Here is a 72,089-nt window from a genome sequence, read left to right as displayed (position 1 = left end):
TTTCTTGTAGTGAATTATCATAACCAATGTTATGAACTATCTTAATGGGTTTCACTAATAATTTTAAAGTAAATTTTACCAAGTAGATAGTACTATCAACTTCGAGATCATAGATTCACTTCATTTTAAGAAAATATTATTTCATTTATAAATAAAATATATACTAAATTGTTGGTTCTCGAAAAATGAAACATTAATTTTTTTTTCTCTAAATTGAAGTTTATATTAATTTTTTAATATAATATTACAAATGTATATGAAGACTAAAGTGAGCATAGCTAAAAAATAATTATATGACTCGTACTCTTTCAATTCAATATCCCATATTTTTTGCTGTGAAAGCAAATGTAGATGAAAATATTACTTAGAAAAAGTTATCAATACCTTAATATTATAAGGGAGGTGGTTAAAAAATACATGCTATGAAGAGAAGGGAAAAAAATAAATATATTATATATTATTGTATGTTATTAAAAATATAATATTAATCTTTTTTATAACTCAAAGAGACAAGAATGGAGGATTTGGACCACAACATTTTGATTGAGAACAAATACATCCATCACAAAGAAAAATATAATATTTACTAATAATTAGTTTGTTATATCAACTTTTTTCCAAAAAAACAAAAGAAAAAGGAAAGAAAAAAGTAATAAAAACATTAGTGATAACATATTTTGAGGCTTTGGTTTAACACATTTTTTTATGTGACAATTGATGGGTACAAATTAAAAGCCATGTGTGATATCATTTACAATACCATCCATTTTGATTGATGTGGTATTTAATATTCAAAAATCAATTATGTAAATATATTTAACAACATTTTTTTAAAATGAAAAAAATGTTGAATGATCTTAGATGTATTCTATACAGTTGTGAATAATATCATATATACTTTCTAATATTTACATCTCAATTTTCATATCAATTTTTACAATTGGTTTAATATGTTTTGGAATAATTTTAAAATTTGAGAGTAGTTTTCGAATGTGAAAAAATTATGAAGGTTATAAAATGAAAGTTTTCAAGATCTATAAATATAATTATTGAAATCTACCCTAAAATCTAGAACTATTTTGTATAATTTAGCTTCTTTTTTTTTTTTTAATCATATTTCTATTAGTTTATTGATTTCTATGGTATACCTATTTTTCAGATTAATTGAAGGCATTTTACTAAAAAATATGTGACTAATGAAATCCTAGACAGTGATTCAAGTATGTAAAAGTATTAAATTTATAGCTGACTGTACTCAATTGAGTTTTAAAACTATAGTTCTATATAACACAACTTCTAAAATTTTTTATGCACAATTATCAAACGACAAAAATATGGATGCTATCAGGCCAACATCTATTTTTTATGTGCATTTGCAAGCGCTTTTACACTAAAAAATTTATCGTTGGTAATATTTTTTTTTAAAATGAATTGTTTCTAATATTTCTATAAGTAAAGAAAGGAAAACTATGTGGTTAAATGCTACTTAGACTGCACCTAATCATTATTCTTATAAAACGACCCCTAAAATTAACACTAATACATAAATTAAAGCTAGCGGGTTTATGTGTGCCTTCTCTTTCTTAAAAAAATATTTTTTATATATGAAATTTGAATAATGAAGAAAAAATGTAGGTGAGATGTCAACCTCATCAAATGCCGATTGAAGTCTATCCAAAGTTTGATCCAAGTTCGGTCTAAAGCTAAAGTTCAATTGATATGTATATATATATATATATATATATATATTTATATTTATATTTTGTTGTAGTATATTTTACATATTAAAAAAAGTCAACTTTTAAATATTTTAGTTTTTAGTTAATATAAATTTTTTACAAGGGTGTTAAAAGGTAATAAAATGAATAAGAAAATTAAAAAAACTACGTGAAACTTTAAAATATAGAAAATTTTATCAAGTAAAAGTAATAAAAAAACGAAAATTTTTAAAATAAATTAAGTAAATGATAGAAATTGATTAAATTTTAATATAATTTAATTAAGAAAATAAAAATATATATATACATTTAAAATATTAGGATGTGGAAAAAACAATTTCTTAGGATATTTATTGTGCATTTTGGGACAGAATTGGCCTTTACTAAATGGCAGTACGGTACTAAAAGCCATAAGGAAAAACAATGCCAAGGGAGGATTTTGTAGACCTATCAATAGTGGAGGAGAATAATTTCTCTACCTCTTCAATTAAGTGGGTGTCATGTGGTTGTTGTAAATATTAAAATAAAACCCAAAATATTAGTAGATATAACAAAATATAAAATAATTTATAGGTATAGAAATTTTATATTCACTTTTGATGATAGACTATATTGCTTATAGGAGTTTATCAACGATAAGTCTATTACTGATATAAGCCTATCGTCGATAGAATCTATCACTGATAGACTTTGCTATATTTGCAATTCTTTAAAAAATATTGTTATACACTGAATTCGTAGTGCTAAAAGGGCAATCCATTGCAATTACTGAATCCAATTTATGTTATTTTCAGATGAGAACGTACCTTAGGGATTTTAATGTTGGTTTTACTCAGCCTCATCAACAACCCAAAGTCAAAAGGTCGGACCAAGCTCATTTAAGGCTTGATCCAACTTGACCTAAAGTTAACTTTTGATCCGTGCGGCTCAACCCATCACATTTATTCATTGGATTGGATATGAATCACAATTTTGAAACTGGTTGACAAGAGAAAGGATAGATTTTAATTCTTCACTAAAAAAAAAAAGCAAAACAACTTTCTTTTGTAGAAATGACAAAACAAATTAAAAAATAGATAATTTATGAATTTATAAAAGTCCAAATTAGCCTAACCATGAAAATGAGATTCTACTACTTATTAAGAAAGATTTTTAAATACACTGTAATTAAAACCACTTAAATTTATCAACATAGCTTTAATATTGTTAATAAATTTTGAAATTTGGAACCCTAGTAGCTCGGTCATCTTCCCCAAAAGCAAAACATTTGTAGCATCAATCACTTTGAAGAAATAACCAAACGCTCTCCGCTACTCCATGACAATCCCAAAATAGATTCAAAAGCTCGATCTCTATCACTCGATTATCAAGTTACTCCATCGATAATTATAAACTTCATAAGAAAAATCCAGAATTCGAGAGTGAGATCTTTGATTAGCGGTGCTCCGTTCATTCTTTTAAAGAAAAAACCTCAGTATGTATAACGTTCCAAACATTGAGACACATGAATTAGGGATTCAAAGACCATGGAAGTTTCTAAAATCTACAAAGTGATGCTCGACCATTCTCTTGAGGATGATTTCGTTGATAAAAGATAATAAATTATGAACTAAACCCTATATTTTATGTTTAAGACACTTAAAATAAAGATAATGATGCTTCCAAATTTAAAAATAAGAAAAATTAGTTAGAAATAAGATTTATCCTTATATTTAATGCTTATAACAAAATTATAATAAAGATAATGATAAGAACAATTTAAAAATCGTGGGATTTAGTTAGGATTAACAACCAATAGAATATAAATATATATAAAAAATAGATTTAAAAAAAGTAATATAATATGAGATTTGAAATTCAAATCTAACATTTAAAGTTAAAATATTCTTTAGATACAACACTAGAAGACATTTGGCCTTTAATATTGGTTGAAAAATACAAATACGAATATATAATGTCAGTTTTTGAAAAAAAAAATGCCGATGTTTAATGTCAATTTTAAACCGACAATAAAGACATATTTAAAGAAGCAAAATTGTCAGTTAGCTTAATACATTTATTTTTGAGTCAATTGAAACTTTAATAGAAAAAAAAATTGAAAAGTGAGCACGTGTCCTTAGGTTTTGCTTTTTTGCAAATATGTCAAAAAAATTTCCACCTGAAAATTTGATTGTTATCTGATTTCTATGTGATTGATATGTTATTGTTATCTGATTTCTATGTGATTGCTATGTGATTCCAATGTGATTTCCACAACTGCAATTACAAAAAAATTGAAGTCATGACTTTGGTTTCTTAAAATATATTTACCATACAATGCAATTTTTGTATATGTTTTCCTCAAAACACTATAATAAAAATCATTTTCAGTAATAATTTTTAGCGACACCTTACAATATATGTCACAAAATACTATCATTAGCAATGCTATTTAAAGCAACGTCACTAAAAGATTTTGCATGCATCAATGGCGCCACTAAAAGCTTAATAACTTAGCAATGTGTTAAGGCATCACTGAAAGTAAATTTTGTTTTTATAAAGTAGGGCATTTTCACGATTTCCCGCTCCCTATTTCCCCTATTTTCCCGAATTCTCTCTTCCTTTCTTTATTTTCACGATTTTCCTCTCCTTTCTTCCCCATTTTCATGACTTCCCTCTCCTTTCTTCCCCATTTTCACGATTTCCCTCCCCCCTTCCCGATTCCCTTTCCCTCCCTTAATCTATTTCCCCACTCCTCGTCCCTCCTCCTTTCTATTGGAAAAAAAAAAAATATATATCCAGACCCTAAAGCAACAATTTCCATCTTGTTCTTCAATGAACACAAACCACTTACGGTGAACCTACTACGAGTTGCGACAATGGCATCAGACTTTGGAGACCAATCCTTGTGCGACCTAGTCTTTCCTTGCTTGGTTGATAAGTTTCCATCTCGTCTCTCTCAAATCTCTGATTTTCTATCATTTTCCTATTCCTATTGTGGGGTTGTTTTGACTTTTTATAGATGGGACTTTATACGATCACATATCTTACACTGATGTAATATTTCAATACAAAATCTTATATGGTTCCTAAAGTTTGAAACATTTTTGTTCTATTAATGAAATGGACTATTGATACCCACTCTACATATAAACATTACAAGTGTGTAAAACCAGATCTAAAATTTACACAATAGTAAGACTTGCTTTCAAGCTAGTTTAGCCTTTTTTGAATTAAAAAAATCGTTGTTGGGAAATTAAAATTATTTGATAGTGTTTCTACCCTTTTTAGGTAGATTTAAGATATAATGAAAAGACTTTTTGCGTGATGGCTTAAATGTATGAGCCAAGCTTTTTAACATATAGCTCTATTCAATTCTATTGCCGTTCACTTTGCATGTTTGTTATTTTTCAGGTAATGAAACAAAGCATGGAATGATAAAGGGTGTCCTTGAACCAAAAACCTATAGCTGTGGATGTAATGGTCGACAAGGTAACTGGTCCTATATATTTGTTTTTTCAACTTGTGGTGGTTGTTTTTCTGTGGAGGATTTTAAAATTGGAAAGGTTCAATAAAATCTTTTTGTTTCCAAAGCTTGTTGTATTGATTCTTTACTTCTGAAATTTGTTTGAGGTCTATCAAAGCTGCTATTTTTAATGGGTTGTTTGGATCTGAAGGAATTTAGCTACATTGTTTAGATCTGAGGTGAAGTCTCTTAGGTTCACTCTCGTTTTCAATCCAAGTTATTTGTTGTTTAAAAGGTGAAATATTCTTTTAATATTTCTTTGACATTTAGTAATTTGATGTTATTTCAATCTTTCAGCTTTTATTTCGATGATTATGTTTCTTTTTTGTTAAATTATAAATTGGAAAACTTTTTTCTTCAAGAAGAGTTGAACCATAAACTAAGGTTTTTTATTCAGTTTCATTTTCATAAGCCACTGCATAGTCTTGTCACATGGAAATTTATCATTTTTTAAAAAAGAATTATGAAGAAGATGACAATGCTATAGTTAAAAGGATAAAACTAGAAAGTAACTTAGTCAAGAACAAAAAGATGAAGTTATGAACCGCGAGAATTTTATCACTTTTTTATTTTCTACATAACTTCAGCATATTTTACTTTATTTTCATTATCTACATAATATTTTTTTCATTATCACCATTTGGAAGTCACTGAAGAAAAGGCTGGCAATCAACATAGGAATATAGGGAGATTGAGGAAGTAGAGAGAGATTCTAATGTAAAGTCATCAAGAATTTAATGGATGTTGACATCTCCAAACCATTGCTTCAGGTACTCCACACCACAATTCTTGTTGCAAAATCTTACGGAGAATGTAGAATTGAGCCAGGGTATAATGTTGGCCTTGACACTTGAGAGATGTATATATTTTGGTAGATAAAGGAAGTCCAAGATGAAAAAGGGAAAAAAAGGGAAAAAAAAGGGCAAAAGAGGAGTTTTGTTTAGAGTATAAACTGGCAAACTCCTATTCAAAATCGTTTTAGTTCAATGCAACAATGTAATGAGTTACTACATAAAATTTTATCTTTTTAACATATTTCTCTCTTATTGTGCCTCTTTTGGTTGTTAGATCTCTACATAAGACTATAATCAATGCAATGGTTGTCAATGAGGGAGAGTGTAATGGTGGTTGGAGTTATTATTTTACTGTGTTGATTAAACATGGGATGGAAGTGTTGTTGGATATAAACAAGTTCATTCCCTAGTGCTTGTATGCAAAATTAAATTTGTTTGCCTATCGTTAGATTCTCTAAAACTTCCATTTTACTTATTGATAATGCCTCAACTCATTTTCCCATTAGAAAAGCTTATCTTTTATTATATGTTTTTTTATCAATTCACTGACAGAATCATGTTGATATGGGTCGCAGTGAAGAAGTTTGAAACGCAATGCTCAGGATCTTTTAGTACAATGACTAGAAATGGCGTGGAATAGATTTGAGCGGTGCATGAGATCAAATGCAGATCGATTTGATCTTTTTCAAAGTTGATAATATTTTTGACAGTTCAATAATTCATTGGTGAGTATTTAGGTTCTCAGAGCATGTTGGCTTTTGATTTAGCTGCTGTAATTTGGTTCAAATTCCCTAATATTGACTTATACTTCGGGTTAAATCGTGTTTGGAGTCTTCCTTATCTCTTGAGTTTGAATTTGTTTGTTTGTTATGTTTAGTTACTTCTAATTGTTGCGTTTTGCTTTTAAAGATGATGGATTTTGAAAATGATTATGGAAAAAAATGAATGATCTATTTCTTAGCGTGAAGATAATGGTATGCGTCAGACATATGATAAATTATTGTTCAAGCATATTTTGCCAGTTACATACAAATTTTCTAAATCTAACATAAATGTCTTGATAAGCCCAATGTCGAATGCAGGGAATCTAGTGTAGACTAATGCAATATCGACTACTGATCTGTTTACAGTGGGTTACTAATGAAATGTATGCGTTGGTTATATACACTAAACAAACTTAGCACGTTGTCACTAAAGGATTTTATATCTAAGAGTTCCATGAGCGTGTTCAAATCGCTCTGATCTCACCGTGATCGAAATACACATTATACATTAAAAAACATACAGTTATGCAAACAAACACTAATTATCGACATGCTATGAACAAGAAAATAACAAGGGAAAGAGTACCATACCAGTTGAAGACAATCTTCAATCTTCGGCACTCACAGCTGCGGAAAACCTCCACGCGATCTACCAACGCCCAGTGGAAGTGTCGCCTGCAATAGCACGAACAACTGCGAACACGAACGCCGTGGGGACGACACCACCAGTAAAGAGCCTCGGGTATTCTCAGAGTGAGAACCCAAAGCGTAGTCTTTGGTGAATTTGGTAGAGGAAGGAGGAAACACGAATCATGTAGGCGATAAACAAGTGGGAGGAAAAAAGTCGCTATCGCATAGTAGACTGCTTATCGTTTAGGAGGAGCTACATGATCATGTAGGATTTATTGAACGATTGTTTAGGAAAAGGTATACGATCGTTTAGTAAAACCGGCACACTATACGATCGTTTAGAGAATCTATACGATCATGTAGGCAATAGTGTGCGATCGTTTAGGCGCGAGGTGGACGATTGTTTAGGTGGAGAAGAGCTATTGTATAATCTCTCGATTCTTTAAGCGATCGTTTACTTATCACCAACGCGCTCTCTCTTTTTCTTTTTGGGGCCATCGATCAAAATGAAAGCTATTTTCATTTTAACTCATAGGTTACAATAACCAACGTTGCCCCAGTAACCCATGTCCGAACGTGAATTTTGGATTAATTATCATATAATTAACCAACTAATTAATTAATAAATATAATCGTATTATATTTTTATCTTATGTTTGATATCACATATCTACTATAGTATTTTTCTTCTCTACTTGATATAAATCATATTTATATCTTATTTCCTCCAAAATAATGTATCTCGTACATTTAGCCAATTATATCAAATATAATTAACCAGTCTAATCATATCACATATAATCGATTTTTCTCTTGTCAATTTGAACATTTCAAATTAACCCAAACACTAATTCTTGACTTTATCCATGCTACCCAGGGGACCTAATGAACATGTGGCTCGAAGCTCCAACGGTCCGTGAATAGCTGACTAAATTCTTTAGTCACGAGATCCACCATCCGTTAACTGTCAGGCATTCCATTAAAGACCAACAGCCGAACTCTTCTTACCGCAGATATATTTTTGTGTCCATTGGATATAACCAATCATGAGTACGATGACCCTACACAGATGCTCGTAAGTATAACTAGTTCAAATTACCGTTTTGCCCTGTAGTTACATCTCATTCCTTAAGTACCACTGATTTCTCTAATGAACAATACAACATAGTCCAACTATGTGTGAACACCTCTCAGGCCAAGAGCTGTCTCTTATACACATCTAGATGTGTATAAGAGACAGAGCCAAGAGAAGGTGTGTGGTGCCACATCATTCAAGCCCCGGAATCAGCCGTTAAGGGAGCTATCTATCTACTTACCCCTGCCTCGGGGAAAGAGTGAATTCCATCTTGTGTAGCTGACTTCCCAGTTCCCAAATCAAACGAATCCCCAAAATGGTAGGTTTGAATCGGTGACCTAGCCACTAGCACCCAAACAAATCAAAGGATCGTCCTCTGATAACGAGCATAAATGCACGTTATTACAACACAAAGTTATAAAACAATGAAGGATTGCGATGGTAAAAATATATGAAATTGCGTCCAAAAGCGTTAAGTTTATAATATTGCGATCGCATGCGTCCATCGTATTAAAAACAGTTAACTTATATATTTTGTGCAGAAAATGCATTGGCGCAAGGCGAAATTGCGATCCAAACAAATGAACGTCCGAGCGCATTAAGAGATTGAGACTGCAAGGCTATGTGATCGTTTGCGCTCGCAAAAATCTTCTCAAGAAGGTGGCTGCATAAAGCCGGTGTATCAACGTGAAAGCATAATAAATCACGATGGGATAGAAAGCTAATGATGGTTGACTCCGAATTAAGTTGACAAGTCGTTAACGACACTGTAGCAAGTGCACTCAACTTTTCGGTGACAATTATTGACGCATCAGACAGAGAATTAATGTCATCCCATCAGTGCAATCATAAGAGAGAAAAAGCTTTTCTCCCTGAAGCTCTATAAATACGGAAGGCCACCTTCATTGAAGGAGTTTGCCAAGTTTCAGAGTTCACCATATAGACGATAGTTAGCCTTGTTCTTAGTTTTATTATACTTAGAAGGCGGAAGCGAGAAAAGAGAAAAGATGTCGAAAGATTGTCCTGGTTAGCTCAAGAGAGTGTCAGGGAGCGTGGAAAACAGGGAGCGGGCAGATTCTTGCGAGAGCAAGAATATCTTTTGAGCAGAGTAGAGAAGAACAGTGTAAAAGCCTTGGGAAGCAAGAAATTGCAACCAGGCTCTTTATCTTTCTTTCACATTGTCATTCTGTATTTTGATTTCATATATAGAATGGAACTTGCATTTCAACATCTATTCACTTTCTTTAAAATATGCATCAGTAGCTAAAACTGTCGAATGGGTTGAGAAGTTGTAACGACGCGACCCCCTAGGACTTAAGTTAGGTCGTTACTAAATACATGCATGCATGGAACTTAAAACGACACCCTTTTATGGTGAAATAAATACTGAATAAATAAGGTAAGTTCAAAAGTCCTTCATTAAATTAAAATATTAAAAACAAATAATAGGGTACCCATAAGTCATAAATGGAAATAAATAAGTCTGAAAACAAATCTCAAACGATAAGTTTCAAATGTCAAGACTGAAACTTAAAAACATAAAATAACTCTTAAAACATGAGCGAAAGCATAAAAAATAGTCCCCAGTGGCTCGTTCATGGATTCCTCTTGTCATTCACCGGCACGTCTCTACCCTTACCTGAAACATAAACATGAGAAAGGGTGAGTATAAAATACTCAGTAAGTAACTACACTACTAGGTCAGGCTAGACATCTATGTCCTCTAGATGCCTACCTCTGGTGGAGCATATAAACTGCTCTTGTTCTCATGGGCACATAAATACATGAAAAATTGATTTCTATCCTATGGTAGTTAAGTATGCTGGTGAAACCCGAAGGAAACACAAACCCTGTGAATTCTCAAGGAGATACAACCCATGGTGAATCCGGAAGGAGACACAACCCCTGGTAAATCCTAAAGTAGACACAACCCCTGGTGAATCTCAAAGGAGACACAACCCCTGGTGAATCCGGAAAGAGACACAACCCCTGGTAAATTTTAAAGTAGACACAACCCCTGGTGAATCCCCAAGGAAATACAATATCTGATGAATCCCGAAGGAAACACAATTTGGTGAATCCCAAAGGAAACACAATATCAGGTGAATCCCAAAGGGAACACAATATCTAGTGAGCATCTAACTAATCAGTGAGAACACTATCACAATCTCAACATCATAAGTATCACAACATGGTTCTATAACATACATATAGATCTCATCATCATGATTCTACAACGTACATATACCTCTTGTCATCCTAGTCTCATAACATACATATACATCTCATAATCATGGTTCTATAACATACATATAAATTTCTTCATCATGACTCTATAACATACATATGCATCTCATCATCCTCCGATTTAGCAGGATCTCCAATAACAATAATATACTCAAATCATACTAGTATTCAAACATCTCTATGTGCAACTAGTCTTTTAAACCCTCATGTCAGCAAGGCATACATAAACATCAAACTATCAATATATCCTCAATAAATCATAATTATCATTGCCTGGCACTAGGGTAGTTCCAGTAGTAAGATTACTTACCTCAATACTAGATTCAGATATCGATCCAAGCGGCAATCTTCAATAATAAATCTTTGAATTCAATTCCTCAACGAAGCCTAAGCAACAACCACCCTCTATATTCCAATCTCTAAATTCTTTCTTCAATCAAACCCTGCATCCAACTTTTAATCCTTTTCTCCCGTAAAATTTTCAATTCAGAAAGAATTTAACTCACCTCCTTCCACAATGAAATTAATTCTTGACATTAATTTCAAATTAAATTTGTATGACATAACCCCCTTCCAAAATGAAATTAATTCTTGACATTAATTTCAAATTAAATTTATGTGGTGAATTCATTGTAGGGATTGCGTTGATGGAAAATGCATTGTGAAAACAAGTTTTCTCAGCAGGACCCAAGTATAAACCCTACTGAGTTTCCTAGTAAGCCTAGGGTCGAACTCAGGGACTAAGGAAAACAATATGTGGTAATAATTTTTAGATCACTTTGCGTTAACAATTAAATCAATGGTTTGGTTGGTTTGTTGTTTAAGGTATAAAAAGTATGCAGCGGATTTGAGAAAAGAGTAATTATGCGACAAATACATTAAGTATGCAGCAGAACGGGTTGAGAAGGTCTTTAGCTAGGGTTTCCTGAAAATACGTTCAAACTATGCGATCATGCTACATTCATACGACAACAAATCATTTTCCAATGCAAATGCAGTGGCTCTTAATTTTAGGACGCATGCGATGAATGCGATAGTGTTTATAAAGCTTATTCCTAAGTCTCTACTTCTTGCCTATGCGATGATGCAAGATGCACACAAGGACAAGGTGACCGCATACAATCCTAACCTATCTCTAGGATGCATGCGATGTGTTAATAGCAAACAAAGCTTATTCCTAAGCTTGTATCTCTTGTTTATGCGTTTCTAGTCTAACTTTCTCGAGCCTAGATTCTAACCTGAGTTTTCCAAGCCTAGATTCTATCCTTAGACTTCCCTCCCGAGTATCTCTAATGGACGAATGACGCATACATAAGACAAGATAATCGCATAGAATGAAGATCCCAAGTTATGCTAGCTAAGTGCTTCTCAACTCATTCGACAGATTTAGCTACTTATGCGTAACATACAGAGAGTGAACAGATATAAAGATGCAATTTCCATTTCTATATATAAGTTCAGAGTACAAAATGACAATGGAAATAAAGGTAGAGAGCCTAGTAGCAATTCCTTGCTTCCCAAGGCTTTTACACTGTTATCTCTATTATGCTCAAAAGATGTTCTTGCTTCCACAAGAGTTGGCCCTCTCTCTGGTTTCAACGCTTCTGGAACTCTTCCAAGTTCACCAGAACGATCTCTCGGTATAATCTCCCTTCGCTCGCTTCCGCCTTCTAAGTAAAAGAATACTATGAACAAGACTATTTCTATCTAAGGAGAAAATTATTTACTGAACGAACTCCTTCATTGAAGGTGGCCTTTGGTATTTATAGAGCTTCGGGGTGAAAGACTTCTTCTCTCTTATGATTGCACTGATGGGATAGCATTAATTTTCTGTCTGATGCGCCAAATATTTGTCACCGAAAAGTTGAGTATACTTGCTATAGTAGGTCGTTAACGGCTTGTCAACTTAATTCGGAATCGACCGTCATTAGCTTTCTGTCCCATCGTGATTTATTACACTTTTCACCCAGATGCGCCCACCATGATGCGCCGACTCTATGCGGCAACCTTTTTTAGTAGATCTTCACGAGCGTAAATTATCGCATAGCCTTGCGTCAACGCAATCTCTTAATGCGCTCGGACGTTAATTTCTTTGGATCGCATTATCCGCCTTGTGTCAATGCATATTCTGCACAAAAATACATAAGTTAACTATTTTAATGCGATGGACGCATGCGATCGTAATATTGTGAACTTAATGCTTTTGGACGCAATATTGTATATTTTTATCATCGCAATCCTGCATTGTTTTATAACTTAGCACAATAACATGCATTGTTGCCCGTTATCAAGAATTGGAGGATAATATTTAAATTTGATTCAAGTATTAGGCTTTCATGATTATGGAATTAGTGTTTAATGAATTTTGTATTTGATATTAAATTAATATAATTAATTAAACTGCTTAATTAATTATTAAGGACTAATTTTATTTGAAACTAATTATTGAATTAATTTTGTATAAATTAATGAAATTTTATATAATATTAATTATTGAATTAATATATAAAATTATAATTCCATTTAGCCTAATTGTTTAAGGTGTGATCANATTTTCAAATGGAGAGAGAAAATGCATTTATTTGCTGATATTTTTCCCCTTATTTAATTTAATTGGATAGAAAAAATAAATTAATGAAATTTTATATAATATTAATTATTGAATTAATATATAAAATTATAATTCCATTTAGCCTAATTGTTTAAGGTGTGATCATGTTATGCAAAGATATTCCATGCTGGATTTGAACAAAACAACTCAAAATTGTTGAAGTTGAGGGCACATAAATCTTGAAAAATGAGAGAAATAGGTTCTCTCTAGTTCTTGACTCAAGGATTTGAAATTCTCCTAATTCCCTTGATAATTCCAACTCATTTTTTGGTTTCACCATCCAACCTAAAATCCTAGAGGATAGTAGGGAAGATCAAGTGGTGGTCTACATATCGTTGAAGAGAAGATTCAAGCAGAATTTGAAGATTGAAGACTTCTTCAAAGGTATATTTTCAAAACCCTATTTTAGTTCTTCAACATGCTTGCTTAACTGCTAAAATTGATTGAATTAGAGTGCTTAATGATCATGATTGCTTCTGTTAATTGCATAATAACTCCATCAATTGGTATCAAAACACGATTTAAGTACTCAATTCGTGTTTAAATTTAGCTCGCTGGGTAATTTTCATAGGTTGTATGCAAATGAGAGCTGATATGAATAATTTCAGTTTTGACATTGAAATTCTCGTCAATTAAGTGTTAATTGTTATAATTGGCTCTTTGTTTGTGGGTCTTAATGTGTGATTAAGTGTCTATAAATTTACTATAGTCAATAAAATTGCAATTAGGTTATAACTAAAGAAAGAAACAAGAGAGACACTACAAGAAAATTGACCTTTTTCGAAGGTCAAAACCTTCGAAAAAAAACATTTAATAGACCTTCGATACATTTTTTTCAAAGGTTATCTCAATCTTTGAAAGGTGTCAAAATAGATTCCGTCGTAAAAACTTTTTCAAAAGTTTACCAACCTTAGAAAAGTATTATTTTTCAAAGGTTATATATCTTTGATAATTATCAAATTATTTATCGATAATTATCTATTATCAAGTAGTCTTTTGCAAAGGTTTTCATTATTTTTAAAAGTTTATCATGTTATTTTAAAAAGTTTTAAAACCTTCATAAAAAAATATCTATCAACAATTTTATATCCTTCGAAAATTCTCTTACAAAACCTTTTAGCACATTTATTGACAAATCTCGGAAAGTTGTTTTTACTAATTCATCTACATATATGATAACTTGTAGAAATACAAGTTATTTTTGCTCTTAAGTTGGAACAACTAAGGTTTTTAATTTCCTCATTTTTAGTAGAAATGCATGGATTTATTCAAACATCAACAAACTCATGGAAAAGAAGTTTTATTACTAAATATCGCGGCACTAACGCACTGTATTGCAGGATTTCAATGGAAGGATTAACATTAACGCATTAGACAAGTGCGGCAGGAAAAGCTCTAACGCATGGGCCATGTGTCGGAGGGAGTTCAACGTAGAGAAGATTCATTGCTCCAGGCAGATTGTGTCAAATCACCACTTGCAAATATGGGCAACTGAAGCAGGCGGCGTCTGAAAAGCTTCCGAGAGTCAGGCGGCTAACCAGGACATGGACTTTAATGCTGACCAGGTCATGGACTTTAGTGCTGCCCATTCACCAAGTGGACGTGACCAACGCCTATAAATAGATGAAGCCCCTCCAAAGTTAAGGAGTTCGAAAATCATCAAGATCCTTACTCTATGTAAATTGTAGTTATAATCTTAGTTTTGTAGAAGTTGTGCCGTGGTGTTGAGACGATCAAAAGGGTTGAGAACCACCAACACCGTCGGTCGGGGAGCGGTGGAAACCACTTTTGAGAAAGATACTCCGTCCACTGCCTATACAAGTGATTGTACACAACGAGATTGAGCAAAATAACTACAAGAGATTGTATTCTTTGGCTTGACTCAGTTTCCTTCTTATTTATCGCTTTCACTCCATTAGATTGAATATTGTTTTTGTAAAGACTCCTTGTTTCTTATAAAATTCATATGTTTGATCCATCATACTTACTATTGTTTATCTCTTATTTATGTTGAACGCATTAATACTTTATGCACAACTTCATTCTAATGCTCAAGCCAACTTGAAAACTTGGTAAAAGCATCTTTAACTTAGATTGTTCGAAAGAATAACTAAGCTGCATCAAGTAGAACGTCTAGTATAGCTAGAGATAGACTTACTGGTGTTTCCTGTATTTTGTGTTAGACGCATGCATCCTAGAGATAGGATTTTTATGTTATTCGCTTTGAGAAGTGTTGAGTAAGGTCTAACGCATAAACAAAAAGATAAGCAAATCATTCCATCTCATCCACATCACATCTTAGTTGTGTACGTTCATCTTAGATCGACACGTCCACATACCTTAAATTCCATTTTCGCATGACCCATCATTCACCACTCAACTCTTTTGTATCTTCTTACATAAACACAGCAAGTTAGTATAAATAATACATTTCTCATATTCATTTAGGAAAACCCCTATAGTAGATACAATGCAAGGTCTGCGTTTGGTTAACTGAATCCCTGAGATCGACCCTGGACTTGCCATGAATCTAAATTAGATTTATACTTGGGTCTAGTTTAGGAAAATTTAAACGTCATTAGAAGAAGTTGTATGCGTTCTGTGCATATTACTAATGCTCCAACGCATTACCATTACTTAGACGCATCAATGCATAAACACATCACTTATACTTAGAACTTATTTCTCCTATTTATTCTTTACGATACACTCCTAGAACATCTCACGATAGAAACAAAAAAAAGTATTTGGGGCCGTTGTCGGGGATTCAGAAACAAGAACTAACCAGAAATTTTGTTTGTATCTGTTGTAGGAACACTTCAGTCAAGGTAGTATTACAAGCTACGCCTAAGCTTGTGAACGTTTATGAACAGGGAGAGCACTACTGAATTCAGATACGACCCCGAGATTTAAAGAACCTTCCGACGTAGGAACCAATCCAACTGCCGTCGAAGGTTGAGGCAAAAATTACTCAGACAACAGAACAGGCAACGAGGAATGGCGAAAGAACAACCAAATCAGCAACTAGCTCATGCTGCACAGAATCTGATCCTAATGGCGAATAGCAGCACGCGTCCTATGAGGGAATACACGTCCCCTGTACTGTATGATTTATCTCCAGGAATCATATACCCAACGCCGGATGGAACCAGGTTCGAAATGAAATCTGTTATGCTTCAAATGCTCCAGACTATTGGAAAATTTAGGGGTGTTCGTGGTGAAGATCCTCATGTCCATATGAAGCGTTTCCTGGAAACATGTAATTCATTTGTTATTCATGGAATCACCCCAGGGCGATCAGGCTTGTCTTTGTTTCCCTATTCTCTGCGTGATGATGCAAAACAATGGGTGAGTTCACTAGAGCCTGGTGAAATCACCACTTGGGAGAAGTTGGTGGAAAAATTTATGCAAAAATACTTCCCACCTACCACCAACGAGAGGAGGCATCGAGAAATTATGAACTTTGAACAAGAAGATGCTGAGACCTTAAGCGTCGTATGGGAGCATTTTAAGGGCTTGGACAAGAATTGCCTGAACCATGGACTACCACTGACTATTCAAAAGGAGACATTTTTTGGAGGATTGAATAGAGCATCACAGATGGTAGTAGATGCTGCAGCGGCTGGTGGACTTCTGGAAAAATCCTATACTGAGGCTAAAGAAATACTAGACTGCATTGCTAAACACAATATGTAATGGGTGGATGATACATATGATGGAAGAAATGACAGGAGAAGGAGATCTCAGAATGTTAATTCTCTTGATGCCAACGCAATAGCCACACTTTCTACTCAAGTGGCTATGATGACCAGCCTTCTGCAGAACATAACGCTAAGTAACGCATCAAACCAGCAGAAGGTGAATCAGGTAGAGGCGTTTGGGTAGCCCATGGTTAGCTGTGTGGGTTGCGGAGATCTTCACTCATATGCTGAGTGTCCACAAAACCCTCAGTCAGTATGTTTCATAAAAACAACCTATTCTCTAATACATATAACCCTGGATGGAGAAACCATTCGAATTTTTCTTGGACAAGAGGAAATCAGCAGGAGCACCACCCAGAGGTGAACCATCAGCAAAGGAATGGACCGTCACATTTCAACAAACGCACCAGCAGGTTCAACAGCCCTTTAATAGAGGAGGACTGGCATCGAGCTTAAGATCTCTTTTTGAGAACCTATTGAAGGAGAACATAGCCCAGAATGACGCGTTACTGAAAAGCCAGGCGTCATCAATCAGAAACCTGGAGATCTAGGTAGGGTAGATAGCAAGCGAGTTTTTCAAACAGGCAGCCTGGAGTTCTACCTAGCAATACCAAAACACCTGGGAACAATAATGGGAAGGAGCAATGTCACGCGGTGACGTTACGAAGTGGAAGAGGTCTTGAAGAAAAAAGAGGGAATCCAAGAAACAACAGTCCTTCGAAAGAACGCATTACACGTTCAATGGACCAGGAAGAAAGAACGCCCGAGACTATAAGCCATTCAGAAACCAGCACGTCTAACGCGGGAAAGCCTGAGGTGCTGCTGAATGCACCATTCCCTAGGCATCTGATGAAGAAGAATGATGAACATCAATTCAAGCGCTTTCTTGAGCTCCTAAATCAGCTGCATATCAACATTCCACTTATACAGGCTTTGAAGCAGATTCCAACATATGTAAAAATTTTTAAGGACATTTTAACGAAGAAGAGAAGAGTCAGTGAGAAAGAAGTGATAGCGCTAACACATGAATGTAATGCGTTAGTAAGCAATAATCTACCAAAGAAGCAGAAGGACCCTGGGAGCTTGACGGTTCCTTGTTTGATAAGAGGATTGGATGTGGGTCATGCGTTGTGCGATCTAGGAGCTAGCATTAATCTTATGCCACTTTCAATATTTAAGAAATTGGGGATTGGCAAAGCACAACCTACTTCTGTCACCCTTCAGCTCGCTGACAGAACAATTAAGTATCCAGAAGGGAAGAATGAAGACGATTTGGTGAAGGTTGACAATCTCATATTCCCAGCAGACTTTTTATCTTGCACTACGAAACAGATAGGGAGGTACCAATTATCCTTGGACGCCTCTTCTTAGCTACTGGGAAAGTTTTAATTGACGTACATAAAGGCGAATTAACTATGCGCGTGGACAATAAAGAGGTGAAGTTTAATGTGCTCAATGCATTAAAATTCCCATACAGTGAGGATTGTCAACTAAACAGTATTGAGTTGCCTAAAGAAGAGACTCACGTATGTGAGGTCCTCGCATTGGAGAAGACCCTGAAGGAATCAGAGCTGCCAAGTCTGAGTGAGCGGCGGATAAAACCAATGCGTCCATCACTTGAAGAACCACCAGAACTCGAATTGAAACAGTTACCTGAACACTTGAAATATGCATTCCTTGGAACCAACAATACTTTACCTGTGATCATTTCCGCAAATCTTACAGATCTTAATGAGAAATCTCTCTTGCAGATGCTAAAAAAGCACAAGCGTGCAATAGGCTGGACGCTTGCGGATATCCGTGGGATAAGTTCATCTTAGGTTGAAAGAAGGGAAGTCAGGGTCAATCGAACCTCAAAGAAGGTTGAACCCCATAATGAAATAAGTGGTCAAAAAGGAGATTTTAAAATGGTTAGACGCAGGAGTTATTTATCCAATATCCGACAGTAGTTGTGTAAGTCCAGTTCAATGCATTCCCAAGAAAGGGGGAACAACCATGATAGCCAACAGTAATAATGAACTCATACCCTCGAGAACTGTCACGGGCTGGCGCATCTGTATGGATTACCAGAAGCTCAACTCAACAACTAAGAAAGACCACTTCCCCCTTCCTTTCATCGATCAAATGCTTGACAGACTTGTAGGTAAAGAATTTTATTGCTTGCTCGATGGTTATTCTGGTTACAACCGGATTCTGATAGATCCGGAAGATCAAGAGAAGACTATGTTTACTTGTCCCTTTGGAACGTTTGCATTCAGACGCATGCCCTTTGGGTTGTGTAACGCACCAGGGACATTTCAAAGATGTATGATGGCTATCTTCTCTGACTTCCTAGAAAAGACCGTTGAAGTCTTCATGGACGATTTTTTAGTCTTTGGAGACTCATTCCAGTCATGCCTAGATAATTTGCAAGCCGTCGTCGCTCGATGCGAAGAGACAAACTTGGTCCTAAATTGGGAGAAATATCACTTCATGGCGACTGAAGGAATTTTCTTGGGTCAAAAGTATCTAAGGTTGGCTTGGAAGTAAATGAATCCAAAATTGATGTCATTGCAAAACTTCCACCACCAGCAAATTTTAAAACCTTACGAAGTTTTCTAGGGCATGCTGGCTTCTATAGATGGTTTGTTAGTGGATTCTCTCAGATTACGCGACCTCTGAGCGCACTACGAAAGGCGAACCAGCCCTATGACTTTAACAAAGACTACACTGACGCGTTTGAGATTTTGAAGTATGCGTTGACGACAACCCTAGTACTGATAACACCGGACTGGACGCAATGCTTTATTCTTATGTACGACGCGAGTGATATGGCAGTAGGAACTATGTTTGGGCAAAAGAAGGGTAACTTGATACATCCCATCTCCCACGTGTCGAAAACACTAAATAACTCTCAGGAACATTATACCACTACTAAAAAATAGAAGTTGGCTATAGTATTTGGTATTAAAAAATTTCGATCTTACTTAGTTGGTGTGTCAGCCATCATATACATCGACCACTCAGCCATTAAATTCCTGATGAGCAAAAAAGACACAAAGCCAAGATTGATAAGATGAGTACTACTATGACAGGAGTTTGACATTGATATCCAGGACAAAAAAGGAACAGAAAATCAAATGGCTGACCACCTGTCCAGGGTAGAGAATCAAGAAATGCAAGGCCAATAAAGTGACTTCAAGGATGCATTTCCTGATGAAAGCCTGTTTAGAGTTGAAGGCATAGAACCTTGGTATGCGGACATAATCAATTATTTAACCATCAAGCAATTCCCTAGGAACTTTCAACTCTAAGTAGAAGAAACGGTTAATTCATGACAACATGTTTTATTTTTAGGATGAACCGTTTCTATACAAACAAGGTCCTGACTCCATACTGCATCGATGTGTTCCAGAGGAGGAGACACAACGCATTTTAGCTGAGTATCATAACTCTCCTTATGAAGGGCATTTCGGTGGGCAAAGAACCACAGCGAAGGTCCTTCAAAACGAGTACTTTTGGCCTACCCTCTTTAAAGACGCAAAAGAGTTTATTAAAAAATGTGACCCCTGCCAACGCACTGGAAATATTTCTTCAAGGGACGCAATGCCCTTAATAATATTCTCGAAGTTGAGTTGTTCGATGTTTGAGGCATAGATTTTATGGGACCTTTTCCCCTGTCCTGTGGCCAACAGTACATCCTGTTAGCAGTAGATTATGTATCTAAGTGAGTAGAAGTAGTGGCCTGTGCCAGGAATGATGCGTCCACTGTATCTAAGTTTCTTACCAGAAATATCTTTGCACGTTATGGAACGCCAAGAGCCTTGATAAGCGATGAAGGTACGCACTTTATTAATCGCATCATTTCCAAATTACTTGCAAAATATAATGTTAGGCATAAGATTGCCATTGCCTACCACCCTCAAATCGAGAAATCAAGTCCATCTTAGAAAAGGTCGTCAATGCAACGCGGAAAGATTGGGCACAGAGGCTGGATGAGGCGCTCTGGGCCTACAGGACTGCGTACAAAACTCCTATAGGTATGTCTCCATACTCTCTCGTATTTGGAAAAGCCTGTCATTTACCTGTAGAGTTGGAGCACAAGGCACTTTAGACAGTGAAGAAGTTGAAACATGAACTTGGATGCCACGGGCATTCAAAGCAAACTTCAGCTCAACGAGCTCGAGGAGTGGCGATTGAATGCATACGAAAACAACAAGCTGTACAAGGAAAAGACAAAGCGTTGGCATGATCAACGCTTCAGTAAGAAAGAACTTGTTGTTGGTAAAAAAGTTTTATTGTTCAACTCACGTCTATGTTTGTTTCCAAGAAAGCTAAAATCCAGGTGGCCAGGACCTTTTATTATTAAAGCAATCTTCCCATATGGAACTGTGAAATAACTCGAGAAGATGGCACCAACGTGTTCAATATAAATGGCCAAAGAGTTAAGCCTTACTTTGTAGATGGATTGGATCGCTAGAAGTCATCTCTCGCATTACGCGTACCCACTTGAGGCCCGCGTCGAAGTATTCCTGCATTTACAACGCCATATATTCCAGGGACGCTTCTCTCACCCTTGTCTTTTTGCATTTTGTATTCAATGATGTATTTGAATTTGTTGATTTAGTTGTTTGGATGTTTTTAAATTCATTGTCTTTGCTTTTACAAAAATTGGAAACTTGTTTGTTTTTCTTTAAAAAGTTGTGTATGATTGAATTTGAAACAACGGACGCGTTAGACGCAAGTTTAATGCATGGCCCAGTTGAAGGGACGCGTCTCGAGAACAAAAAAACACTCGAGTATTTAGATAACCGAGACGACCCTTCAACTTTACATTTATTATAGACATCAGCCACAATCACATCTCTGCCTATAAAAGGGCCCAACAATCCGAGTCTTCTTCTTTTTCTTCTTCTTCTTCATTTCGCCGTCGAACCCTCTGAAACAAAAAAGAAAAAAAGCAAGTTGAAACCCTCCATCTCCCTCGCTTTCAACATTTGAGCTTCTCCGGCCATCATGTCGTCCGCTTTAGATAGCCAGAATCAGAGCATGAGCTTTGGCAACGACTCTCCAGTAAGCTCTTACTCTTCTGCCTCTATGTCGATTTTACCCCCCTCAAGCCCTAGGAAAACCACCACAACCCTCGCCCAAACGAAATCCACACACGACGGCGCTACCTGTTTCCAGCGGCCGGCCATTTCTAAACCTTCCTCAGCCCCCATGAATTTCCCTACCAAAGTCTCCAAAACCACCATTACCCCTCTAGCCATGATCCCTCAACCTAAACCTAAAACCCCTCAACAAAAACTGGAAACTGCCCTCAAGGCAAGACACCAGCAAATCCTAGGACGTGTTCGTCATCTACGACTGCATCCAAACCCTACACCAAGCTTGCACCACCACCAATTATCCCTAACATCACTATGGTGGGTGCAACGCACGACCCACTTCTAGCCTATGCCCACAACGCACCGTCACTAACAGTGTGTTCACCACCTCCACTTTCTATCGAACCTTTGGCCATCATCTATCCGGTGGAATCGGATGCATAAAGCCAACCATCCCCTTCGCCCATCCTCATATCTTCCTCTAGGATGCCTCACACCCCAGTGGGCACCCCTCCATTCACTCCACCCATACCACCCTCTGACAGTCCTACGTCAGAGCGTAATCTTGAAGAGTTGGCAGAGTTGGCTTGACTCGACGAGCAAGAGGTTTTTGGTGCAATCTTGGCATCCCTCAATCAAGGCCAAGTGGAAGAACAAGTGATGCATTCAGACCCACCTAACACATCACTTGAGTTACACGAAGCGGAGCGGTATGCGATGATGCTTGAAGAAGAACTAGAAGAAAAAGAAGGGAGGAAAAAGAAAAAAGGGAAGAAGAAAATAGAGAAGGCAGAGTTGGCCCTGACGCGTCTCAACCATGCTCATCCGACGGGAATGAAAGGCCTTTAAAATCAAAAAGAGTATCGAGAAAAAGAAGATTGATATTGGAGGAAGAAGAAGATGAGCAAGTTGCATCTGGACCTGAGGGTGCATTGCATGAAAACAGCTCAAGGCACAATGCATTAGAGTAAGAATTGGAAAACTACAAGCCCGCAAGGCAAGGGCGAAGGAAGACTGATCTCAAAAGGGAATTGGAAAATGAACTAAGAGAACTGGAAAAGGAAGCAAAAGAGCATGCGGTGGGTAAACGCAAGGTAACCGACCTGTCTCTTATACACATCTAGATGTGTATAAGAGACAGGTAACCGACGCGTTACCTAAGAAGACTTCGGGAAGAAAGCGTCAGTTTAATGACATACTAGTAGAAAAGGGCTTCTTCCCCGAACGCCACCCACTACCAATTTACATAACTGAGACAATAAACGGGGATGGAATCAATTTTTCATTGGGCACACCCATATCTGGCCCAACCTCATCCGCATGTTCTACAATAGTGAGTTCGATGTGAAAAAGAACACTGCTTTTGTTGATGGGGTGATAGTGCGCTTCTCAGCTGATAAAATAAACAAAGTGTTCAACATCGACAGTAACTCAGACGAGGTAGGAAATTGCATCTTGGAGCAGCCTACGTCAAGTCAGTTAGAAGATGCATTAAGGACAGTAGCCAAGCCTGGAAGCAAATGGAAAACATCAAGAAATGGGGTAAAAATGTTGGCTTCCAGGAATTTAACTCCAGACGTGAATTTGTGGTATTACTTGATGAGACATTATGAAGGAACGTGTCCTGGCTACTTATTGCGTTATGCAATGCATCCCTCTGGACATTGGAAAAATCATAAGGGATCAGATCAAAGCCATCAAGACTAAGCCATGCAGGAACTCTATTTTCCACGGCTAATCTGTGCATTGTGCGAACGCAGGGGCATCCCTCTGGGGGATGATCATGGAGATGTCGATGACTTAATAGACATAAAGTTAGTAAGGTGTCTACTTCGTGGTTCGCCACATCAACCTGCCTTACCTATCACACCCCGTCCCAAGCCTTAACCCAAAACTTAAGAAAGAGTATGAAGAAATCCCAACCTAATTCTAAGACAGCGTTTATACAAAATTGATTAAAGACTACAGTTGATATATCAAGTTTTACACAAATCTTAAAAATTCCACTATTGTTGTTCTTCTATTGGATCCAAGTCATGTCCTGTAAGATTACCAAGTTCCTGGTTACGGGTGTCTGACTTCTCCCTGTATGCACTGCTCGGCTACCTGGGGGAGGGGGGGAACATTTGGAAAACATGAGCTAATAAGCCCAATGAGTGGTATTTTCTTTATAAACATAACATTGGCTATCGAAAATAAACTTTTGGGGGAAAACAACATGCAACCAACGATACATTAATACCATTTCATATTCCTTTCCTCAGCCCAAACTGCTGAATCATTTCCTGTTGATAGTCAACTACTGTCAACCCAACAACACAACAACAATTTTATGGAAACTTTCCTTATACCCCATTTTCCTGCCAATGTGCACATCGACCATTTCTTTCCTGCTAGTTATGCTTAGGTAACTTGGCCATTTTTTTTCCGCCGGTCGTCACCGACTGTCATTTCCCACTGACTGAAACTGACCATATTTTCCTGCCAAGTACCCTTTTCAAGCATACTAACCATATCCCGGGTATAGTGCTAGTTTCCATCACAATATAACATGCAATATCATGACAATCACAACAGAAATCATGCATCCCTACTCATGCACATTTGACATTACCCTCTACGTACAAGGCTTATATATACATATACATACATAAATCAAAACAACACATAGTAACCACTCACCGTCAGCAAATCCTCCTAATGCAATTTACTTATAATTATCTTCCTGCCATTTTCATTGTTTCCAAGAAAATTCCCAATTAATATTATTTCATAAATATATTTAAAACCCCTTAAAAAAATACTACTAGCTTACCCTACTCAAACAGAATATGAATCTATGCAGCACCTCCTTCGAAATTCCTTGCCTCCACTACCAATGACAGCTTTTCCACTAAATGCTCACTCTCTACTTAGGATTTTTACTACTGAATTTTTTTGGAATAAGTTTAGCCTTCTGCCGAGGCCTCCTATTTATAGCCTTCCCAGCCTCTTTCCTTACGACAACTCACCATACAAATGGCTCTTCCTTAGGCTGCCCACACTAACTCTGGCTAGCTGAGCTTTGAGTTGTCTAATTCTGAGTTTGCCAACCAAAATTATCTTAATTTGCATGTAAACTCAACCGTACACCACCTACTTAAGTTGATAAAAATCTTCCTGCATGTAATCTCCTTTTGCCACTTCGTCTGCTTAATTTCTGATTTATTTATCCAAATTACTAATGAACGCATCCAATTCTCTTCAAATATGTCCAACTGTCCCAATCTTGCTGGTTTCGCTCTCGTTGCTCTCGCTCTCTCCAACTTTCTCACTGGTTTTGCTCTCGTGGCTCTCGTTCTCTCCTATTTTCTCGCTCAAAATTTCACTCTCTCCACTATCTCTCCCATTCTCTCGCTCAAACTGCTCTCTCCAATCTTACTCTCTCCCATTCTCTCACTCAAACTGCTTTCTCCAATCTCGCTCTCTCCACTCTCGCTCTCTCCCATTCTCTCGTTCAAACTGCTCTTTCCAATCCCGCTCTCTCCCATTCTCTCACTCAAACTGCTCTCTCCAATCTTGCTCTTTTCCATTTTCTCGTTAAAACTTCTCTCTCCAATTCGCTTGGCATCACGTTATTTCGTACTTAATTCATTTTTCTTTGGTTTTTCCACGTCTAAATTCCTCTTAATTTAATTATATTTATTGTTTTTAATATCCTATTTCCTCATACCTTCCAAATTAGGGTTAGGGTATTACATTACCTTCCAAGGAAGTGGCACCCAAGCCTCGAACATCAAAACGCGCCCCCAAAAGAAGATACATCCTGATTGTTGAACGTAGCAATGAAGCTTATGAGCATGAAGAACATGAAGCTGAGCCTGAACTTCCCATGACTCACCATTGGCCCCCCTAGAAGGGAGTCTTAATTAAACGCACCAAGAACCAACTCTTATGGATCAGGGCATCCCTTATTCTCTTCCTTCGCCCCAACCAAGTCCAATTTCAAACTTCGTGCCTCCTCCAATAATTTTTTAGCCAATTGGGCTAGGGTCAAGCAACACGGCAACTTTTGAAGACCCAATTGGAAGAGATGAACTAACACCTCAATGCAATGTAGATTTGGAAGAGTTGAAAACGTTTATCAGTGATCAACTCAGACCACTGGCCGCATCTATAGAAGATCTCCAACAGCAGAATCGGGTACTAAAGGATTATTTAAGGCAACAAACAAGACGGATGCAAGACCAATTTATTTACACAACACAATACATCAATTAGGTCTTGGTCGGAATGTTTGCTCTGCCTCCACTACCTACTCATCCTAGAAACCCCTTACGCTTGATGGATGAAAACCCCAAAAAAGAACGTAGAGACAACGCGCCAGCACAATAGAGTTTTGGGGTGTTGGGTTTTTTTTATTTTTTTTTGTATTTTGATTTAATTGTTCTTTTGCATCTACATGCCTTGTTTGTTCATTTTATGTGAAATTATGAAAATGAATGAGAATTCCTTATCATTTTGCTCCTTGCATTTGACCTTGGCATGCTTGATTTTTGTTCTTTGGATATTTTCTAAGTCTTATGCTTGGCCTAACCTCAATGATATTAACTATATGAAATCTATAAGCATAGAGTGGGCGTTAGAAAAATCAATAAGACCTGAAAGATTAAGTTTACTTTCTAACGCGTGCAAGCTTTATGTCTTAAACTCCTTTCAGATTCTCAAAGCCTTTTGAAGTTTTGTTTCTCTTTTAGCAATGAGGATTTAGCTTGTCTCCAAATTTGGGATGAGTATAGCTCATCTCCAAATTTGGGGATGAGGGAAATCTGAGTTAAGACGCATCAAACGAATACATCATAAAGAAAAAGGGAACAAAATAAGAAGAATGTTAAACGCAACTCCTCTGTCATTACTTCAAAAGAAAAAGAAAACCTTAAATGGCATGAGTTTAGATTGAAACAGGAACTTAGCCGTAGTTGGATGCTCGCATGACACCCGTGGGGGCAAGCCAAAATGAAGTTAAGTCTCATAAACCAACACGTCCCATATAACTCCTCTATCTAATCTAAAAAAAAAAATTATATCTTAAAACGCACAAATATTAGATATGAGTTTAGTTGTGAAAGGTTCTCACCCGTAGTTGGATGCTCGCATGACACTCGTAGGGACAAGCCAAAACGAAAATGGGATACACGAAACAACTCATGGGTAAGTAAGTGCATAATTTTATTTTTCTTTTTATCCGACATTTATTTTACAAAGAGCATCTAACGCATTGCTGGTTTAGAAAAGATGGGAATGTTTTGAGAAATGAAAGAAGTTGTGATAAAAGGCCTGTTGCGCCAGAAATTAAACATTAATTCTTTCAAGAAAAGAGTCAATCTGAGTTGTATTTTCCAAACTCTTATCTCAAGTTTATGACTGAATATGATGAGAGGTGAACTCTACACATTTAAGACAAAGGAGATAATAAAGAATTATTTTGGAATGCTTGAGGACAAGCATTGTTCAAATTTGGGGGTGGTGATAACTTGTAGAAATACAAGTTATTTTTGCTCTTAAGTTGGAACAACTAAGGTTTTTAATGATAAACTCTCTTCATTTTTAGTAGAAACGCATGGATTTATTCAAACATCAACAAACTCATGCAAAAGAAGTTTTATTACCAAATATCGCGGAACTAACGCACTGTATTGCAGGATTTCAACGCAAGAAATAACATTAACGCATTAGACAAGTGCCGCAAGAAAAGCTCTAACGCATGGGCCATGCGTTGGAGGGAGTTCAACGCAGAGAAGATTCATTGCTCCAGGTTGATTGTGTCACATCACCACTTGCAAGTATGGGTACTTGCGCAGGCGGCATCTGAAAAGCTTCCGAAAGTCAGACAACTAACCAGGACATGGACTTTAATGCTGACCAGGGCATGGAATTTAATGCTGCCCATTCACCAAGTGGACGTGACCAATGCCTATAAATAGATGAAGTCCCTCCAAATTTAAGGAATTCGGAAATCATCAAGATCCTTACTCTTTGTAAATTGTAGTTATAATCTTAGTTCTGTAGAAGTTGTACCATGGTGTTGAGACAATCATAAGGGTTGAGAACCACCAACATCGTCGGTCGGGGAGTGGAGGAAACCACTCTTGAGAAAGATACTCCGTCCACTGCCGGTACAAGTTATTGTACACAACGAGATTGAACCAAAGAACTACAAGAGATTTTATTCTTTGGCTTGACTCAGTTTCCTTCTTATTTATAGCTTTCACTCCATTAGATTGAATATTTTTTTTGTAAAGACTCCTTGTTTCTTTATAAAATTCATATGTTTGATCCATCATACTTACTATTGTTTATCTCTTGTTTATATTGAACGCATTAATACTTTATGCAAAACTTTGTTTTAACGCTCAAGCCAACTTGACAACTTGGTAAAAGCATCTTTAACTTAGATTGTTCGAAAGAATAACTAAGCTACATCAAGTAGAACGCCTAGTATAGCTAAAGATAGACTTACTGGTGTTTCCTGCATTCTGTGTTAGATGCATGCATCCTAGAGATAGGATTTTTATGTTATTCGCATTGAGAAGTGTTGAATAAGGTCTAACGCATAAACAAAAAGATAAGCAAATCATTCCATCTCATCCACATCACATCTTAGTTGTGTACGTTCATCTTAGACCGACTCGTCCACCTACCTTAAATGCCATTTTCGCATTACCCATCATTCACCACTCAACTCTTTTGTATCTTCTTACACAGGCACAGTAAGTTAGTGTAAATAATACATTTCTCATATTAATTTAGGAAAACCCCTACAGTAGATACAACACAAGGTCTGCGTTTGGTTAACTGAATCCCTGAGATCAACCCTAGACTTGCCAAGAACCTAAATTAGATTTATACTTGGGTCTAGTTTAGGAAAACTTGAACGTCATTAGAAGGAGTTGTGTGCGTTCTGTGCATATTACTAAGGACCCAACGCGTTACTATTACTTAGACGCATCAAAGCATAAATGCATCACTTATACTTAGAACTTATTTCTCCTATTTATTCTATACGATACACTCCTAGAACATCTCACGATCGCAACGAACAATATAGTACCATGAATTACAAAGTATAAGAACAAAATAGAAAAAATAGACAATAACAATGACATTAAAGTATACCAAAACGCTATCGAAATTCTATAATATCAAACTACAATTGATCAACTAGAAACAAGTTTTTTACGCATCTCTGCCATCATTTTTTGAAATCTATCCTCAAAACGATTTTCTAATTCACTTATTTGACACCTAAGTACTTCTACCTCAACATCTCTTTGTTTTCCAGATTCTTTTCTTTGTCGTTTAGATTCTTGAAGTCGTTGTTTGGACTCATTAAGACGACGCTCAAGATCGCGTATAGTAGACGATGATCCAAACAATTCAGAAGGAGTAACACCTACTCCATAACCCCGAACACGCCCGTGTTTCTTCGGTCCAAATACTCGTACGAAAATCTCATCCTCGTTCATGTCAAGTGTACCATCAATCAGCTGAGAAGCACATAATTTAAATTCTGACTAAAAATACAAATTCACATATTATATTCAAAACTAACACATATAAATTCAAATGTTTACAACAAATAAACACATGTCTTTGTTAGAACCATAATATTTGATAGATTGAAATCTATACAACAAACAAACACATGTCTTTGAAACCCATTTCAGATTCACCCAATTCTAGGAATTCCATTTTCATTTATTTCCTTTTATTGATCCAAATTGCATCGGAAATCTATGGAATGTTAGATTTTGTGGAAGAGCAGAAGAAAAATTGAAACCAAAAAATAAAATAACGAGCAATTTTCCAAAGAAGTAGTGAAAGAAAAAGGAAAGAAGTAAACTTGGAAACTATTAATCTTGACCTCTAAAATGACACTATAGTCTAAACCAACTATAATTTTTGTTTAGTCTACAAGTTGAAAACTTGAAAACTACTAGTTTGAAATATTCATACTTCACAATGTTAAATATCGTAGGACAATGATATGGGTTTTCTATAGATAGAACTTTGCTTGAATAAGATATGTTCTATATCTCATCAGACAATAATCTAAGAATTCTGAGGGGATAAGTTAGAGACATTTACTCAAACTAATGACCTTTACTCAAACTCTAACCAATAACATCATATCTATCCATTATTTCTAGAACAAAACAACAAAGATGATAAATTAATGACCTTTACTCAAACTCTAACCAATAACATCATATCTATCCATTATTTTGTACTTAGTTTCATTCACAGCCAATCCATTATTGCTCAAGTGAGTTAGCTCCCAAATTCTAATTCGACTTGGTTCTTCGTTAGTGACTCAAACCTATTTAAGTGAAAATATTACATATTAGATAATTTGACTAAATTAAAAGAAGTTTATGTAATTTTTCATCTAATTACCTCTTTTTCAACTCTTTGTTGTATACTTTGTGAACCACATGTGTGATATACATTCAATTTAGAACGATTCTTTTGGTTTCTTTCACACATCTCCTGTATTTCAAAAGTAGAGTATGAGCATCAATAAAAAAAATAACAATAAGTAATATTTTTTTTATGTACAAGAAAAAGATATTAGAATAAAACCTGATATTCAGTTGACTTCTACAACTTTGAAAGATATTCTGCATCTTCTCTTGTAATTCCTAGTGGAATATTTATTAAAGCTTTTGCAACTGTATCATATTTGTACAACTATTTTTTCTTGAAGCTGTCTCTCCAATTATTATAAGATCGATGAATTTGAAGCAATACTGAAGCCTCATGACCTTCGACTTTAAATCGTTCCTGCAAAAAAAATGGTAGTTGTAATTTAATTATGCAAGAAGTAAATTAAAGGGAAAAAAAATTATTATTTTCACATAACCTAAATGAACTAATACCCAACGATGAAATTATACAAAGACTTACACAAGTTTAAGAATTGTAATTCCAGTAAGTTCTCTCGAGATTAGTCCATTTAATCGGTTATCATTAAGCCGTCTGCAAAACAGAATAAGAGTTCAGACAAAAGATTGTGAAAAGAAAGGGTCATAGAAGAAAGCATTCATTCAGATTTTACTTCCATCCAAAAACAAAAAGATGATAGCCTTTGGTTTCACAATCCTAACATGTCACACCTCGCCCCATCATTTAGTTCCTGCATCTATCGCTTAACTCTAGCGACCCATCGTGTAGCTCAATCGTTTAGTAAACAATCTTACTCTCAACGATCTCATGCATAGCCTATCGTTTAGCTACCGCGCACATCGTTTACCTCCATCGTTTAGCACTGACGCCTTATCGTCTAACGTATCCGCCTATTGCTTAACGTCATCATCCAGTGCCTACGTCTATAGCCCAATGCCCACCGCGTAGTATTCCGCCTATCGTGTAGTGTGTCTATTCATCATTTAGCACAGCACGACTATCGCCTAGTGCTATCGTCCAGCTTCTACGTTTATCGTCTAGCGCTTTCATTGATCGTGTAGTCTTTGCCTATCGATCACCTACCTCTTCGCTTAGCTCTACGCATTGCTATACGATCGCCTACCTCATCGTTTAGCTCCCCACATTGCTACACGATCGTCTAGTGCCCACCTACACGATTGCTCACCTCATCGTGTAACGCCGCTCACTTACTAGACGATCGTCTACCTCATCGTGTAGCTCTTCTCATTTTTTGCACAATCGTTTGCCCAATGCCTTGCACTCAACATTTCGCTTTCTCTGCTCTTGCTCACGCATACCCAACGTATGAGCATCTCTTGNCCTTGCACTCAACATTTCGCTTTCTCTGCTCTTGCTCACGCATACCCAACGTATGAGCATCTCTTGGCAATGCCTCTTGCCAATACTTTGGCCAAGCATGTGTCCAACCTTACAAACGCATGGTTGCCTTCTCATCTTGTGGTTGCCTTTTCACCTTACAACCTTACAAACGCATGCGTCCAACATTACGTCTACTGCAATAAAAATCTCCATTATAGTTCACAGAGGAAATATCACAAAAGAACATTCTAGTAAGTATTTGTATTTGGAATATAAACCTTTCATAAGCTAGATGCCATTTAGACAGATTTTATGTGACGAATAAAACTAAGAATGGTTGATAATGGAAGAGCTGCTTACGAACCTAAAAGTGATGGAATGGCTCGACGGAGCTGCTTACGAACTTAAGAGCAGAGATCGAAGCTTGAGCTTGAAGATGATGGAATGGCTTGGCGGAGCTGGAACAGAGCGAACGAAACGAAGCTTAGCAGCGGAACAAACAGCGCGAAAATGAAGAAGAACCATGATATCAAAATAGCAAGATGAACGAAATGAAACGAAAATGAAATCAAAATAGTGCGAAGATGAACGAAACAAAATAAGGAAAAACAATGAAGCAGAACTGTAAACACAAGATCAAGAAGAACCACGAAATCAAAATAACAAGATGAACGAAACGAAACGAAACGAAAAACGAAATACAGCGCGAAGATGAACGAAACGAAACATGCAAAAACAATGAAGAAGAACTGTAAACACAAGATGAAGAAGAACCACGAAATCAAAACAGCAAGATGAACCAAACCAAACGAAAATGAAATCAAAACAGCACGAAGATGAATGAATGAAATAGGCAGAAATAATGAAGTAGAACTGTAAACAGAAGATGAAGAAGAACCATGAAATCAAAACAGCAAGATGAACGAAGCAAAACAAAATGAAAAAGAAATGAAAACAGCGCGAAGATGAACGAAACGAAATAAGCAAAAACAATGAAGCATAATTGTAAACACGAGATGAAAAAAAACCACGAAATCAAAACAGCAAGATGAAGTACGGATCTCAATGGCGACAAGCAAGATGAAAAAGAACCACAAAATAAAAACCCTAGTGCTTTTTTTTTGTTTTCTTTTTTAAATTATTACAAATGCATATTTTGTAATAATTCCCAAAACTATAATCAATTTGACTATTCTTTTAGAATAAAAATAAATAAATATTACTTGCGCATAGTCTATCGTTTAGCTACTGCGCCCATCATTTAGCGCTGATGCCTTATCATTTAACACATCCGCCTATCGTTTAGCGTCATCGCTCAACGCCTGCGTCATCGCCCAATGTCCATCAATTAATATTCCACCTATCATAAAGCGTGTCTGATCGTGCGTCTATCGCCTGCGTCATCGTTTAGCACAGCACGACTATCGTCTAGCGCTTTCACTAATCGTGCAGTACATTGCCTATCGTATAGCCCGATCGTCTAGCACGTCACTTCTCATGGTTTAACGCCGCGCGCATCTTCACGATTATCTACATCCGTCTATCGCTTAACATCATCGCCCAGCGCCTGTGTCCATCGCCCAACACCCATCGCTTAGTATTCCGCCAATCATGTAGCATGTTTGCTCATCGTTTAGCACATCATGGCTATCGTCCAGCTTCTACGCTTATCGTCTAGCGCTTTTACTGATCGTGCAGTACTTTGCCTATCGTATAGCCCGATCGTCTAGCACGTCACTCCTCATCTTCACGATCGTCTAACGCATCTTCACGATCCTGACCTTTGTCAAAGGTTTTTATTAACCTTCAATAAAAGGTGCATATTTTTCAAAGGACTTATCAAACCCTTCGATAAATGTATGTCTTTCTTAAAGATTTTTATTACCCTTCGATAAAAACTACATATTTCTCAAAGGTTTTTTCAAAACCTCCAATAAAAATATATTTTTTTCAAAGGTTTTTATTAACTTTCAATAAAAAATACATATTTCTCAAATGTTTTTCCAATACCTTCATGTATATCTTTATCAAAGGTTTTTATTAACCTTCAATAAAAAGTGCATATTTTTCAAAGGACTTATCAAAGCTTTCGATAAATGTATGTCTTTCTCAAAGGTTTTTATTACTCTTCGATAAAAACTACATATTTCTCAAAGGTTTTTTCAAACCCTCTAATAAACATATATCTTTTTCAAAGGTTTTTATTAACCTTTAATAAAAAGTACATATTTCTTAAAGGTTCTTCCAATACCTTCAATAAATGTATATCTTTCTCAAAGATTTTCTATAGCCTCCAATAAAAAATTGTCGAAATAGTTTAATTTTCTTGTAATGAGATTCAGCCACAGAAAATCAGCTTTGAAACTACCACTACAACAAAATTAGCTTTTTATAGCATCTCACTATAACATTTTTAGAAAACAACCATGAAAAAAAATGAAAGAACGGCGGAACACAAACGCGACACAAAAGCTCAAATTTAACTCCTCGTGCTTAATATTTTAAAATACATATAAATGTCAATAGGGCTCCAAAAATACATACAAATTTTAACTCGTCGATACTCTTATTGGCTCTAACCTCAAGCATGAGGACATGGAGATCATCCTCCTGTAGAAACAAACATGGTCGGGCATAAGACTAGGTTTAAGGCCTTCGTTTAACTCTGTTATCGCTTTATAATTCCTGTTTCTCATGGTGTTGGTATTGTTGCTAGTAAGCTTTCCAAACAGGTGCTTTAATTCACTGGTATTATTGAGGGGTTTTTACTTCTTCCAGTAGATCGATTAAGGCACTTAAAAACTTTGTGAAGGTATATCATAATATGATGTGTGTATATTTATATATATATCAATTACTTTTGTTAAATATTTGATTGAAATATAAGGTGTTCATTATTATAACGTGTTGTGTTCATTTGTTTCTTTCTGATATTCATTTTTTTGAATTACTCGTTCCTGCCTAATATCCAGATTTTCATTAGGCAAACCTTGTGAAATTCTTAATTATAGTTTATGTTTTGATTATAGATTTGTTACTAATTTTGGTTGTGCTTTTTTGGATTCATTCTCTTTCTTTGTGCATTTGATTGATGAAAACTGCGTGGAATTAACTTTTGTGTTCTTTTTGATTAGCTTGCTGAATCGAATAATGGTGTTTAAATAAGAGTATTGGATAGGCTTTTGTAAAATATTAGGTTTTTGTGCGGTTTGTAAATTCTAAACAGTTTTTCAGTAATTAGATTAATATATGGAGTTCATGTGCAACTTTTGATGTTTCTAGAATAGAGAAGCTCAAGTATATTTATGATTAGATGGTATGGAATGAATTGCTTGTGAAGTTGTATGCAAATAGATAGCGTGTGAGAAGCCACTAGTTTCTTTTCAAAATTGAATTTTGGTCTCTGAAATAGATTTATGTGTATGGCTATTTCCCACATCATGTTTTAATTGATTTGTTCACTCGTTACAAATGTTTCCATTTTGGCATGCAACCTTTGATCCTCTATTGAAAACCAATGGTATCGTCACACCCACGTTCTCAAGGAAGACTTTCTTTACAACATCTCCATTTCAAGAGCATACTAACTTGTTGGCCAAATCGACAGGGAAGGCATTGTTGTTGGAGGATTCTGAAAGGTTACTACCTAAGTTCTTGGATCTTATATGGTTTCGGAAAGAGAAGGGTGATTTTGTCAGGAGAACAAGGATATGTTCCTCAGTTGAGTTCATTTACATTAGAAATGGTGTGTTATATTTTATATGGGTACTTGACTGTGCTTTTGTTTCTAGATTCAATCCATAAAGGTTGATTTTGGATGCTAAAATAAGTAACTAAATTAATAAGCACCATGGTCATATGGAGTGGTTCAACCCTATGTTATTCTCTCTTTTAATTTTCAATCCATAAAGGTTGATTTTCCATGCATTGCGAATTATTCATTTTTATGTGGCATAGTAGTACCCCCTTGCATTTAGGTTTTGCTAAGTGTTGATTATGGATTGCATAAAATTCTCTTACTTTCCGGTTTCCAAAATCTCATATAAAGATTGTTGTTCACCAAATATTTTTGGTCAGCATGACATAGAAGTTAAGTAAACACATTTTGTTTAGTGGGCATTACAACCATTACTCCAAGTGATAAGTAGGTTTACAATTAGCTTCTTTGATAAAAACATAGCTGACCTTAAACTATGTTATCATCTCTCTACATTTTTCTTCAAGTACAGTCACACATGAAAAACTCTGTATAATCTAGTTTACTCTGTATATGAAGTTTTATCTTCTTTTTTTTTCATTCCACTTGTCAAATTATTTCTGATCATGCTCCTGAAGAAGAGATTTTGGGAGTAAAATTCAAGGTATGCCATTCGTAGAGAATTTTAATTATAAATTCAACACTCTGATGTGATTCGAGTACCTCTTTTAAACTTTTAGTTTATTTTTTTCACATTTACATGTGAAAAAACTCAACTTTCTATGCTATTTTATTGATACCTAATCCTATTGTCTTTTTTTTTTTTTTTTTTTCTGTTCAATTTGGTTGCTCAGATTTGTTGATGGCGGTAAGAGTTTCTCTCTTATATGTCTCTCCAGTTGGTCCTTCACCACTAGAAAATGTAAGCATTTGTCTATTTATTACATCTTTGTCTAGCTTGTAAGCATCCACTAGAACAAGAGTTTCCTTTTCTTATTCTCTAGCTTGTAAGCATCCAACTCAATTGATTGTGTTAACTTTTTTGTGTTGTTTCATTTTTTGTTTGATTATTTGTCTATTGATCGTTGGATGTCATTATAAGTGCTCAAAAAATAAGAATATTGGGTGATTACGGGTTGAGAATACTTCAATAAGTAGTTTTTGGATTGACAAGTGATTTAACACTTTTTGTTATTATCGATATCATTATTTACCTTCTCTTATCCTCATATCATATTTTAGGCCCTTTGTCAAACAATTCAGAATGAGTATTGTGAGGTTGTGGAAAAACAAGTGATTACGGGTTGAGAATACTTCAATAATTAGATTTTAAATTTTTTTTGTTTTGATTGATTGTGTGATGAAACGTCATGATTATCCTTTTACTTTCTCAGTATTGATGATAGAGACTAACTAATTTTCTGTTTTGAACATTGTCATGATGTAACTTTATTAGTTACGAGTACAAGACCGTATCAAATGGTAAGCTAAAGTTTCAAATCTAAACTTTAAATTCAAGAACAAACTTAAAATATTATTATTGTTGACCAAAATCTAAATGATCATGCCAGATCATCGATCACCTTATAGAAACTGGGAAAACAAGCAGATATTCTCGACTACATTTGATAATGTTTCTTTTGGTTTAAATTATTTCTTTAATATTATTTCTACCATAAGAAGGGAAAATTTAAAGCCTTAAGGACTTTCTTTCCTTGACCAAGACCCCTACCTTAAACCATTACTTTGAGGTTTATTTGTTATTTTCTTACATAGCGTTTGCGGTATATCAGGGCAAGGTTTGTATCAAAATTTGAATCTCGATTCTGGCAGCATCTTAATCACCTTTCAGCAAGTCTCACGGCTAAATAAGGTGTAGTCCTAACCATACAAAATTTTGGCCAATACACAATTTGTTGATAGGAAGCTGAATGAAAGGATGCTTAAAACTTCCTCCTTCAATAGTACTCTACTACTAAACCTTCTCGTTCTCTTTAGGGGTTTTATCTTCAATCTGTGTTTCTTACTTTTGGTGTTGAACATATGAAATGTTGATGACACCTACCATTTTAAGATCAATCGACTACACGCTTATGAAACTAATACTTTAACCCGTCTAAAACTAATTTGGCCTGTTATGCAGGCATGTTGTTTAAGAAAATACCCAAGTGGAAATTCTTTTGTTTTCTCTTCCCCAATACTTATTTTGATGGCCATGCTTTGTCTATTTCCTTATTATTTGATAGATTAAAATTAAGAAGGGACTCAGTACCACCAATGAAAGACTATCAACTTGAAGAAGCTTACCATGCTTGTGTTATTAGTGTTGTAATGGTGATAAGTTGTCATTTCTTATCCTTTTGAACAAAGGGATTTTAGAGTGTTGGTGCAAAATTAATATATATGGAATCAGAAATGTAAAAATAGTAGAAAAATATGGAATTGTCACTATACTTGTCGATGTGTAATTTAAATTACTAGATACCTAGAATGTCATGGTTGAAGGAGAGAGGGAGGGGGGTTATTTAGCAAACCTAACTGATTGATTGGTTTATTTATGAATGTTAGTCTGGCCCTTAATTGTTAATGAAAAACAAGGAAACAAACATGGGGGGCAAGGGACTTAATTGAGTTGTTTTGTTTGTTTGTTTATGAATGTTTATCTGACCTTATTGTTCTTCTCATCTTTTTGCTGTTCTCATCTTTTTGTTCTTTTCATTGTTTGGTTCTTCTCTTCTTAATTATTCTTCATATATTTTTTATTAAGTAATTATAGGGTTCTAGTTTACATTTGCTTTTTTTCCATTGTTTGTTTTCCATTTTCATTTTTCTATACCATATGCATTCTAAACAGAGATAAGATGACAAGTGGAAGCATGATTCCTTTGGGAACAATGAACAACAAACTTCAAGTATAAATTTGGTGTAATTTTATCATACATATAAGTCATTCTTTTGTTAGATGGTTTTAATCTACTGGTATACTCTTGATTATGTTCTCGTGACTTTTGTTAGATGGTTCTAATCCATTTGATGTAAACTTATAAATCTATGTAGCATTTATTATTGTTTAGTTATGTTGTTTTCATCATTGGCAGATTTTTCTTTAATCACAACACCTATACAATCAGAGATGGTCGAAAAGAGTACTTTTCCAAGAAAAATTTTAAGCCACAATCTTAGATAACTTTCTTCTTTTATAATCTAAAGATTTTACTTACAAAACTAGCATATTGGTGGAGAAATTTAATTGTTTTGATAGTTTCAAATCTAACAATTATGTACCAGGATCAAGGTTCATTTTCTTTCTCGTAGCTTGATAATAAGATAATTGAGGCATAATAGTTGTGTGTGTTTAAGACTAGGTCTACCCATGCAACTCTTATACCCTTAAGGATTTAGATTCAATGAGAGGAGAACAACGGAGAAACAAAGATTAAAAAATGGTGATCTGTAAATGTTAATATGCAATCTTCAAACATGTCTGATGTAATCTTGTTTTGATTTTGAGCCAACTAGCTTAGAACGAAGATTGAGAGAAAGTAAATTGAGAGTTGTGTATTTCGCATTAACAAGTAAATCTCAATAATGGTATAACATTGTTTACTTCTATATATAATTTGTGGACTTCGTTATTAAATAAGTCGTAGATTTTGCTACACAATTTATATAAACACTCCAAAATGGTTTTTAGCACTCTTATGAGCTTTGATCTATCTTTTTATCAATGTTTGCTTTGGTTTTCATCGATGATGAGATTTATTAGGTATATTGATTTGAGTTTTGTGATGTGTATCATGTCATGTTGAATGTTGGTGTTTCGTTGAAGTTGGAGTTGTTGTAATGATTTTTCTTTTGTTCTTTTGTCTATTTCACAAAGTTCGATAACTTGTCCTTATTTTTGTTTTCTTTAGGAACATTTGGGCAAGTTTTAGAATGCTTTGATTGTGAGAAAAAGAGGTTGTAGCTATTTGGGCTAGTGCTATGTAAACTATATACAATATTAAAGATTTATATGATTACAATTGATTTTATAACTTCAATTGTAATAGTTTGTTATTAGTATAAAGTGCTATGTAAAGTATATATAATTTGATCAAAATTGACTACCAAGGTGAGATTCAAAATGCAATATGGTCTTTTAGCAATTTTTTTTCCCATTGTAAAAATTGCATTTAAAAGTCAATTATAGTATTTTTAATGCTATGAAAACAACATTAAAATTATGCAATAGAAATAATATTTTATAGCTTTTTTATAGTATTGAAAAAAGCTATAGAAAGTCAGGGACTTTCAATAACATTCCTAAAATGCAATAGAAAGTCTTTTATAGTGTTTTTTTCTTAGCGCTATAAAAATACTATAGCAAGTGGTTTATCGCTTTCTTTACCATTATCAAAAAATGCTATAAAAGACTTTCTATAGTTTTTTGTCAATGACATGAAGCGTTTTCATAACACTAAATATGTGTTACCAAAAGTTGATTTTTTATAACGTTTTTTTATAGCATTAAAAAAACGCTATGGAAAGTCGGGGACTTTCAATAACATGTGCTACGACAGTATTTCGAAAACACTATGAAAGTCTATGATAGCATTTTTTTTAAAACTATCGAATGTGATATTTTTTTGTAGTGTACTGTCATGCAGATCGCAATGGTACCCTTAAAGCATTGCAACGCTACTATTCAGATAGCCTAGAAACGAGGAAAATTCTCGTGGTGTTGCAACACTGGAATGAAGTGTTGCAATGCTGCTCATCCCAGCCCAAAAGACGCGCACGCGACCTGACCGACGGTTCATGTTAAATGATTCGATTGGTTTGGGTCTTAGAGGTCTGGTTCAGCCAGGTATTGGCTGGATCAACCCTTTTTGGAGCCTTGAAGGTTCGATTTGAGTGGTTCAGGTTGGTTCATGAAACCCATAAGCTGATTGAAGTTGTTTTTAATTATTATTGTGATAATTTTGGTTGATTGCTTGCTTAGGATTCCAAAACTTGTCCATATCAGTGTGTATTTAATTATTTATGCATTATGAATGTATATTAAAATTAAATAAATCTTGTATGTGCTTGGTCATTTATAGCACCAAATAACATATCCAAAGCATTGAAATAATTATATTTTTGGAAACTTTTCAATTAAAAAAATTAATTTTCCACTACGAATTCCCTTTTGCATGGTTAATTTTTCATGAAAAAATCTTTGACATCTTCAATGAAACAAAATGGAATGTAATTTGAAGTTATTTAATTATCCATATTTATATGATAATGAAAAAATAAACGGGGTGGGGAATATGGGGAATGCATTCCCTGCCCCATTCCATTTAGCTTAAAGGAAATATTTCTCCACCCCCTCGTCTATTTATCGTCTACATGGACCTTACTGCTACATTAAGGGTAGGTCCGCGCAGGAGAAATGAACATCTCCTAAATTGAACTTAAGAATAGTCAACTTAAAGATACACCATCTTGAAGGTGCATGTTGAAGATCCTACGTATATTAAAAATATTGGACGACCTCGATCTTTGAAAGATAGATTATTCACTCCTCTTACTACCGTTTTTGTAATGGACATATATTTATCTAATAAACTATGTGTAAATGAACAATGAGATGTTTTTAATAATTATTTTTACTTTTCGACCTAGTTGAGATATCTAAGTACACCTATTGATCACCTCTCAACCTCTAATACTTTGTTATAAAATTGTACTATTCAGATCCCATAATCTAAAAATAGTTTTTTAAAATAAATATATTAAACATACATACAATAAGTTTGAGAACGTAATACAAAACCCATATTACCTTCAACACATCATTTGAGAAGTCATATCAACTTCATATACATATATTATCTTTTTCAAAAGAAAAAACAAATATAGAACAAAAATCAGTTAATGCATAAGACAATAGTAATGAAAAGGAGTCATGGTGATGTGGTTTTATCTTGGATGGCCAATTTTTGCTTATGAAGTTGAGAGGGTAATTTCACATCAGTTGCTAATCTAAGAGCTTGAAATAATAAGATAACCCAACATGTGAAGTCAAATTCCCACCATTGAAGCCCATGTCTTGCTGAATATTCAAAAGCATGGTGGTTATTGTGCCAACCCTCCCCACAAGTAATCAACCCTAGCACCCTGTGTGTCAAACATAATAACACAAAATGTTATTTAATTAACAAAATATATAACATCCTGAACCTTGATAATTAGGGAAACAAAAAGGTTATTGAGCGATTTTTAACAGGCATTTGGAAGATCAAATGATATCCAAAATAAATGTATGACCTATGAATTTTGATGTCCCAGACGTGTACTTTTTGATTATTTAAGTCTATGGAAAGTTATGACAGTTTGAGTAACGAAGGGTAAAAAATTATTGTAACTTTTAAAATTCTGTCTTAATTATTGTAATCTCTTTCATTTGCCTTTATTAGTGATTTATAGAAGAAATTTAGGGAGATACTTTGTTAGACTATATATAGTGGTATTGTAATCTTTGCCAAGACTAATTTTGTTTTTTTGTTATTTAAATTTGGTATTAGAGCTATGTCAAACCATGGGAGCAAAGTGTTGGGATAGATGTAGTTACCACGACTCACCAAGATAAACTATGACAACTGGAGTATTCCAATGCGTGCCTTGCTCGGTGCTCAAGACGCATGGAAAGTAGTCCAACATGGTTCTGAATAGGAGGCTCCAATTGCAAATCCGACAGCAAACCAATTGAGGGCGATAAAAGAGATGTGCATGAAAGACGAAACTGCTCTTTATCTCATGTTCTAAGTTTGGGATGAGTCAGGTTTTGAGAAAATTATAGGTGCAAAGACATCGAAAGAAGCGTGATACACACTGGAGAAGGTTTTCAAGGGTACTGATCGAGCCAAACAAGTGGGTCTCTAAACTCTTCGAGGTGACTTGGAAACCATGAAAATGAAGGAGTCAGAAGGAGTATCTGACTACATCACCTAGGTTCAAACGGTGGTGAACTAACTTAAACGCAATGGAGAAACTCTTGAAGATGTCAGGGTTGTGGAGAAAATTCTTCGATCATTGACAAATTATTTTGAGAATGTAGTATGTGGTATTGAGGAATCAAAGAATTTGGAAGAAATGACTATTGATGATCTTGCAGGTTCCCTTGAAGCACATGAACAAAGAAAGAAAAGGAAAAAAACAAGAGGTCTTGAAAGAGGTCTTACAAACAAAGATGACCATAAAAAAGACAAGACAATGTATGTGCAACACAACCGAGGAAGAGGATGTGGTCGTGGTGGTCATAGTTTCGGTCGTGGTCGTGGAAACAACAATGAAGAGAAAGAAGAAACGAGCCAACTAAATTGGCGTAGACGAAGCCAAGGTCGTAGAAAACATGGTCGCTCAAATTGTCCAAATGTTGAGTGTTACAATTGTAGAAAATATTGACACTACGCAAAAGATTGCTATGCCGAGAAGAACGTGGAAGAAAACGCGAACTTAGTCGAAGAAGATGAGACCGAAGATGACGGTGTTCTCATGATGGCCGATGAACGCATCACTCCGGATAGCGACATGGTGTGGTATCTTGATACCGGTGCAAGCAACCATATGTGTGGGCACAAATATGCATTATATGTGTAGAAAAAAAAGGTAATCTGCTTATCATTGCCCTTTATGTTGATGATCTTATTTTCATAGGGAGCAATGAGAATATGGTTGTGGACTTTAAAGATGCTATGATGTGAGAATTAAATGAAGAAGGTTGTGTTGAAGAGAAATAAGATGGAAGAATGCAAGCCTGTAGCAACACCAATGGAGCTTGGTACAAAACTCTCTAAATTTGAGGGAGGGGATCAAGTAAATGCACGTGAATACCATAGTTTGGTAGGGAGTCTATGATATCTCACATGCATAAGACCGGATATTGCATATAGTGTTGGTGTAGTGAGTCGATACATGGAGGATCCAAGGCTCTCGCACCTTAAGGCTACTAAACAAATTCTTCGATACATTCGAGGGACGAAATCACTCGAACTTCTCTACATAAAGACGAGTGAATACAAGTTGATAGGATACTCTGACAGTGATTGGTGTGGAGATATAGATGATAGAAAAAGTACTGGAGGATATGTGTTCTACATGGGGAATACAACATTCATATGGCTCTCAAAAAAGCAGCCAATCGTAACTTTGTCAACGTGTGAGGCAGAATATGTGGCAGCATCTTTGTGTGTGTGTCACACAATTTGGCTAAGAAACTTACTGTATGAATTAAATCTACAACAACATGAGGCAAACGAAATACGAGTTGACAATAAATCAGTCATTGAGTTGGCAAAGAATCCAGTCCATCATGAAAGGAGTAAGCACGTTGACGTCTAGTTTCATTTTATTAGAGAACATGTAAAGAATGGAGAAGTGAAAATGATTCACGTTTCAAGTCATGACCAAGTAGCTAATATTTTTATAAATCCTCTACCAACAACTTTGTTTGAAAATTTGAAAAAGTTGATCGGAATGAAGAACTTGAAAGATTTGAGTTTAAGGGAGGAATACGTTGAGCATTAAACTCAATTTGTTAGGTTTTTGTCCAGTTTTTAAAAGGCATTTGGAAGGTAAAACAATGTTCAAATTAAATGTGTGACCTATTTATTTTGATGCCCCAGATGTGTACTTTCTGATGGTCCAAGTCTCAAGTCGTTTGGTGTTTTCTATGGAACGGTAGTTTGAGTAACGAAGGGTCAAGAATTATTGCAGCTTTTGAAATTCTATCTTAATTATTGTAATACCTTTCATTTGCTTTTATTGGTGATTTATTGAAGGAATTTAGGGAGACACTTTGTGAAACTATATATAGTGGTATTATATTTTTTATCGAGACAAGGTTGATAAAGAAATCAATAACAGATTGAGTATTAGTGTCCATACTTTATTCTTCTCTTTTCAATAAAAAACTCCACCACTTAAATAATTTTGTGTTTTTTTTTTTTCAGAATTTACAAAGAGTGTAGCATGGATAACACAAACCAGCCTCACTCCCTGCCATCATTCACAATCGAACTCTTATTAATTTGTTTACCTTCCCCTCGTATATGTCTAATTCTCAAAACCAACAATTGAAAGCAACATGTTAGTCCTTGCCAAAAAGAATTAGTAATAAAGAAAATGATAGGTTAAACTTAAAGGAATGGATTTTGAGTTTGCACTTGAAACCATTTTAAACTTAAAAAATTGTTTAGTAGGTTTGAAATTTTAGAAGTAGTTCCAATTTGGTTTTAAAATAAAGTAGGTCAGAATTACAATGTTCTTTTTTATTTTAAAAAATAAATAGAAAAACTTAGTTGCAGACCAACATATAAATAAAATCTAAAGGTAATATTTGAATTGATCAATTATAATGGATTATATATTTCTAGTGCAAGCATTTAAAAAATATTAAGATTGTTTTATATTTTACACTTTTAAATAGTATTTTAAATTTTTTAAAAAAATTATTTGCACTTTAAAAAGTGGTTATATTAAGATTAGAAATTTGGTTACAAGAAAATTAGAACTTAGCTTTTTGTAATTTTAAAAGTTAAAAAACCATTAAAACTTAATTCTAATTTTAATGATTATCTTCATAATTTGATAAAATTTAATAAATAATCATCGGTTCTATAAAACTATTTCACAATGTCTTTGGGTTTAATATTTATTATTAAAAATAGGTTTTAAATAAGATAATAACGAGAAGTGACAACTTTTATATTGGGAAAAGTGTTATTTTTATCTATATGTCAAGTTCTCAATGCACACAATAAATAGGGCATGCAGACACCAAAATATCAAGAAATGAAGGCAAATAAAAGATTATTTTTTTCTTTTTTCATGTTAATTCTTACCATTCCCCAAACAACAAAGGGAAGTCCAAATTTCTAGAGAACAATTGCAAGAGTTATCCGATGTAGAAGGTATATTTTACGAAGGAACCTATAGAAAGCTTGTTTCTGCAAATCCTTAACATTCTTTGGTCTTCCATACTTTAGAAAAACCACAAACCAATTGTGAGAGAGTTTTTGTTTTGTTTCCCTTTCTTCAAAATCTTTAATATTTTTTGGGTAAATCTTCTCGGTCAAAGCATATAAATCGAACATCCAAGTTATGTGACTAAATCCTTCTAAAGGGCTGTGTGGATTTTGTTCTGCATCAACAAACTGATGATGATATCTATGGGTACTAACCCAATCAATTGGATCACCCTATAGTAAAAAAAAAAAAAAAAAGTTATCAATTCGTTTTTAGAAAAAGAAATTAAAAGATCGATGAATCAGTAGGTGTACAAAATATCTCAATTAGGTTAATAGATTCTTAACATCTTCATCATACCTTGTACTCGATATGTTCATATAAAAAACTCAAGAAAAAAAATTGGAAAAGAGCTAAAAAAGATCATACAAAGGTCAAGGTTACAAACTCTTAATTGTCCAACCATCATTTTAATTATTTTTTTTTTAGAAAAAAATTATAACACTAAGACAACAAACCTGAAAGACTTGTACTCCAATATAAGCAAATGAGTACTCAAGGGAAGTTTAAAAACTTCTGTATGCGAGATTTTTATGATACGAAAGGTTGATCCCTAATACAACTGTATAAAATATAGTGTAAAAGCAATCCAAAAGGTTGCCCAATTGTAGTGAAATGGAGCCAAGAGAGAAAGCACATGCAAGAACAAAATTCCACCAGCAGACCGTCGATCTAAAGTGGTCCACTTTCTCTTTAAAAAAGCCCGTTTAGGCTTCACTACTGAAAATGGCTCCTTCTTATCATGTTTATCTTCTAGCTCTTTTCTTATTGTCTCCATAGTTGAGAAAAAGCATAAGAGAAAAAGCCAATATATAGAACCTTCCCAAGCTTGGCTTCTTTAATTTCTACTTGTTAGTTGGTGTTTTTATAGTGATAGATTTTTCCTCAAGAATAGTTAGGTTACGTGTGGTTTATCGAAAAGTTATTTTCTACAGTATTCTAGAAAAAAAAATTTACTTTTCCTTTTTAGAAGTAGTTTTATTTATTTATTTTTTTGTAAAAAGTGATGAAAACTGACATAAAATATTATCATTTTAGTTTCTCTGTTGAGATATTTAAGCATTAATTTATGTGTTATGTATATATTTAGGCTATAATTAGGAAACTTTGTTATTTTCTTTTCTATAAATTCCCTATGTAAATCTCAAGTTAATATACATAAATTATTCATTCAAATATTGTTTCCACATGGTATATGAGCCTAATCTCTAAAGTTTTATATTTTTTAGTCTTCGCTATTGTTCGATCTCTGCCTTCGTTAACGCCTGATCGATGGAGGTAGATCTACGCAATAATCTATCTCTGATTCACTCCAATTTTGTTGTTCAGATTCTCCAAACGTGAACCTCTAACTGTTCCAACCATGCAAATTAGAAGTTTGTGAGTTCTTGTTTCCTGGTCCAGAACTCAACCCGATCCAAAACTTGATCCGGTCCAAAACTCGACTCCTGATCCCCGATCCAGAACTTGACTCCCGATCCTCGATTCTCGGTCCAAAACTTGATCCTCGATCAAACTCGATCCCTGATTCCAAGTCCAGAACTCGACCCCCGATCCCCGGTCTAGAACGAAGATCCTCGATCGAACTTATTCCCTAATCCCCAGTCGAGAACTCGACCCTCGATCTTCGATTCTCGGTCCAAAACTCAACCCTCGATCCCTAGTCTAGAACTCGACCATCGCATACACGATTCAGTCTAGATCTTGATCCTTGATTGTACTCGATCCAAGTCTTGGCCCGTGATCAACTGTCAATGGAGGCTGATCCATCTCCAATTAGTAACCCAGGTCCATTTCTACTTTGCTTCTATCAAGCCTAGTTTTGGTTTGGTTCAGTCAAGTCTAATTTTGGTTTGATTTTGTTAATGGGTTTCAACTCTAATCTGTTCCTTTTAGAATCTAGCATTCGTAGATCTCTGTGTTCAACTCAGAAGTTCGTGGGTTTTGTTTTAGATCTTTATGAAGGTCTCTGTTTCCAACTTAAAAGTTTGTGAGTTCTTGTTTCCAGCCTAAAACTTCTCTTTGTTCCAATTTTTCATAGGTTTTCTGTTTCCCGCCCAGATCTACCATGTTTTGATTCAGAATTGTTTATTCAGTTTCTGTCATCTAGTTGTTTCAGTTTATCCACTTACAAGCTCAAGTTGTTTATATCACCTTGAGTTTGAGGGAGGGTGTTGAGATATTTAGGTCTAAATTTATATATTATGCATATATTTAGGCCATAATTAGGAAATTTGGTTATCTTCCTTTCTATAAATTCCCAATGTAAATCTCAAGTTAATATACATAAATTATTCATTCAAATATTGTTTCCACATGTACGTTTGTTACTATAATAAATGTTGGAATTGTGTAGACAAAACTCCATAGAAGCACACCAATGGAAAATATATTTATACATATTATATGTATATTTACCAAAGTCAAAATAGAAGGAAAATTGATTGATTAAATCAATTTTCAAGAAAAGACTTAAAATTGTGGCGTGAGTCTCACATTTGGGCTTGACCCATTTACTTAGTTTTTCAGCAACTATTACATATATATATATATATATATATATATATATTGGGCCTGCTCTTTTAAATTTCTTGAAGAAAAGCCCAAATGATGAAAATTGGTCTTCAGCTGATCCGATCCATGATCCAAACGCCNTTTAAATTTCTTGAAGAAAAGCCCAAATGATGAAAATTGGTCTTCAGCTGATCCGATCCATGATCCAAACGCCTGGTTAATTTGCCCCAAAATTGGTAGGTAGATTACTTGGCTCTGGTTGCTCCCCGACCTTCCAACTGATGTGCAACATGTGGTAAAATCCACTTACACTGCCTGATGGAAGAGATACCACTTTTTCTAATGGGAAAAGAAATTAACAAAACAATTTTATTTTCTTTCTCTCTCTCATTTCGCTCATCTGTTTGTAGAAACTCTCCTAACCCTCTTTTGTTTTTGATTTTTTGAGTGAGTTTACTGTGTGAATGAAGAAGAAGATGAACATGCAATGTGATAAAGAGAAAGAAGAGAAGAAGAGCTACACGGAGATGTACGTGGTTCGGCAATAGAGTGCCTACATCCACGGGAAGGAGAATAACTTTTATTTTCAAGAGCTAAGTCACTTTCTTTACAGATCTTGTAGCTTTTCTTGTAAGCTTATGGAAAGATTGTACTACTAAATGTAAATGATGCACATTTATACTTTTAGCTGATACAAGTAGTTACATAACAAACTGTAAAGAAAATGTAAAAATCTGTTGAAGACTTAATTTGTATGCTTGAGCTTATTTTATACTTCAAATCTCCACCTTAAGCTCAACATGCAAGCTTTTCTCCTTCTATATCTTACTTCTCTTCACCCTTTTTCAGGAAGATAGAAGCCGATCTGACCAAGACAGTTGGAGAGCTTGAGCTTTGAAATAGGTTTGGTAAGCATATCAGCAACATTCTAATTGGTATGGACTTTGTGTATTTAAACTTCACCTTTTTCTATTCTGTCCCTTATGAAGTGATATTTTATATAAATGTGTTTGGTCCTTGAGTGGTATTGAGGGTTTTGGAAAGATGAATGGCACTTTGGTTATCACAATAGATCTTAACTATTGTTCGATTGACACCAAAGTCCTTCATCAACCCCTTTAACCACAATGCTTCTTTTATAACTTCTTTAATGCCATGTATTCTGCTTCAGTAGTCGATAGGGCTGTGATTGACTAGATATTTGCTTTCCAATATAGTAAATTTGGACCATATAAGAATAGATAACCTATTAATAATCTCCTTTTGTCTTTGTTACCTGCAAAATCTGAATCAACATATCCATATAGCTCTAATTCTGTTTCTTTTGTACTTTGATATGTTAATTTATCTTGTTTAGACCATATTAAGTATCTTAACATCCATTTTGTTGCTTCCCATTGCCTTTTTCTAGGGTTAGACATGTATCTACTGACAAGACTAGTACAATAGAATAAGTCTGGTCTAGTTGATATCATTAGATACATTAGACTACCTATTGCTTGGTTGTAAGAGATTAATTGCATTTGAGTCAAATGTTCTATATCTGTTTCCTTAGGTGAATTATTTTAAGAGAGTTTAAAATGACTAGCAATAGGTATAGTAACAGGTTTAGCATTAGACATTTAAACCATTTAATAACCTTTTCACAGTAGTTTGATTGACTAATGGTGAGGATAAAGGAAGTCCTGTCTCTGTTTATTTCAATCCCAAGAATCTTTTTAGACTAACCCAAATCTTTCATGTCAAACTCTCTCTTTAGGAGATCTTTTACATGTTTTATATCCTCCTTAGATTTTCCAGCTAGCAACATATTATCCACATAGAGGAGTAAATAGACTTTGTCCTTATAGGTAGTTGAATTAACATAAGAACAAATGTCATAGGTACTTCTTTGAAACCCAATAATCTCTATGTAGTCATTGAATCTTCTGTACCAGCATCTAGAGGATTGTTTAAGACCATATATAGATTTGTTTAGGAGACAATAAAGATCTTCCTTTCCTCTTTCTTCAAACCCTTTAGGTTAAACTATATAGATAACCTCTTATAGATTCCCATGAAGGAAAGTTGTTTTAATATTTAGTTGATCTAATTCAAGGTTGTAATGAGCAACTAGAGATAGCAGAAATCTGATAGAGGTTTACTTTACTACTGGTGAAAAAATTTCAAAACAGTCTATGCCTTCCCTTTGAGTAAATCCCTTAGCTACTAACCTAGCCTTATACCTAGGTTTTTCTTCATTAGTAGAATCCTCCTTTAGTTTTTATATCCACCTGGAAGCTATAGGCTTGCATCCTTTAGGAAGAGGGGCTAGGGTCCAAGTATTGTTGACAGTGAGTGATTCCATTTCTTCACACATAGCTTCAATCCAAGACCTAACATTAGGGCAGCTTTCAAAAGTAACAGGTTCTTGGTCATTAGGAGCTATAGTGGCATTTAGAACTAGGTTCTTGTAATTAGCTTCAGTATACCTAGCTGGAGGAACTATCACTCTTCTTTGTCTATCCCTAGTTAATTAGTACTGACTCAAATCAGGTTGAGTTTCAGTATGCTCAGTAGATTCACCTGAGTTTTTCTCTTCTTCTACTTCAGTTTCATTAGGAGGGTTGTGATTAGTGGATGAATCTTTAGGTGCTTTCACCTCAATCCTAGTTGCACTAGGGCTTTTAGGAACTTCACAGGTTGCCTTTTCCTTTTCCATAAACATCTCTTTCTCTCTCAAAGTGACATCCCTGCTTACAACAAATCTTTTCTCGATAGGATTCCATATCTTAAAGCCTTTAACACCTTCTGATAAACATATCTTAAAGCCTGGTAGCAATCCCTTGCTTCCCAAGGCTTTTTTTACACTGTTAACTCTATTATGTTGAAAAGATATTCATGCTTCTACAGGAGTTGGCCCTCTCTCTAATCTCGACGCTTCCGACACTCTTCCAAGTTCACCGGAACGATCTTTCAGTACAATCTCACTTCCCTCGTTTTCGCCCTCTTAATAAAAGAAAAACTAAGAACAAGGCTACTTCTAACCACGGATAAAATTATCTAATTGTCGAACCAGATGAACTCCTTTACTGAAGATGGCCTCTTGTATTTATAGAGCTTCAGGGTGAAAGGCTTCTTCTCTCGTATGATTACACTCATGGGATGACATTAATTCTCTGTCTGATGTATCGAATATTTGTCATCGAAAAGTTGAGTGTACTTGCTACAGTAGTTCGTTAATCGTTTTTCAAATTAATTCGGAATCGACCGTCATCCGTTTTTTGTCTCATCGTGATTTATTACACTTTTCACCCAGATGCGTCCAAAAAAGTTGCGCTGGCTCTATGCGGAAACATTCTTGAGTAGATATTTGCGAGCGCAAATGATCGCATGGCCTTGCGTTAACACAATCTCTTGATGTGCTCGATCGTTGATTTCTTGTGATTGCATTTTTCACCTTGCGTCAACACATATTCTGCACTAAAATACATAAGTTAACTGTTTTCATGCAATGGATGCATGCGACCGCAATATTATGAACTTAATGCTTTTTGGACAAAATCTTGTATATTTTTATCAACGCAACCCTACAATGTTTTATAACTTAACACTGTAATAATGTGCATTTTTGCTTTTTAAATTAGTATCAGAGCACGTCACTTTTATCCCAAGTGTTTCGGTTATGAATAGAATCAAAGAAGGTGGATCCATCACTCATCTCTCTGTCTTAGATGGAACAAACTATTCTTATTGAAAAGCTCGAATGACGGCCTTTCTAATGTTAATTGATAGCAAAACATGGAAGATTGTAGTTACTAGGTGGTCTCATCCAACCACCAAAACTGATGATGGGAGAAAATCTTAAAACTAGAATTACAAACGATAGAAGCTAAAGATAAGGCATCCTTGGGAAATTCTCATGCTTTAAATGCCATATTTAATGGGTGGATCACAATATATTCATACTACTTAATACATGCATTTCTGCAAAAGAGGCATGGGATATTCTCTCAGTTGCTCATGAAGGGATTTCAAAAGTCAAAATGTCAAGTTTGTAGTTGTTGACTTCAAAGTTTGAGAATCCTAAAAATGCAAGATGACGAGATTCTTGCTAAATTCAATGTTCGTTTACTGGATATTGCATATAAGTCTTTTGCTCTTGGAGAGAAAATTCGACAAGAAAGACTTGTCCGTAAGGTGCTTAGGTCTCTTCCTAAGAAATTTGATATGAAAATTACTGCAATTGAGGAGGCTCAAGACATATCATCACTGAAAGTTGATGAACTATTTGGCTCCTTACTAACTTTTGAAATGTCTTGGATGGAAAGCCTAAAAACAAGAATAAAGGAATTTCTTTGCAATCCTTCAGTTGATGTTGAACATGATGATGCTGACATAGAGTCTGAGGATTTACTTGTTGAATATCTTTCATTACTTTCAAAATAATTAAATCGTGTTCTTAAATGATTTGGAAAGAAGCCTGAAAATTTAAATTCTAAAAATAATAGTTTGGTGGCTCACTTCGTCTGAAGCAAGTCATAATTCAAAGTAGTAGGAAGAAGACTGAGAAGTCGGGTGCTTTAAATCTTAAGAAAGAAAGGTCACTCAAATGCAGAGAGTGTGAAGGCTATGGTTATTTTCATCCAGAATGTCCTAATTTCTTGAAAAAGTAGGGTAAAAGTTATGTTTTAACTATGTCCGATGATGAGTCTACAGACAACACTAACTCTGAGTAGGATCTCAAGGCTTTTGTTAGTAACATCTCATCTAACACCTCTCTTGTGAGATTTCTGAATATGATGTGTATGTTGATAATGTTCACGACACGATCACCGGTGGGACTACGAATCGTTTCTATCAAGCTCTTTTTCTTAAATGGTAGGATGATTGGAAAGTTCTTGATGTGCAAAAGGAAAGAAGTGGGACTTTGATGGCAGACAATCACAGGCATATGACCGTTGTTGCATATCTGAAGCGTGAACTTAACCAAGTTAGAACCGAGAAAGAATTTTTTTGTAAAAATTTTAGAATGTTAAATACTAGTACTGAGTCACTAGAAAAAATTTTGACAAAGGAAAATTCAATTAGTGATAATTCTGGGCTAGGCTTCTCAAGAGGTGATAATTTTCAGAATATACAATCTCAGTACAAAGGAAAGCAAAAGATTGAGTTTATTAAAGCTCATAATCCAGAGTCTTATGGCTTTACAGGTATCTCATACTAAAAGTCGATCGTGTTTTTAGACCAAGATGGGTCTGTCAGTACTATGGAAGAGTGGACCATATACGCCCATTTTGCTATCAACTATTAAAAAGTCTTAACAGATTTTGCTATTTTAAAAAGATTTCTAACTTCTTGCATAATAGTTCTCCAAGAAAGTTGGAAGTAAAATAGGTGTGAAGAGTAAATAATGTTTTTAATAGGTTTAATGTTGTTCAGAATTCTCTCAAATATTCGGCTAAAAGAGATTGGTATTTTGATAGTGGGAGCTCTCATCACATGATTGGTAATAAGAACGGTTTGTCTGATATCAAACTTATCAACTCGAGAAAGGTCACCTTTGGTGATGGTGCTTCAGAGAAGATCATTGGAAAAGAAAATTTTAATTTTCTAGGACTTCCATCTTGAATGATCTAATGTTGATTCAAGGGCTTACTGGCAACCTTATTAGCATCAGCCAATTATGTGATCAGGGTCTAAATGTAAGCTTTACAAAATATCAGTGTGTTATCATTGACAATGTCAAAGCTCTTATATGACATGTATAGGTTCATCTGATAACTATTATCTTTGGAATTCTTAATGCAACAAGCCTTGACATAAACGCTTCGATCATGTGAGCATAAAGACAATCCAAAAGGCTATAGTTAAAAATTATATACTTGGCCTTCCATCTTTGCCTATGTCGACTGAATTATTTGTGGTAGTTGTCAATTAGGAAAGAAAACTCACTCTCCTCGTAAACAAATGTCTCCACATGGGTTCCACATGGATATTAGAACTTCTTCACCTGGATCTTATGGGTTTTATGTAATCAGAAAGTTTAGGAGGTAAGACGTTATGTTTTAGTTATTGCCAATAACTTCTTCTGTTATACATTCGTTCAGTTTCTTCATGAAAAATCAGATGTATTTGATATTTTTAAAGCTCTTTGTCTCTATTGACAACGTGAGAAAGAGCTAAATATGATTTGAATCAAAAGTGATCATGGAAGGGAGTTTGAAAACTCTCAACTTACTATCTGTTGTAATACTGTTGGGATTCAACATGAATTTTCAACTACAATCACTCCTCAGCAAAATAGGATTGTGGAAAGGAAAAACAGGACTTTACAAGAGATCTAATCCATTCACCTTTACTACTGATCTCATTAATAAGTATCTCAATTGAACTGTTCCTGTTGATTTTCCGAAAAGTGACCATCATTGAAAGAGATCGCATTTGAATTAACCGATGGGGCAAGGCCATACTGAGTACTAAATATGTTGTGCTTCACAAGATTTTGATCTTCAACTGGTGTCATTCCTTTAACAATCAAGTCTTTATGTTTCTCTTGCTACATTGTTATATCAGATTATGATCGGAGCTCCTTTGAACTATGAAAATTTTGTACTTAATTAGATCAAGCGCCACATTGGATCTCAATTCTTGAATTACCTATCTGCTATCATCATTTAATTTGTGGAGTTTTACTTGCTAAAAAACAAGATTTGATTATTGTTGGACAATCTGTTGGCCCTACTACTGCTCTCATTTTAATTCATCCTAAACTTTTGCAAAGTTATCATATCCCAGATCTAGCTGCTCCTTCCTTTACTACCTATCTTGATGGTCTCAGTCAAGCTTTGATTGAATCTCCTTTTGAAATTCGAATTGTGCATCATCTTTCAAATTAATCCAAAGATATTGATGCTCCGATTTAGGCTTCAGGAGCGAACGACAATTGTAGAAGGGATGTTAAAGACGATGCATGTAACATTGGCCAGGTCTGCTGTTGTTTCTTCCTCTCAACCACATGACTAGTTTTTTTTAAGGCATAAAGGGGGAGACTTTGAGATGGGGTTGTGTTGAAAATTTGGAGGAAAGCTACTTGTTTTAATTTGTTCGATTTTTTGAATTTTGTGTTGGTTATTTGGCTTTTTTTTCTATGTTTGGCTGGTTAATTTACTTTGTTTCTTTTACTTCTATTGTAAAGACCTTTCCATCTTCGGTTTTTACTGATAATGTATCAGCTATATTCCTAAGATTCATTAGTTCAGGTTGACTGTTTCATATTTTGCCTTAAAAATATGAGCCAAAGAGGCAGTTTGTTGGAGATTTGCTGATTGTCTCTATATTTTTCTAAGGTAGTTTTTGGCGGTTTTGCAATTGTCACAATGATATTTTAACATCTGCCTCAAACATGTTTAATTACTACATAATTGTTTCCGCATTAGTTGTTTAATAAGAAGAATGTAATTCTTTATGAGAAAATAGTGCATCATCGAGATTTTACCTACCAACCATTTTTTCTTGAAAGTCGTTTTTGGATCATGGGTTTTATCGATCTTTGCCTACATTATTCTATTGTGCGTATCCTTTGGATAAATCATTCAAAGAACTTGAAGACTCTACTTGTCTTAGGGGGAGCATAAAGCATTGCTGAAGAGAAGGGATTCTCAGTCTTAGGGGGATTCTAAGATTTCATACTCGATAAGGATTTGTCCATCTTAAGGAGGAATTAAGATTCATTAGTGAAGGAAGTTCACTGAGTTGCAAGGAAGATAATGAAGTGGAGAGCAGTCTCACACACTGTCGAGAAGCCAAAGTGTTCAACACTAAGAATATCACACTCAAGGGAAGTCTAAATTTAATTGTGAGGGAGTCTCACACCTAGGTGGAGCTTAGGTAACTTGTGAGTTGAGCCTAAGTAGTCGAAGTATTACAAATAAGTACTACGTTATAATTGCTTAACACTTAATAGATTATCTTTCTTGGGCACACTGTCTCCAGATGTAGTTGGTTTATCGCGGAACTAGGTTACCAATTTCCTTGTGGTTTTACTTGTTTTCTTGTTGTTGATATTTTGTTATTACATTGGTTGTCAGTGTTCTCCGTTTCTCATTCATATTTTGGGTGACGAGTCATCCTTTCGCTTTTTCAGTTGTAACAATTATCAAAGGAGATTATCATTGTCAAGACAGATTAAAAGATGTTGCATTTACATAAAAAAAAATAATTCTTCCAACAGTTTTCTACTTTTTGCAAGTTAACTACCAATTATTCTAATTGTTTGTTACAATAGAGAAAAAAAAACCTTTGGAATAGGGTAAACTATTGCATCATTGTTCTGGAACATGATGAGTATGTTATAGATGTGTCAACCTAGTTGAGATATTTGGATGCACCTATTACAATGTTGTTTTTTTATCATGTGATCCCAACGATTCTTTAAGCTCCTACAATGATCATCCTAACAGAATCTGTCTTGCAGCCATTAATAATCATCTTAATTGCTAAAAAAACCATTATTATAGGCCATCTTTTAGTGACTAGAATCAAAATAGTTATTTATTTGAAAGCCATGCTCTTTTAATCAATTTAAAAGAATTAAAAGAATTATATAATTATTTATTAGACTTCACTATTTTTTATTCACTACTGAAATTAACACCAATCATTGGATTGAATATTTAGTGGAAATAGAGGTTAAAAGCATAAACCTTGAAACTTATTGATGAAATTGAAACAAAACTGAAACTTCATAAGTAAAATTGTAACATTTTGAAACCTAACGACATAATTGAAATCAAACTGAAAATTAAGGAACTAAATATGTAACATTTTGAAATTTATGACTTGAATAAAAGTTAGACCTGAAACTTAGGGACCAAAAACGTATATTTTTTTCTATTTAATAATTAATCAGAAATTTACAAAGTACAATAGACCAAAAATTTGGTAGTTTGATGAAATTGCGTGAATGGAGAACTTGACAATTACTATTTCAAGAAATCGAGCTATCAAAATTTTTAGATAAAAATATTATTTTTGTCAATCTACTATCAAACTTGGTCTATTTTAACTTTTCTATTTTGAGGTGTTTAAATTTTAGTTCTCATACTTTCAATAAAGTTTAAAATTAGTCATTAGTATTGTAATTTATACTTAATTTTACAAGTATATAGAATAAATTTTACATCAGTCACTTTTGCGTATGCGTTTTTTGTGTAATATTATGGAGTTAAAGAATTAGTTACTTTCTTTTTCCTATTTTTATATCTCCAAAATATAGAGGTTTCTTAATAAATGATACGAGGAACTGAGTTTGCTATTATAGTCTGTGTGGTTATAATAAACCATGAATTATAATCATATTTGGATTATAATAGTCTGCTTTCTAAGTGCAGACTATTTTAGTTTGAGTTATAATAGTTTGTGTGTGGTGTGCAAGCTATTAGCATAGATTATAATAGTCTGGATTTGAGATGCAAGTTATTTTACTTCAGGTTTAGGTTATCTACTACCTTTTTATTATATAAGTAATGGTATCTTAAATATCATATTTTGTAAATATAAACAAAAGCATTTGTTCCATTAATTTTTTGTAAGAAAAACTGTTAGATTTTATTTTATGTGTTTATCTGTCCATTTGGTCATCTTAAAATGTACCGATATTGGTAACATTAAAAAAAATATGTGATATTAGGTAATAATTCATATCTTTCATTAAGAAAGCTCCATGTTTTGGAGATAAAAATAAATAACTAATTCTTTTCCCTAAAGTTACACAAAAAAACGCATTATGTAAAGTGCCAAAGTATCAAAGTGAGCTTGACATAGTGACATTAACATGTGTTCCATCCCTTCCCCACCCTATAATTGTTATTCTAAAAAACATGCATACGTAGGATTGACTGATGTGAAGTATAGACCATGGCCACCATGACAAACAAAGATTAATGGAAACTTAAATGAATGAGTCCAATAATATAATTATGGTTAGTTACCATTGAAAAGTAGTTGAAGAAAACGTAATAAAACCTTAAATATCATATTTTGTAAATAAAAATTAAAAAAAATTCTTCCACCAATTTTTTTAAAGTGCGTTGGGTTTTAAGTAACGTTGTCCTCTCCATTCATTTGGTTATTTTGGGTATGTATTGATATCATTGATCATGCACAAAATATCTGAGATTAAATTAAAAATTTATATAATTGATTAAGCAAGAAAATTTTATATTTGGAGATGTACAAAGTTATCGAGTATCTAACTCTATAATAATATTGAACAAAAATGCCTATAGTAGAAGTGGTAGTTACCACCACGATTACACACAAAATACTATCAACTTAGATACAATATGGTTTCAGAAAAATAATGTTGGTAGCTTATCATTCAAAAGTAATTGAAGGAGAAGGGTTAATTAAGCATGTTTTTCGAGGTGGAGTTTACAAGAATAAAATAAGTTATCATATTATTTCAATTGAATTAATATATAAATCATTGTAAAATTAATATGTATAAATCATTGTAAAAGCTAAGGTTGCTTGAGGGATTTATTATCCATTTTGTAGTTCAATTTTATGAAATACATTTTTTTCTATATGTATATACACAGTTTTGTTGCTTTAATTAAACTCTGATGAGACCGATGAAACAAATTATATATTAGGGCACCATGTTTGGAATTGAATATAATTTTTTTTTATTTCTTTTAAAAAAATTATTTTCATTTAAACATTTTTATAAAAACAATTTAAAATAAAAACACTTGTGTTTGGTTACATTTTCTCAAAAATGTTTTTATACACAAGTTTGTTTGGTTTGCTATATACTGTTGAGAATCCGATCAAAGTCCCACATTGGTTAAATAAGGGAATGACTAGGGATTTAAAAGGGAGGACAACTATCTCTAATGGTATGAGATGTTTTTGGTAAAACCAAAAGTAAAGCAATAAGGATTGTTAGACTTTTGAGATTGGGTATAGATTTATTTACTATTGATGTAACAAGTATCATTCCTATTGTTTTATGCCCTACCAAATTGTTTTAGGGGATGTTTTCTTTTTCCAAAGGCATTATTTATTGAAGGTTTTGTGTCTTTGCTAGGTTTGGTCGTGATTATTAAATATTTTTAAGAATTAGTTTTTCTAGTATGCGATGACATTTGATTATTGTGAGAAAGTGTCTTTGTTCTTGGTTGCCAATCTGTGCAATATTGTGTTATGATCTTTACTCACTATATTTCACTATGCAAATCAATCAATTGATAAGTGTAAAATGTTGAAGATAATTTTTGTCAAGGGGGAGCCTAAGGCATCACAATAGAGAAGGGATTCTCAGTCTTAGGAGAAGCCTAAGACAACATTATAGAGAAGGGATTTTCATTTTAAGGGGAGCTTGAGACATTAATTCAGAGAAGGGACTCTTGGTTTAAGGAGGGAGCCTAAATTTATCAATTGGGGAAGAATTCTCTATCTTAGGGAAAGCCTAAGGTGACAGTGATTGGAAAGATAACTTCAAGAAGAGATAGAGTCTCTTATACTACGGAGTGTCGAACTGTCGAAGTGTCAACCATTGACATTCAACAACTTAGGGGGAGCCTAAGTTCATATAGAGAAGGAGTCTCGCATCTAGGGGGAGCCTAGGTGTTCATCAAGTTAGACTCTACGTGACTCACTATAAAAGTCGTTACTTTACAGCTAAGTACTACGTTGTAAACACTTGACTTAATAATATTAGTGGATCATCTTTTATGGCCAGATTTCCCCCCAGACATAGGTCGTTTATCATCGGGTTGGGTTTAACAAACTCTTTGTGCCTATACTTATTTTTCTTGTTGTTACAATGCTTATTCGTACTTTTTGTTTAACGTTCGTATTTCAAATGAGGAGTCACTCTATCGCTTTTTCAAGGGTGTATACCCAAATTGAATAATATCGTACCATTGTGAAGATATAAGAAAGCCTGTTGTCCAGAGGTAGTCATTCAAGTTGGTCGAGGAGGGAGAGTTTGTTTTTTTAACCCCCAATTTATTGTTTTGAATTTATAATTAGATATAAATAAAATGTGGAAACTAAATTATATCTAAAATTCCCACTTCTACGGGTTAGAACAAAAAAATTAACAATCACAAAATTATCAAAATAATTAAAAGAAGGGAAAAGAGAACGACACAAAAAATTATACTGATTCGCCCCAAGTTTAGGACTACGTCCAGACTTTTGCAACTACAGGTTCTATTATGATGGAGGTTGTAAAGTTCAAAAACCCGGGCTACAAAACTCTCCATATACAAATTATTTGATTCCTATACCACAACTTGGTATGGAATTAACAATTAAAAAAAAAAAAACCGGAGTTTGCTTTTTCTTCACTGTCATACACAAGGACTATACCAGAAGTGCTTCTACCACCCAAACTTCAAAAATAATTGCCCTTCTACACGTTTTCTCCTTTGCGGCACACCTCACATGCCAAACATTGAAACGCATATATATTGTTTGTGAAAAATAGAACCTACGGTCCATAAATGGGCTTGTGCCCAAGAAGCCACAATTTATAGCAAAGAAAAAAAATCCCTTTAATTTTGACTTTGGACAAAATTAATTAACTCGTTGTATTTATATATATAATTCCTGAAAAACTAAGTAAATGGGCCAAGCCCAAATTTGAGACTCACACCACAATTTCAAGACATTTCTTGAAAATTGATTTAAATCAATTTTCCTTCTATTTTGACTTTGGTCAAAATACATGTAATATATATAAATATATTTTCCATTAGGGTGCTTGATGATGGGAAATTAGACGTCAAATACTCGACAACTAAAATTTCTTGGACGTAATATGTGATGCATATTCTTAAGTCATGCATTGCTTGTCATGCGTCGATGTCATGCATTAGAATGATTATGTGTTAACAAATGTATGCGATGACCATGCGTCCTGTCACAAGTTTTCTTGCGTTCACGCCAAGTATAACGCGAACGCATGTTTCTCGAGTGATCCAAGGTCGAACACGAGGACTTGTAGCTTACTGAATACGGTAATATGCATGCGGTGGTTAAATAAAAGAATGTTGGAGGGGTTGCTAAACTAATCCTACTCCTACTCCTAACTATCAGACAACTCCAAAAATTTACTAGAATTGGGTAGGTATCCCAAAGAGAAGAAGTATTCCTAATTTCTTGATTTTGTATGGGAAAATAGGAAAATTTTCATATGTAATTCATCTAAAAAGATAAGACATTAATGATGAACCAAATCAAGTGTCCAGTTACAAACAATACAAACAATAATGAGGAAAGGAAAACGATTCTATTTTTGAATTATTAATAATATAGGGCTATACGGACTCGAACCGTAGACCTTCTCGGTAAAACAGATCAAACTTATTATTATCAAAATGATTTGAACTGTTTCAAAGACCCAACATGCATTTTTTTGCACTATGAGAATATGCATGAGGTAGAGACACGACAACTCTTGACATGAAACAAATGAATGGTAAAATAGATAAAATGTGGAGATGATTTCATTGTAATCCTTAGGAGTGACTGCAAGGGCAACTGTAGTCAACGCAAGCCATGCGATCATGCAACACACATATAATAGTAAACCACCTCTCGGTGCGAATGCTATAAACCTCTATTCTTATTTATGCGGAAGCCTCTCGGTGCGATAAATTTATAGGACATACATATAAACCTCTATTCTTATTTATGCGATGACAAAGTGACACACACACAAATAAGGCGACCACATAATATCATACCTATTCCTAGGGTGCATGCGATGCAGGTTAACAAACGGAGCTTATCTCTAAGTTTTCCGTTCTTGCCTATGCATTCTAATCCGCTCTCTCTCGAGTCTTAGATTTGGTTTTTAGACTACTCTCCCAAGTATGCCTAAATGATGAATGATGCGCTCATAGGACAAGGTAACCGCATGAACTTGGCTGACCTAAGATTATTCCTATCTCTAGTGAACAATGCATACATTGCTTAATGCGACCAACCACTTACCCTCCTGGGTAGTTGGTTGTTGCTAACTTTACTCATAGACAAGCATTGCGTTAGCCTATAGACAAGCATTTCCACAGCTTCACACTAAGCAAATAAGGTTGCTCACACACTCACGCAATGCACACCTCTCGGTGGGTTGCTACATGCTTCATATCCCTAATCCATATGGCTAAGTATGTGATACCCAAGCAATCTCACTAAGTGATGCAATGAAAAAGTGAATATGATGGGGATGGAGTCGAAGAAGACAGAGAAATGAATTGAAAATAAATTGTATTAATTCCTTAATCACAAAATGTCATACACTATAATATAAGAAAAGAAAGGAAAATAAAATGACCGGCTGGAAGCAAAGACTTGCTTCCAGCGGTTGTGCGTCAAGGCTGCCGGTGGTGCCATGGATGGGCGGTAGAGTTGACTCTCCCGAGATCTAGCTTCGGTCAAAGGCTTCGGTCGTCACTCGAAATTGATGAAGGAGGTGAAGAACTCTCAAGCATCTCCTCACGCATTTTGTCTAGATCACAGGGAAAACCTTGGGTTGCAAGGGTAATCCTCGAACAAGTTGAATTTCTGCTCATTGGTTTCTTTATATAGAGCCTGGATCACCGACAACATTGATGGATTGCTCTGATTTTGACATTCGGCGCAGTCCTTTCTGAACCTCTGTCGCTAATGGCATGGTAGGTGAAATGACAACATCATCTTTTAATTTTCTCAAAATAGATGCATTGATACGCTCATTCCACCAACCTTGCGTTGATCCCATTAGTATGCGTTATCGCGTAGCCTCAATCATTCAGTGACCGCATTCACTTAATACCGCAACTCTACACGATGACCGCAATCGCTTGACGAGCGCAACTCCCATGCAATGGACGTATATGGCTGATTACAGCAACATCTATGCATTGATCGACGTGTTCGACTTGCGATGAAGAGTTTCTCTGCATGCGGTCGTCTCTGCGGTGGTTCGGTTTCCGCATTTGCATCTACTTCCTGCGTTAACTACAAAAATAGAACATGAACACATAATATCGCATAATAATAGGTTAGCCAAGATTCATCATGTTGAACAACGCAAGCTCACTTTTCTCATGGATTCCTAGCACAATTGTCGCATATTCTGCTTAACAACCTTCATGATTCTAAGTAAAAGTCCTAAGATGACATGCATTTCTACATGTCATCAGTGCTTCTATGGAGTTTTGTATCCACAATCCATTATCCCAGTTGGAGAAAAAACGATGATCTTGCTTCCTACTGTAACGAAACTCATCATCTTGGAAAACTCCAAGACTGAACTCCCACTACAAATGTTATCTATGATCTTCTTGGCAAACTCCAAGGTTCATCATAAAACCTGTAAAATCAACAAAGTAACAAAATAGAAAACCATAAGAAAATAAATGTAGCTCATCTGTTCTTGTCCTGAGGTATGAGCAAGCTACATGGAACTGTCCCCCATAAATAAAAGACAGTCATGTACTCCCACTTCAACAAAGTGGTACCAAATATCTTTTCTTCAATCCTAAACACCTGTTCTTGAAGAAGACACATTCTGCAAATGATTTGACTCATTCTTCCAAACCTGTTGTCAAGCTAGAGATTTTATCCTTGACCTTAGCAACTACATTGGCCTTCCACTCTAATGCCCTTATTCGATTATGCGACTACATCAATTCATTTGACTGTTTGACAATTGAGGGTTTGTGATAGCCATCAACTTCCTCTCTCGGATTTCCAATTGCTTTTGAACTGATGGACCTTTATCTGACTAATCAACACTAGCTATCATTGTTGCTGGCTCAACTGTAACTCTATATCTAACGAGGCATCCACCATCTCTCTAATACTTTGACAACACTTAACCGGTATCTTACATTATGAAATTTTTATGGCCAACTACCACTACCTGGTATCCCAACATGAGTTTACACTGGTGATTGTCGAACTCATACCTGTAACCCTCATCATCCAATTTGCCAATAGAGATGAGATTTATCTTCATCCTAGGCACAAACCTGACATCTTGTAGTACTAAATTTTCTCCAAACTCTGTCTTCATATCAATGTTCCCAATTTTAGCGATCTTAGAAACTTTATCATTTCCCAATCTCATTACACTATAATGTTCTGATGTGATTAGATTCCTATATGAAACTATATGTACAGAAGTTGCACTATCAATTGTCCATTCATATGAGTGGCTACTACTTTTTTGTAACTCTCAACCCAAATAGGCATCAATAATTATCTCTTCATCAGTTTTAGCCAACTTTACTTCATGTTTCCTTTTATGGTCCTTTTCTAATTTCTTACACTAGTTTTTTAAATGATCTTTCTTGTGACAGTAAAAATACTCTATCTCCTTATTCTTACTTCCACTTCTTATTACTGTTACTCGACCCATCGTTTTTAAAGTCCACCTTGCCTTTACTTTTAGTCACCACTAAAGCTGAACCTATAGTAGATTCTTTACTACTATCTTTCTTACGAATTTCTTCAGCTTTAGCTAAATCACAAATTGAAAACTTTAAAGTGTTATCCCCTATTGAATTAGACACTACAGTTTTCATGGTCTCTCAACTATCAGGTAAAGACATCAATAATTGAATAGCATACACCTCATCAGTAGAATTCTATCTTCATAGATTTTAACTGATTAATTAAAATGGTAATCTCATTTATATAGAAATTTATAGAAGTATCCTCAGCTATTTGCATATTGAAATACTTCTTAAAAAAATAAGCTTTAATATGGGTAAATGGTTTCTTATACCTATTTGTAAGTGCTTTCGTCAATTTCACTGCATTAGTTTTTTCAGCTACAAGACTAGCAACATTCATTGACAAACATATCCTGATGATTCCAACTACTTCTTCATTCAGGTTCTCCCAATCTTCATCCGAAATACCTTTCGGTCTCTTCTTTAATGGCTTGTGCAAGTTCTTGTATGTTAAGAAATCTTAACTTGCATCTTCCAATAACCAAAATTTTTTCCATCAAATTTCATAATTCCCTCATGACCTCTTGGCTCTGATAATTCAGTGACTCATGAACCAAAATGCTCCGATACCACTTGTTGGGAATTTATAATTAGATATAAATAAAATGCGAAAACTAAATTATATCTAAAATTCACACTTTCATAGGTTTGAGCCAAAAATTAACAATCACAAAACTACCGAAATAATTAAGAGAAGAGAAAAGAGAACGACACAGAAAATTATATCGGTGTGCCCCAAGTTCGAGATTATGTCCAGACTTTTACAACTACAGGTTGTACTATGATGGAGATTGTAAAGTTCCAAAACACGCGTTACAAAACTCTCCCAAACAACCGAATACGAACTATTTGATTCCCTATACTACAATTTGGTATTTTCGAAGTAATAATAAAAGAAACACACACAAAAAAATCGAAATTTTCTTTTTCTTCACTGTTGTACACACGGACTACACCAGAAGTGCTTTTTCCATCCAAACTTAAAAAATAATTGCCCTTCTGCACTTGTTCTCCTTTGTGACACACCTCACATGCCCACATTGAAAACATATACATTTGTATGTGAAATAAAGCCCACAAATGGGCTTAAGCTCAAGAAGCCACAATTCATGGCAAAGAAAAAAAAAGGTCCCTTTAATTTTGACCCTGGTCAAAATTATTTGACTCGTTATATATATATATATATATATATTGAAGTATAAAATAAGCTCAAGCATACAAATCAAGTCTTCAACAGCTTTTTATATTTTCTTTACAATTTGTTATGTAACTACTTGTATAAGCTAAAATTATAAATATGCATCATTTACATTTAGTAGTACAATCTTTCCATAAGTTTACAAGAAAAGCTACAAGATCTGTAAAAAAAGTGACTTAGCTCTTGAAAATAAAAGTTCTTCTCCTTCCCATGGATGTAGGCATTCTATTGTCAAATCATGTACATCTCCGTGTAGCTCTTCTTCTCTTCTTTCTCTTTATCACATTGCATGTTCATCTTCTTCTTCATTCACAGAGTAAACTCACGCAAACAATAAAAAAGAAAAGAAGGTTAGAGAGAGTTTCTGTAAACAAAGGAGGGAAACGAGAGATTGAAAGAAAATAAAATTGTTTTGTTAATTTCTTTTCCCATAAAAAAAAGTGGTGTCTCTTCCATCAAGTAGTGTAAGTTGATTTTACCACGTGTTGCACATCCGCTGGAAGGTCATGGAGCAACCAGAGCCAAGCAATCTACCTACCAATTTTAGGGCAAATTAACCAGGCGTTTGGATCATGGATCAGATCAGCTGAAGACCAGTTTTCATCATTTGGGCTTTTTTTCAAGAAATTTTCATGAGTAGGCCCAACAAAGTGGTATCACAGAAAAAGACTTATAAGATTGCAGTTCTTGAAGATTCAAGATTCAAGTTTCACTCCAAGATGTCAGTAGCAAGATTCGAAGTAAAGAAGTTCGATGGTAAAGGAGATTTTGGACTATGGAAGGCCAAAATCAAAGCAGATCTCGACCAACAGAAGGCTCACAGAGCTCTCCTTGACCTATCTACACTCCCAGCCTCAGTTATAGCTCAAGAAAAAGAAGATTGGGAGCTGGCAGCTTATGGTACATTAGTCCTAAACCTTAGTGATAATTTCTTAAGGCAAGTTTTAGATCAAGAAACAGCCTATAGGATATGGACTAAATTGGAAGACTTATATGCTACAAAGGATCTTCTTAGTAAAATGTACCTTAGGGAGATATTTTTTACATTTAAAATGGATTCATCAAAGTCTTTAACTGATAATCTAGATGAATTCAAGAAAATTGTTATTGAATTCAAAACCTTAGGAGAGAAACTTGGGGATGAAAATGAGGCCTATGTGCTTCTTAATTCTCTTACTGAACCCTATAGGGAAATTAAAAATTCTCTAAAATACGGAAGAGATTTCAGCTTTAAGAACTAGAGAGATAGAGTTACAAACTAACAAAAAGGATCATCCTAGTGGTGAAGGGTTATTTGTTAAAGGAAATTTTAAACCAAATCACTCAAAGGACAGAAAACAACATAATTCGGAAGAAATTAAGCCTAAACAGAAATTAAAATGTAAATACTGCAAAAGGAAAGGACAATTAATCAAAAATTGTTTTATTCTTAAAAGGAAGAACCAAGAGAAAGAAAAAGACTCTAAATGTAAACAGCCTGAAGCTTCTATGGTAAAAGGATCTTATATCTACTTAGATGCTCTAGCCTCAACCTTAGATAAATCCAACTATGTAAATCCCCTAGGAAAACATGATTGGATCCTAGATTCTGGATGTACCTAACACATGATCTCTATGAGACCATGGTTCAACACCTTTAAAGAAATTGAAGGAGAAATGGTTTACATGGGAAACAACCAAGGCTGTAAGATAGAAGACATTGGCTCTGTTTCTATGAAACTTAAGGATGGAACTATTAAACTTCTTAGAAATGTGAGATCTGTTCCACTTCTTAAGAGAAACCTAATTTCCTTAGGAATGCTTGATGCAATTGGGTGTGAATACAGGGTAAAGGAGGAACCCTTGAGTTGCTAAAAGACTCTAAGGTAAAACTTATTGGGGAAAAAGTAAATGACTTATTTGTGGTTAAAAAAGTTGAAATGATGACAGGGGCATGTGTTGCCACCATAAATGAGATCGCTGAGGCTGATGTTTGGCACAAGAGATTGTCTCACATTAGTGCTAAGGGCTTAGAAGTCTTATCTAAGCAAGGGATTCTACCTAAATCTAACTTTTTGTGAACATTGTGTTTTAGGAAAGGCTATAAGAAAAAGTTTCACTAAAGCACAATATACCACAAAGGCTATCCTAGATTATATTCACTCAGACCTATGGGGTCCAGCTCCTACACCTAGCCTAAGTGGCTCAAGGTATTTACTCTCTTTCACTGATGACTTATCTAGAAAAAGCTGGGTTTACTTCCTTAAATCTAAAGACCAAGTGTTTGATAAGTTTAAGGAATAGAAACTCATGATAGAGAAGCAAACTTCTAAAGAAATTAAATACCTAAGAACTGATAATGGACTGCAATTCTATAGTGAAGAGTTTAATAAGTTTTGTAAGGAAACATGCATGACTTATCTAGTTAGATTTACTCCTCAACAGAATGGAGTTGCTGAGAGACTTAATAGAACAATCATGGAAAGGGTTAGATGTCTTCTTTTAGATGCTATTCTTAGTGAAAAGTATTGGGTTAAGGCAGCAAGCTACACTGCTTTCACCTTAAATATGTGTCCTCATTCCTCCCTAAACGTCCTAAATCCTGAAGAAAAATGGATAAAACATCCTCCTAACTGAAGGATGACGCGTCACTCGAAATATGAATGCTAAACGGAAAGTATTGACAAGAATCTGTAACAACAAAATACCAACAACAAAAAAACAAGTAAACACACATGGGACTTGGTAACCTAGTCCAGCGATAAACCAGCTATTTCTAGGGGGCAGTGTGCCCAATCCATTAATATTAAAGAGTTAAGCAATTACAACGTAGCACTTATTTGTAATACTCCGACTACTATAGTGACTACGTAGTACTCACAAGTCACCTAGGATCCCCCTAGATATTAGACTCCTTAATTGAACTTAGGCTCCCCCTAAGTGTGATATTATTAGTGTTGAATATTTTGACTTTCGATAATGTGTGAAACTCTTCTCCACTTGATTATCTTCTTTACAACATAGTGAACTCTTTTTATTGATGAATCTTAAGTCCTCCCTCAGATGGGGAAATCCTTCTCGAGTATGAAGTCTTAGGCTCCCCCTAAAATTGAGAATTCCTTCTCCTTAGCAGGCTCCCCTTAAGACAAGTAGAGTCTTCAAGTTCTTTGAATGATTTATCCAAAGGGTATGCACAATGGAATAAAGTAGACAAAGACTGATAAAACCCACTATGCAGAAAATGGTCGTCAAGAACAAATCGGTTGCCAGGACAAATCTCGATGATGCACCTTACTTTGGCCACTTAAGGAAAGAAAGTTAAAAAAAAATATTTTCCTTTTTGAAAAGATAAGATGCACCATAAAAAGAAAATATCAATCAATATATTTCTACAGAGATTTCCAAAATTAAGAAATAAAAATATTCTGCATATAAATTCCAACAGGAAAATAAGCAATTCTACAATAATTAAACGTGTCTGAGGTAGATGTTAAGACATCATTTGTGATAACTGCAAAAACTATCAGAAGCTGCTTTAAAAAAATTTAGAGACAATCAGCAAATCAACAACAACAACAATTTTAATAATCTTTTTTGCAACAAATATTGATTTCAACTATAATACACAAATTATAAGTTATTCACATTCTTGCTTCATTCTCCTTAATTGAATTCATTTATAAATTTGACGGGTCGAAAAAGGGTGTTAAATGCATTCTCGTCCTATCAAATAAATTTTATAAACTCTAGACTCAAACTAAGATAATACTAATAGTTGATTGGGACGATACACAAGGAGCATTCGTGTTTTCCTATAGTTATGGTTCAAAGTTCTTAAGGTAACCAATGGGAGGTTTTATTGTGATTGCAGTTAATTTAAATAGCAAGATTGTGAGAATGTAAATAGCTAGTGAGAATTGAAAACGAAATACCAATTGAGAAAAAAGCCTATACAAGGGAATTGGATTCACCCATTTGATTGCATGATCGTATAACACAAAAGATTATTGCTTTTAATTAATGTGCTTAGCCTACGGGTTGCAATCTTTCAATGAAAAGACACGTAAATCTTTGGAAGACTTCCATCCTAAAAAAATTCAAGTTCTTCATTTGGACTATCTAACATAAAAGCATCACCGCCATGGACATTCTATGAAAGAGGCTTCTAGGCTACAATCTTAATCCCAATTGGCCTCCTTTATGTAAAATTTATGGGGAAGATATAGATTATTTGTTTATTGGCTGTCGTTTACTGCTTAACTTTGGTCCCAATTACAAGCAGTGCTAGACACCACCTTGATAAATAGCTTAAGTGCCCAAGAACAGTGCAAGACTACATATAATTCAAATAAAAAGAATCAAGGTAATCCAATGCACTTACTAATCCATAACACTTATCTTTTCAAAATATATATATATAAACTATTGATCCCAATTGTATTCACAAGCGTCCTAATTGATTAATTAAGTTCTTAATTAAATTAGATGTTCAACTAATTGGATTTGATAGAGTCAATGAAAATTTAACATCAGCATTAAGAATAGGAGATTTCACTAAGACAATTGGACTTGGATAACCTAAGTTATTAATTGATTTCGTTCTTAAATTAAATCAATTATGCAATGTTTTAAGCGGGTTGTTTTGTGCACACAATCAATCTACAGACAAACATGCTTTGACTTTTACTACTCAGTGATCCATGCAAGCTTATATATCACATACCAATCATGAATCTCTAGCATATATAACAACGAAAGGATGAAGATTGCCAAATAATTCATGGATCCAAAGCATAGAAGTTAAAATATATTCAAGAACCAAATCAACTAGCAGTTCAATAATTATAAGTTCTCCCAATAAATTTAAATGGATTTTTTCTCCTAACCCTAAGCTAAAAGGTACTTACCTTAGCCACAATCATGTTCAACAATCTTCACATGGCCAATATTATAAAATAAATAAAAAAAATAAAAAAAATTAATGTTATAAATTGATAGAGGATGAAAATAAAGAAGAAAATGAGTAGTCATTCGTCTAAAACGACGATCGAGCTTAAAAGTTGTTACCTAATCACAAACCTAAATATTTAAAGATGCAAGCTGTCGCAAGGGTTGAAAAAAATTGATTAAATACTGAACTGGCAAGGGTTGAAAAGAAAAAACTATTTTTTAATCTTCTTCTAATCTTTCCACCTTCTCTTTCCACCCACTTTGCCCCTTCTTTCTCTCTCTCCCATCGTCTTCTCTCTTATTCTCTCTCCTCTCAATGACCTTTTAGTGGTTTTGGGTTTGCTATTGATTAGCTGATCACACTCATCTATGGATTCAATATTGACCACACTCGTCAATATTTTTTACATTAAATTTAATCGAACTTTCTTAAACCATAGCTAATTTTAGTTTTAACAAATTAATAATGTAGTTTCTAATATGTGTACTAGAATATCAAAGACGAACAGTTAAGAAAGCCATACTAATTTGCTAGTAAGTAAAGTTACAAGTTCAAATAGTTATAAATCTAAATGGCTTTGTTCTTTTTTTTTTTTTTTTAAAAAAAAGATACATTGTTGAGTTGTTGGAAATAAATCAATGAACATCATAATACCGAATGACACGTACTTTCATAATTATACCTATTAACATGAGAGAAAACTCAACAATGCATTGAAAGTAATAAATGAAAGATATTTTCATTCACGTGTCAATGTTTACCCATAATTTACATATTTATGAGTTTGAAAAAGATATTTCAATTCTAGCTTTGAAAATTGTTTAATTATATATATAAAAACTAGTAAGAAAATGTAGCTAATATAAATATAAGAGAATTTTTATAAAATAGAAAAATAAGAGAAAATATTTATACAAATAGCAAAATTTAATTATAGTTGTGATAGATATTGTTATTAATGTCTATCACAGATAGACGTTGATAAAAGTCTATCAACATCTATCAGTGATAAAAATTAATATAAATCTATCAATACGTTGATAGAAGTCTATCAGTGACTATGAACTTAGTTTATAAAATTAAGTCTCTTTTTTTTTTTTAATAAAAATTGATTAAAAGAAAAAAAAAAAAAGTAAAACTGTTTATAAGCTTAGTTTTTAAAAATAAAAAATACAAAATGGATTAATCATCAAACAAAACCAAGGATTTGGTTAAAATTTTCAAAACATTTCTACTCTTTCTAGTGTGTTTAGCTACACTTTGTTTTAACACATGGC

General features: G+C 34.6%; 2 protein-coding genes and 1 pseudogene across 2 annotated transcripts; 2 read left to right on the top strand and 1 right to left on the bottom strand.

Annotated features, from left to right (window-relative positions):
• Positions 1–17,786: 17,786 nt before the first annotated feature.
• LOC120080051 lies at positions 17,787–18,416 on the top strand. The gene has a single exon (XM_039034601.1). The coding sequence runs from the start codon at positions 17,787–17,789 to the stop codon at positions 18,414–18,416; it is 630 nt and encodes a 209-aa protein (XP_038890529.1).
• Positions 18,417–41,548: 23,132 nt separating this feature from the next.
• Positions 41,549–46,449, bottom strand: LOC120068979 (annotated as a pseudogene).
• Positions 46,450–52,256: 5,807 nt separating this feature from the next.
• Positions 52,257–53,795, top strand: LOC120080043. Its single transcript, XM_039034587.1, has 4 exons — positions 52,257–52,583; positions 53,050–53,157; positions 53,273–53,377; positions 53,607–53,795. The coding sequence occupies exons 1-4, from the start codon at positions 52,257–52,259 to the stop codon at positions 53,793–53,795; spliced, it is 729 nt and encodes a 242-aa protein (XP_038890515.1).
• The last annotated feature ends 18,294 nt before the right edge of the window (positions 53,796–72,089 follow it).

The sequence above is a fragment of the Benincasa hispida genome, chromosome 1 (assembly GCF_009727055.1).
Source record: "Benincasa hispida cultivar B227 chromosome 1, ASM972705v1, whole genome shotgun sequence".
Classification (NCBI taxonomy): domain Eukaryota; kingdom Viridiplantae; phylum Streptophyta; class Magnoliopsida; order Cucurbitales; family Cucurbitaceae; genus Benincasa; species Benincasa hispida.
The sequence above is the reverse complement of the archived record's forward strand: the minus strand, read 5'-3'. Positions and strand labels throughout refer to the sequence as shown.

Coding starts and splice junctions, on each gene's coding strand:
- LOC120080051 (XM_039034601.1), top strand. CDS start 17,787: ATGGACCAGGAAGAAAGAACGCCCGAGACTATAAGCCATTCAGAAACC.
- LOC120080043 (XM_039034587.1), top strand. CDS start 52,257: ATGCAAGATGACGAGATTCTTGCTAAATTCAATGTTCGTTTACTGGAT. Junction 53,158..53,272: donor TGAAGCGTGAACTTAACCAA/GTTAGAACCGAG, acceptor ATTCTGGGCTAG/GCTTCTCAAGAGGTGATAAT. Junction 53,378..53,606: donor AGAGTCTTATGGCTTTACAG/GTATCTCATACT, acceptor AATGTTGTTCAG/AATTCTCTCAAATATTCGGC.